We start from the raw sequence: 72089 nt of genomic DNA, 5'->3' as shown, positions 1-72089 counted from the left end.
AGATACTTTTTATAACTTCTCTGGATTGCAACCAAATTATGATACTATGTTACATATTGGATCACAAAACAAAATACAGCTTTTACATTACCGTGTAGTTTACCAATAAAATGGTCTGACGGTGAAGTGGATATACTAGGTATTCATATCCTGAAAGAAAGAAATGCTCTCACTACTGTAACGTAGACACTGGGAGTTGAGAAACAGGTGGTAAATTTAATAAAACAAAGAACATGGAACGATACAACACAGGATTAGCGTCTTGACATGAAACACAGAAACAATACTGACACAGAAACAGAACCCAAGGGAGTGCCAGAGAAAGGGGAGGTAATGAGTGAGGTAATGGAGTCCAGGTGTGCCGCATAATGAAGCGCAGGTGTGCGTAATGATGGTTGCCAGGAGCGGTGGTTAGTAAACCGGCGACGTCGAACGCCGGAGGGGATGAGCGGGAGTAGACGTGACAACTACAATACATTTGAATAGAAAGTCAGCAAAAATAGATGCGATCTTGCTACCATGGAAAGGAAAATACCTGTCTATATGTGGAAAAATCACCCTGATTAACTCGTTAGTCATATCCCAGTTTACCTATTTACTTATGGTCTTGCCTACACCTAGCGACTTGTTTTTATTTTTTATTATCTGAGCAGAAAATATTCAATTTAATTCAGAATGGTAAGCCAGACAAAATGAAATGGGCCTATTTATATAATGAATATGAATTCGGAGGGCAGAAATGCTTAAATATTAAACCATTAGACCTCTCGCTAAAGGCATCAGTCATACAAAAGTTATATTTAAATCCAAACTGTTTCTCTAGCAGATGAAGAACGTCTCACCCCATGTTCAAGAATGGCCTTTTTCCCTTTATTAAGATTACAACCTCTCACTTTTGGTTATTTGAAAATTAAATCTTCTCCAAAATATCGCTATTTTTAAAACAAGCCATAGAAAGTTTAATCCACCAGAAAAGACAACAAATATTATGGTTAAACTAAAATATAGTAATTGATCAAAAATAATAAAATTTTGGGAAAAAATATTTAAAAACGGTATAATCTTAGGACTGGTGGAGGTATGTCACACATGCAGCTAGCAAAAATATGGAAATGTCTGCTCTACTAAAAATTACAAGCAACTGATTACCACCGAAATTAAAGAGGAAAGTGCAACTTGTCTGTCGGCCCTGCATTAAAGACCAAAACTGGTTAAAGAAAACTGTAATAAATAAAAAAATATACCAGTTTCATTTGAGGACCCAAAATTGATATATATGTTATATATGTATGGGGATACAACCTTCCCAGCTCTGCAGATTTTGCTGCGAAGAGACAGAATAATTAGATCATTTGTTTTGGTACTGTCCATATGTAGCTTGTTTTTGGTCACAGGTTCAGGAATGGCTGAAGAATTGGAAATGATGCAAACAATTACATTTATGAAAAAAAAAGACTGATGGTAGATATAGAGGTGTTGACAATCCAAAGTGCTGCTGAGTGCTGTACAGAACTCCCTCTCTGTTCTCAGAGCCATGCCCAGTCTATTGAATAGACTCCACTATATTCTCATCTCAGCCGAGGAGACAAAGGGAAATGTCTGTCTGGTTATAGCAGACCTGTGTAATGAAACGTGAGTTCAGGGCATTGTGTACATCTGAGCCTCTTTAGCTAGTGCTCAAGGTTTCTGATGCAGCGTACATACAAGTACAAAGAAATAAGCATACACAAATATACACAGGCACACACTCACGCATACGCCTCACATGCACACACACACACACACACACACGTACGAACTCACACCCACACACAGCGACGGGGGACAGCTGAATGCCTGGCAAGGTCACATCAGTAATTAACATCTGTCTCTTCTCCAGCTCAATTCATTATGTTCTAATCTTACTGGTCCTGGCCCCTGTACCATGTCAGGTCCCTACTGAGGGCCTCACACATGCACGCACGCACACATTCAGGAACGCACGCATGCACAGCCCTTAGTGCACAAACACACGCAAACTTGCATGGAAGCGTACATGCATGCACTTACACAGACTTGCACGGAAGCATACATGCAGGCTCACACACACACACACACACACACACACACACACACACACACACCAGGTCTCCATTGACGGCCCTTGTCTGAATAGATTCTTGCTCTCATTACCACACCGTTGTGTGGGCAACATTCCTTCCCACATTGTTTTCATTGTGTGTGCGCGCCTGTGTTCGCGTGTGACTGCCTGTGCGAGAGTGTGTGTGTGTGTATGTATGCGCGCTTCACAATGTGTCCAGAGCCCCGTTAGGGGACTCCAGTAGACGGACTGCACTGTGCTGATACGGAGAGTCTTTTGTCTGCCTATGCGGTACTCCATATTAAAAATCAAAAGGTGCAAATCTCTCTAAGAGTCAGTTCATTACTCTGCACTCAACTGAAGATGGGGACATTATCCAATGTGAATAGCCATAACAGTTTTGATACATTCTGAATTTTCACATAACCTTTACAACATGTTTGTGTAAGGCTGTAGAATATGTCAAATCTCTAAAGCGACAGCTGAGTGGCTTTATACTATATTATATTTTTATTCCCAGTTTTCTTTGACTTATTTTACTGCCTCAATTCAATGAAATATATTTGAACAATGGATATTCAGTTTTGTTCCTCTGTGTTTTAATAACAGGGTATCGTGTGTCATTTTCATACCCTGGGTATTCCTCTCAGAGCGCAACAGCAGTGTGGATGAAACTTTGCCTTAGGGCTCTATTTAATCGCTGAAGTATTACAGATTGCGTGATAGAAATGTTAAGGTCATTTCCAACTGAGTCGACGTAGGCAGCATTTACCGTGAGATGCAGTCTCTCTAACGCAGGAACGTTGCTTTTAAATTTCAATCACGCTGAAAACGCTGAACTTCCCGGTACGTATTGAATAGAGCCCTTATATTTCTCTCAAAAATCAAATCAACGTTCCTGTCTCCCTAACCTCGGTACACAAATCTACATCTACTCATGTTCAAATCAACATTCCTGTCTCCCTAACCCCGGTTCAAAAATCTACATCTACTCATGTTCAAATCAACGTTCCTGTCTCCCTAACCTCGGTACAAAAATCTACATCTACTCATGTTCAAATCAACGTTCCTGTCTCCCTAACCTCGGTACACAAATCTACATCTACTCATGTTCAAATCAACATTCCTGTCTCCCTAACCTCGATACACAAATCTTATTTGAGGCTGACATTTACTTTCTTATCACTGCTTTTCGTTGTCCCAAAGGAGGAAAAGCAGACGGTCTGCTTATCGGTCTGCTTATTGCGGACAGATTTTGACGGGAGTGAACCCTCTCACTTCTCCTCTTCCACTCTGACTGGACCTACACAAATTGACCTCATTACCTGAGTGACCACCGGAGTGGCTGTCAGAAAATCGCAGGTATAGTCCAGGGTTTCCCAAACTGTTTCACTCAGGGCCCCCTTCCAGCATTGGGGAACATCCCGCGCCCCCACCGGCGTGCGCACACACGCGCCACGTCTAGTTCTATGGGCACAAGCACTGTTCATGACACAAACTGTTCACACCCCTTTTGTTGGTGGAGAGAATTTTGCAGGTTTAAAGATTACTTCCTGCAATTCTGCAAATGTTTTAATGGGGTGCTGTTTTAAAGCAATATTTCTTGCAATTCTAGACATTTTTTCCCATGTCTAATGTGTGTTCATGTGATATTTGAGTGACAAAAAAATTCCAACAATATCTATGGGCTAAAAAACCTAATTAAATGAAACGTTAACTGACGTGGGCTAGTTGATCTGGACATTTCTGACAAGTTATAAATAGCTCTCTGAGGTATGCAATGACTGACATGACAAGAGGAACAGATGATACACTACCCAGTTTAGACATTACACCTTGTGCATTCTACTATTATAACTTTCAAGAGAAAGTTTAAAGCCGGACTGAGTTCCGGACTGAACCACTGGTGTAGACAACGGCCTGGCCGTTTGTGTGTGTGTGAACGTGTGTTCAGAGCTTACAGGCATGGGGCCTGCTGTGGGCCAGGATGTGGACATGAATCTAGGTTAAGGTTAGGGTTCTAAGCTCACATCACAACTTTGTTAGTGTCTTAAAGGACCCAAACTAACTATATCACTGTTCTTGTGTTTGTTAGTGTTGTTTTGTCTTTTATTGTATGAATTTGCTGTTTGTCTGCCATCAGGTGGAAGGGTTTTGTTTTGTCTTACACAAACAAAATAAGAAAAACGTCAATAAAATCTATGAAAAGAAAAGAGGATAAGGGTGATGTTTGATAGATAGATAGTTGCAACACTATGTCCTCCCCCAAAAGTAGTGCTTACTCAAACATATGCTGCTGTGGACGCCAGCTGGGGTTTGTGTGTATGTGTGATCATACATCTACATGCGTCTCCTGGGCCAGTGCTGCCTAGATTGGCTGGTGGTTTGCGGCCCGGCCAAGGCCTCATGAGGAGTGGCTGTAACGGGAATTCTGCGTCCCAAATGGCACCGTTTTTAGTGTAGTATACCCTGGTCAAAAGGTAGTGCACTAAATAGGGAATAGGATGCCATTTGGGACACATATGCAGCCTCCTGTTTGCCTGACGCACAACGTAACCTTTGAGATGATGGATCCTGACACAGCGGGCCGTGTTTGACTTTACAGCCAGGGAATGTGAGAATCCAACTGTCAGCAGCAAGAAATCATCAGCACAGACCTGCTTGCTTCCCCGCAGACACTGCCCTGAACACACACGCACCCATACGCAACATGCACACACACACACACACACACACGACACTCCCCTCTCCTCAGAAGGAAATGTTTCTTTAGCATGCCGTGTAGGAGAAGTGAGGTGAATGATTGCCCTGCTTCTGTGGAACAAAATGTTTTCCTGTTTTTGTTCAATCATACATTTAAGAGAATCTTAATGGAAGGCTGAACCTACGTTTATTGCTTTGTTTATTTCAATTATTCTGTTAAATTAGGGCCTAAATGAAAGGAGGACTTGTGGTTGGGCTGGGGCAAAGAGATAGTTATAGGACTCAACTTAGATATAACCCGTTTTTTGAATGGACCTTGCCATTGAGGGCTTCCACCATTTTAAAGTAGTCAACTGGGTGGGGATTCCTATGGGATGGGAGTGATTAGCCAATGATCAGAGCATTGTCTTCCTCTTCAAATTGGGTGCTATGGTTTGTAAATGGCTTTAAGATATATCACCGCAATCTAGTGGCCACAATAAATAAATTAATAATGAATTAGTTCATGACTCCAGCACTGCAGATGGTGGTAAATCCCCAATATTAGCTTTACACTTTTTTTCAAACACAAAAGAAGAAGAAAATGGACTACTTAAAAATGGAGAAAGCCTCAATGGCTTTGACCATGCCGTCACAAACGGCATAATGGCACAGATACAAGGTTTAGACCTCTTTCCATCTCTATAGGCTGGGGTTAGACGGTTTTTGAATTGATGTGTTTCATAGGTGGATAAGTTACAGGGGGAAGCATCTTACTGGCTGTAACTGAAATAAGAGCAGGTTAGGCGTGCATACCTGGCTCACAGAGGGTGACGTGGGTTGCGTTCAGGAGAATGCAGCATTGGAGAACACTGAGGATAGAAATGTAGTGTAGAGACCTGATGAGACTCTCTGTTCCACATGAGAGAATTATGTCTGTTCTACACAACCTATTTCTATCTGCAGTGGTCTTTAACATTTCAACCACATCAATGCACCCAAGGTGTAACAGTATCTGCAGTGAAGGTGGAGGGGGGCACACAGAGTTTTTTCTTTTCTTTTACACCTGCATTGCTTGTTGTTTGGGGTTTTAGGCTAGGTTTCTGTACAGCACTAGGATAGGAGAATGAGAGGGAAAGAGGCAGGGTAAGAAAGGAGAGAAAATAACGGGATAGAGTGAGGAGAGAGGGTAGAGAGTAGAAGTGGGAGACATGTAAGACAGAGAGAAAGAAAGTGAGAGGCGGGGGTAGCAAGAGAGAAAGAGAGGGGGGGTAGAGAGAAAGAGGGGTGTAGCGAGAGAGAAGAGAAGGGGGGTGGTGAGGGAGAAGAGAGAAAAGAGAGAGAAAGTGACATAGGACAACCAGAGGGGGGCACTGTAGGACCGTCACTTCTCTCTCCTCTTCTCTGCACAGACAGTTTAACAAATGGGGGTGGCAAACTCAGAGACATGTCCTCTCTCCCTCATTCTCTCTCCCTCCATCTCCTGGAGAGCCAGGCTGGGACGGTTATTGTGCAGTAAAGAGGAATGGGATGTGGCTGCTGTCTCACAGCAAGGCTTCTTCTCTTCCCACAGACAGTGTGTGCACCCATGTGTGTCTGTGTGTGTGTGCGTGCACCCCTGCTTGTGTGTGTGTGTGTGTGTGTGTGTGTGTGTGTGCGCGCTTGTGTGTGTTCTCCTCCCCGACAAAGATAAGATGTCTCCCTCCTGGAGGTAACGTCAGTTTAACCCCATCAGATAATGACAACATTTGTTTGTCATTGTCATGCTGTGCTCCATACAGGGTCCTTTCCACTGACGCAATGGCCCATGATCCCCAGCAATGACAAACAGGAAGAGAGTCATGTGAAATAAAATGACACAGGAGGGGGGGAAGAGACTAATGTATTGTAAACCAAACATCCCCAAGCTCTATGAGACCAAAGGAGAGAGAGAAATGGATGCAGCGGAAGTAGTACACTATATATTCAAAAGGATGTGGATACCCCTTCAAATGACTGGATTCAGGTATTTCAGCCACACCCGGTGCTGACAGGATTATCCAATCGAGCACACAGCCATGCAACCTCCACAGACAAACATTGGCAGTAGAATGGACTTACTGAAGAGCTTAGTGACTTACAACGTGGAACCGTCGTAGCACGTCTCTCTCCTTTGATCGGCTATGAAAAGCCAACTGATATTTAACCGAGGTGCTGACTTGTTGCACCCTGGACAACTACTGTGATTATTATTATTTGACCATGCTGGTCATTTATGAACATTTTGGCCATGTTCTGTTATAATCTCCACCCGGCACAGCCAGAAGAGGACTGGCCACCCCTCATAGCCTGGTTCCTCTCTAGGTTTCTTCCTAGGTTTTGGCCTTTCTAGGGAGCCACCGTGCTTCTACACCTGCATTACTTGCTGTTTGGGGTTTTAGGCTGGGTTTCTGTACAGCACTTTGAGATATCAGCTGATGTAAGAAGGGCTATATAAATACATTTGATTTGAATTGATGTCACCTTTCCAACAAGTCAGTTCATAACATTTCTGCTGTGCTAGAGCTGCCCCGGTCAACTGTAAGTGCTGGTTTTGTGAAGTAGAAACGTCTAGGAGCAACAACGGCTCAGCCGCAATGTGGTAAGCCACACAAGCTCATAGAACGGGACTGCCTAGTGCTGAAGTGCATAGCATATAAAAATTGTCTGTCCTCGGTTGCAACACTCACTACCGAGTTCCAAACTGCCTTTAGAAGTAACATCAGCACAAATGTTCGTCGGGAGCTTCATAAAATGGTTTTCCATGGCCGAGCAGCCGCACACAAGCCTAAGATCACCATGCGCAATGCCAAGCATCGGCTTGAGTGGTGAAAAACTCGCTGCCATTGGACTTTGGAGCAGTGGAAACGCATTCTCTGGAGTGATGAATCACGCTTCACCACCTGGCAGTCCGATGGACAAATCTGGGTTTGGCATATGCCAGGAGAACGCTACCTGCCCCAATGCATAGTGCCAACTGTAAAGTTTGGTGGAGGAGGAATAATGGTCTGGGGCTGTTTTTCATGGTTTGGGCTAAGCCCCTTAATTCCAGTAAAATTAAATCTTAAAGCTACAGAATACAATGACATTCTAGATGATTCTGTGCTTCCAACTTTGTGGCAACAGTTTGGGGAAGGCCCTTTCCTGTTTCAGCATGACAATGCCCCCATGCACAAAGCGAGATCCATTCAGAAATCGTTTGTCAAGATCGGTGTGGAAGAACTTAACTGATCTGCACAGAGCCCTGACTTCAACCCCATCGGACACCTTTGAGATGAATTGAAACGAGACTGCGACCCAGGCCTAATTGCCCAACATCAGTGCCCGACCTCACTAATGCCCTTGTAGCTGAATGGAAGCAAGTCCCCACAGAAATGTTCCAACATCTAGCAGAAAACCTCCCCAGAAGAGCGGAGGCTGTTATAGCAGCAAGGCCTGGCCAATAATAATTTTGGAATGAGATGTTCGACGACAAGGTGTCCACATACTTTTGGTCATGTAGTGTAGATGGGAGTTTGTTTTTCCTACTGTGTCTTTGTGTTTGACCTGATGCTGAAGAACGGGTGTGATGTTGGCAGTCTAGACCAACAGGATGATCAATTAATCAGCCAGCCAATGCATTCTTCTCAATGCCAAAACACACTCCTAATGAGACCAGGAATGCATCCCAAATGGCACCCTAATCCCTTTATAGTGCACTACTTTTGATCAGGGCCCATACTCCTAACCAGGGCCCATAGTGCTCCATGTAGGGAATAGGGTGCCATTTGGGACGCAGACCACCTCAGTTGATATAAGGAACCCATCTCATCCAACTGCAAAGTAGAAAATGTCTATATTTCCTCCAAGGTATTTTTATTTATTTACTTATTTTATTTCACCATTATTTAACCAGGTAGGCCAGTTGAGAACAAAAACAACAACACAGAGTTACACATGGGATAAACAAATGTACAGTCAATAACACAATAGAAAAATCTATATACAGTGTGTGCAAATGTAGTAAGATTAGGGAGGTAAGGCAATAAATAGGCCATAGTGGCAAAATAATCATAATTTAGCATTAACACTGGAGTGATAGATGTGCAGATGATGATGCGCAAGTAGAGATACTGGGGTGCAAATAAGCAAATATAAATAACAATATGGGGATGAGGTAGTTGGGTTGGCCATTTACAGATGGTCTGTGTACAGGTGCAGTGATCGATAAGCTGCTTTGACAGCTTTGACAGCTAACGCTTAAAGTTAGTGAGGGAGATATAAGACTCCAGCTTCAGTGATTTGTGCAATTCATTCCAGTCATTGGCAGCAGAGAACTGGAAGGAAAGGCAGCCAAAGGAGGAGTTGGCTTTGGGGATGACCAGTGAAATATACCTGCTGGAGCGCGTGCTACGGGTGTGTGTTGCTATGGTGACCAGTGACCTAAGGCGGGGCTTTACCTAGCAAAGAGTTATAGATGACCTGGAGCCAGTGGGTTTTGCGACGAATATGTAGTGAGGGCCAGCCAACGAGAGCATACAGGTCGCAGTGGTGGGTGGTATATTGGTGACAAAACGGATGGCACTGTGATAGACTACATCCAGTTTGCTGAGTAGAGGGTTGGAGGCTATTTTGTAAATGACGTTGCCAAAGTCAAGGATCGGTAGGATAGTCAGTTTGAGGTTGTGGTGATGAATGTATAACAATGCACAACAGATCTTAGAAATACTGCCTAACAACATAAATCTCTTCTAACAACGTGTTATGCTGTAGTTGTTTTCTATCCAACCATGCAATCTTTTAGATAAACCTTGTATCCAGTCAATTAAACTCTCAGTGAACCGAGCCTCATTTGACTTGAGTTGCCTGAGAGTCATCAAATGCAATATGGTTAATAGTATCATTTAGAGGGGAATGGAAGACATAGTGTGTGTCTCAAATGGCACCCTATTCAACTTTTGACCAGAGCCTTATGGGCCCTGGTCAAAAGTAGTGCACTATGTCGGGAATAGCATGCCATTTGGGATGTGTACATTGTTCCCATTGGACACCAGGGCTGATCTGATGGGGCTCAGCGAAGGGGGAAAAGGAGGAACATTATGTAGTGTAATTACTTTAAGCACCATTAGGGATGCAATAACTTGGAGTGTTTCGCTACAGAACAAGTCCAGCTAGGCTGGTCTGATTTGGACAGAGAAAAAGCTGTTTCAGAATACACACAGTCCTAATCAACTGACTAACTGTCTGGTAGAGACCAAGGTTGGAGTCAATTCGATTGAATGTAGTCAACTTAAATAGCTTTTCATTTTTAAGTTTATTGAGAAGTCATTGAAAATAGACTGCCTTTTTACAATTATTGAATTGGAATTTCAGTTTAAATCCTGAATTGACTGCTTTCAATAAAAAATAAAAAATTGACCTAAACCATGGTACCTGCAGAAGCCTTACTACACCTGAGGGTAAATTGCTGCAGGCAGAAAGGTCTCTGCTCACCTTGCCATGTCATGCATCATCTTATGTTTGTAATTAAACAGGAAGTAAATGACAGCAGCAAATGCCGGTGTTTTGGGAATTCTATCCGACAGCTGATTATTGTGGATGGCAATCATTCGACTGCAATGAAGCATGCCTTCATTTGTAGACAGAGACAGGTTCCGAACCAATACAGGCTTTACCTCACCACACTCTCTCCACTGTTCACTCCTGTCTGACTGTGACCTCCCAGTAGGTAACATTCTCTCCAGCCAGGCCTGTGAAGTTTTTATTAGTGTCCCACTGAGAGGCTATGTATGGTTACATTGAGAGGGCCAGTGTAGGCCCAGCCCGCACAGAGCTAGGGGTTGGGGTAATTGGGTATACACAGCTCTCATAGCAGACTGCCTAGTCTGGCACAGTGGTGTAGTGTGTGTGGTCAGTCCTCTCATGGCCTGCGGTGATGGGGGCCAGGTATCAGGGTGTTTGAAGTGAGAGTGTTGGACTCATTGATCTGTGGCAGTCTCACAGGAGTTCTTTGAGGAGAAATGGAAACAGGAGAACTGCTACAATCAATAGATGGATAGAGCCCTGCGGCAGCCAGCAACACTTTGGGTTCACTCCTCTGATCCTGGTTCTTGCTCTCCTCTGCTCATAGCCACCACCTCAGGAAATACAAAACACTTTCTCCAGCTCTCCCTCTCAGAGGGGGTGGCAGGTAGCCTAGTAGTTAAGAGCGTTGGGCCTGTAACCGAAAGGTCGCTGGTTCAAATCCCTGTGCCGAGCAAGGCAGTTAACCCCCAACAACAAGTACTCCCCGGGTGCCGATGACGTTGATTAAGGCAGCCCCCCCACACCTCTCTGATTCAGAGGGGTTGGATTAAATGCAGAAGACACATTTCAGTTGAAAGCATTCAGTTGTGCAACTGACTAGATATCCCCCCCTCAATGTGGTGATATCGTTTGTTATCTTCAAAAACAAAAGTGAACCTTTTAAGGCCCCGAATGGTTTGCTTACCCAGTTCTGCATCACATGGCCTTACGATTTCTCCTGCATTGCTGCATTGGCTCCTTACCTGGAGTGGCTGTTTCTCTTGCCCATTAGAATGCATTACCTGAGCCCAGCTGTGGCACTTTAGGGCCCGAGACTAGGGATCAGTGTAGACAGCTACTATCCTGGGTTCTGACAGAGCAGAGCTGTCTCAAGGTGGATGGGAATGGAAACTCATCGTCTGGGTAAAAATGCAAGTGTAATCACACTCACAATGAGTTGTCTCCAATCTCCATGCAGTTTAGGTGTGAGCCAAGGACAGCAGCTGGCTGTGTGTGGGTTTATTGTTGTGTCTCAGGACGAAGGCCGGGTTCTTGAGAATGAGACAGTGGGTCCCGACGGGAATGCGACCCGCAATCCGCTTTCAATGACAACACAGTGAAGCCCGAAAGATGGGAGGAGAGAGGGAGGAAATTGAATGCACTCTACGGGTAGGAAGAGGAGATCGGAAAATCACATTACTTCATTGCCATGCCGGTCCAGATAGCACCGTAATGTATGGGCCATATCAAAAACAGTGAGCGAGACTGGGTGGATGAACAAATGTGTCCGAGGCAAAATATCTCTCCATCGGACGCCAGGGGAGAAGAGAGGAGCCAGAGACAATTTATATCTCCCCTGCAGTCGTTTTTATGTAATAAGCCCATTAAATGCTGTGGCGTCCCATTCGTCCCTTGCCCCAGTAAAGCATATCTGTCAGCGGAATGGGCTTTGCGGCGCATCCAGCATTATGGAAGACCCTTAGAGATAACAGGGAAACATGTATTGGTTTCATGTAGTTAATTTATAATAACATCCTGTAAACCATGCCAAGAGAGGATAGGGATGCCAGCCACCGACAGGGCTGCATCTGAGGCCCGTTTTTCAGTCTGTGCTTTTGTGTGTGGCAAATGTCCTTCCTGTTTAAGGAATAACAAGAGAAGAGACACGGTTAAGAAATGAACAAAGAACATGCATAGACCCATTACAAATCCTGCACAAGGTTGATGAAGGCTTTACGTTTATTAAAAGCCTCAAAGCCTACTGTAAGAAATACAATTTGCACTTGACACCAAAGTCACAATCTTCAAAATGCCCTCCCACCATTTCTAGAAAAATAAAAATGTTAACACGCTATTATTAGTTTAAAAGCACTTTATTCATCTGTATCGAAACATATTAAATCTTTATCAAATCATAATCCACATCACAGGTTAGTTACACACAGTTTGTCATGTCATCTTGAGCCCTGCAAGATGAATGGATTACATAATATTCAGTCATTATAAAGCCTTCAGCAGAACTCATGTGTTAGTCAAAACGTTCCCCCATTTCAGCTGGCTTAGCGAGTCAGGGTGGGACTGACACCTTTTGGTTCCAAACAGATATATGTAATGTACAGCAAAGAGACTAACATCAGCCAGTTCATCAGAACCTGACAGCCACATAGACCATACACCCACAGGGAACATTATAGCACTACCTGATTCACTCACAGCTCAGAGTTGAAATATAATCATGGCCTTTCACGGCAACCAGTAATGATCTTGGAGAGGTTTCCAAAAGAACAGGCCGAGCCTCCCACAGTGTTGAGAGTTTAGGTTTGTGTGTGGTTTCACAGTGGCAGATGATAGATGTGTGTGCGTGCATGGAGTGTGTGTGTGTGTGTGTCCTAGAGTTGGCTGATGTTTTGGCTGTAGGAAGCAGCATCTGTCTGATGGCAGGCTGGTGTATAATTGTAACGGCGCTAACTCATTATGATGGCACTCTCACAAAGACATTACCCTACACACAAAGGACAACCCACTGGCAGCAGCCCCCCCCCCCCGCTAGTGAGGGGGTTACTAGTCTTAACTAAATAACTTCTATATAGACAAACTGTTGCTCTGTGCCACAGGTGCGATACTTCCTGGGAAAGCACAATCACTTAGGGACCTCTGATTACCCATGAGTTTCTCTGCCCTCACATTGTATCACAGCGATATGCAGAAACGGTGAGGCATTACTGACAGTCTAGCTAGGTGATTTCTACTACCATCCCATTGTCTTTGGATGTCCACACAGAACATCAGTCACATACTTGATTGAGGTACATAGAACAGATTCCTCCTTTTCTTTCGTCTCATTATGGGTCTCCATATTCTCGGAAACCTGTACTACAATCTTGTGTAATTGCGGCAGATACTCACTTAAGTTCTGGGGAGGAGATGCATCAGGAAAGATACTTGACTCGGGAAGGGAAAGCTCCATATGATGGCCTATATTTCTTGTCAAAAGCGCAAGCTGATGGCAATACTCATCAAATATATGGGAAGTCTGAAATACGTGACAAACTGACTTTTTAAAAATGAAAGTTACAATAAAAAATAAATGTAATGCAGGACACGCATGTGTGGTTGCAGGATGAGGGATAAAGGGTCCAAATGCAAGACTTTCTAGCACAATTTGGGACAGTTGGTCACCCTAAGCTTGCCACGAGAGATTTGATCCTTCTATTACAGACCATGTGTAAGTGTCAAACGTGGTCCCCCTCTCGACACCTCGGGCAAATAGTCTGATCAGCTGGCAGTGAACACTGTAGAGAGAGAGAGACACACACACACACACACACACAGAAGAACAGTTACACATTTATCAACATAATGAGTGTTCGTTTCTAGTCGGACTTTACTGTTCATATCACAGATGTAAAACTAATGGAATGGAGATCAGGTTCCAAGTTCAGAAGCTTTATTGTCCATTTTAGAGTAAAAACTGAGATTGCTATTTAGCTTTCACGTGGCTTGGTTACAGAAACACTGTGATGAGTTTTGGAATGGTCCAGTAGTAGTGTGGCAGTTAATGCAGTATAGAGACCCTGACTTTAATAAAAGTTCAACTCAGATGATGCTACAGATTTTATTTTACAGTCAGTCACACTGGTGGTTCAAATAGTATTTGTTTTCTTTTAAATACTTCAGCTGTGCTTGACTGAGCTTGCCTGGTGCAATGGAACCAACGGAACCAATGGAATAGCCTCAAATGTGCATACAGTGCCCATCAGGCAATCCAGACAGACTCAATCAAACACTTAACCAAGATACTTAAAAAAAAAAAATACAATTGAAGTCACCTACTGATATTGTGTCTAGCAGTGAAAGAAAGCAGCCTATTTCTTTCGGTCTTCTTTTTTTCTTTATTTTTTTATTTTTTGGGAGCGATCAGGGTTATCACCATTAATTATCTCAGCCACTCATTCGCTGACTCATTCCAAGAACAATTACTGGAGAGGAAAAAGGCAATAAATGAATGGACTAAAAGTGAGTAGGCTCTTAACAGTGGAAGGGATATTAAATTAGATAAACTAGGATTACACAGCCATGCCTCATTGGCAAAGTATAATGGAGCGTAAAGTAAATGTGTTCAGGGGGAAAGCCACTGTTGTGCTATATAAAGAACTCTACTGACATTGTGGTGGTGGAGGGAGAGCCACCATCATGCTATATAAAGATCTCTACTGATATCGTGGTGGTGGAGGGAGAGCCACCATCATGCTATATAAAGATCTCTACTGATATCGTGGTGGTGGAGGGAGAGCCAACATCATGCTATATAAAGATCTCTACTGATATCGTGGTGGTGGAGGGAGAGCCACCATCATGCTATATAAAGATCTCTACTGATATCGTGGTGGTGGAGGGAGAGCCACCATCATGCTATATAAAGATCTCTACTGATATCGTGGTGGTGGAGGGAGAGCCACCATCATGCTATATAAAGATCTCTACTGATATCGTGGTGGTGGAGGGAGAGCCACCATCATGCTATATAAAGATCTCTACTGATGTCGTGGTGGTGGAGGGAGAGCCACCATCGTGCTATATAAAGATCTCTACCGATATCGTGGTGGTGGAGGGAGAGCCACCATCATGCTATATAAAGATCTCTACTGATGTCGTGGTGGTGGAGGGAGAGCCACCATCGTGCTATATAAAGATCTCTACTGATTTTGTGGTGGTGGAGGGAGAGCCACCATCATGCTATATAAAGATCTCTACTGATGTTGAGGTGGAAGAAGTGGGACCACTGTGTGTGTGTGTGTGTGTGTGTGTGTGTGTGTGTGTGTGTGTGTGTGTTTGCACGTGGGTAAACCTCAAACTTCTTAAATCTCTTAACAAAACCAACGTATTCAAATTCTGAATAGCATACCTCACTTGTATATCCGCATGAGGCAAGATCTCCCCGTCACAGTTCCAGTTGCTATGGCCTGTGTCGTTGTTGGGATGGGCCGTACAGACTTGGTTACAGATCTTCTTCCCACTGGTCTCACTCAGATCCACCTCTGAGATCACGTTGCTGTGCTTTGGAGCAAAACGGAACCGACGCACACGGTGCACCTCCACGAAGGACATGTCAAACTGTGGAGGCAGAGAAAGATGGAAAATTAGGAGAGGGAGGTATGGAGAGGGAGGGATGGATGGATAGAGGTAGGAATAAGAAGGGAGTAAAGACAAGAGGGGATGGATAGAAAGTAGGGAAAAGAGACAGAAAAGAAGGGGGTCAGTCAACAGTACCAAAGGTCTCAATCTTTCACTGCCCTAGAAAACAATCTCCCTTTATCCCCCCCATCACTACTCAGTTCTACTCCACAGACTGTCTGGGAGGAGAGGAGCGTGTCAGAGCGATTTATTCTCCATCACACTCACTTTATGACTGGGCCTGGTTAGTATTCATACCAAGTGTCCCCTAAAAAGCTTTCTGACAAAACTATGAATACACTTACTGGCCTCTCACTCCTTGTTTCGCTCCGTGGTGGATGGGCTATGGAGATATTACAGAGGTATAATGCAATGAACATCCTACCGCCCATCCTGTGTGTGTAGCAGTATGTGCAGGAGGATGATGCAAGTTATCCAGAGCGCTTTGTAGAATTGGGATATCGCTTTGAAGAATTGTGGGATATTTACGAAAAGTGAGAGAGCGGAGTGAGACGCAAGAAAGGGCCTGAACTGAGGTATACCCTGATTTAGAAAGAGCTGTGTCAGCCAACTAAACCATGAGGTCTGCAAGCAAAGTACAGGGAAACTCTTTCCCAGTCAATCTCCATCTCTCTCCGAAGGCTGAGTAACCCATGACATGCGGTACGTGAGAGAGATGAGTGACTGAGTAAGTGACAGAGGAATTCTCCATCTCCTCCTGAACTCTTTGTGACTTTCAAAAGTTTTACTGGCTTGATCCACAATACATTACCATAGATTAATATGGTTTGAAAATAATCAGTACTGACTTAGCAAATAACTTTGCTAAATCTTATAACTTTTGGCGGGGGTGATATCCACCTCTGATTGAATTATCTTACATCTAATGATATTTTATGCTTGGCAATGTGAAAATAAATAAATAAATAATAGCAAATGGTTTTCTCAATAACAACTCAGAGTTCCCCACCTGGTCGTCCTTGTTGGTGTGTCGTATGAGGTGTCGGAGGAAGTCGAGCCGGGAGGCCTTGCGTACCAGGATGAGGTCCGTGGTGCCATCGGCCAGGTGGGCATAGGGCGACAGGCCTCTAGGGCTGCGAGGACATGCACAGCTCATACAGGCAGCGTTGATTGCTAGGAACTTCCCCCGGATCACCCGCCATACACCATCACCGCTGGTCTCTTTAAACACAAGAGGAGTTGATCGATTAAATGTGTCATCCCTTTGGGGAAATTCTTCCTACAATTCTGTGTCTGTATTATGCTAGTAAAATATAAACACTCTTGTTGACACTTTGGGTGCTCTAAAATCAGGAGCGAGTGTGTTATTACACTCATGTGATGCCACTCGGTAACATGGCAGAATCAAAGTCTTCTGCCATTAAATTACTGGTTGAGTGGTTTAATGGGGATGTACAGTAACTCCAAAATGTCTGGGTGTTTTACGATAATATCCCTGATCGCATGGGGAATATTATGCGATCCGAGTCCATAAAACGCTTAATTATTCTACTCGTCTCGTAAAACAAACTCACAGGAATGATAACCTGAACCAACATTAACAAGTCCACAGGGATTAAAAAACATACATTTAATTGGAAAGTAAATGATTAGAAGTCTTTAAAAACTACCAATCGGATTATGATTAGACATTTACAAACCTTATTGTAGGTCTTGGCATTGTCTTAGCTCGGGAACCTCTCAAGTGTCCCTCACACATTAACATTTCGGGAGGCTTGTTTGCGACGTGGCACGCAGCCGGCGTCTTGCCCCATTGCTTAAGCAGTTGTTGGAGATTTGATCGCCAAAACGTGTGCAGAAAATCCACCGCCAACTGGCAGCCAGACCAACTATCTCCTTGATTAGTGGGGTTCTGTCTCCGTCTGTGTGTGTGTGTGTGTGTGTCAGCACCACAGGGACCTGTCGCCTCAGCCAGCGCTCCAGCCAGCCACGACAGAAATGCCGTAAATTAACACCAATTAGAGTCCCGGGACATGAGAGGAGAAAGGGGATCTCTGTGGCTCTCAGTAAACTGTACTTATCCTCCTATCTGCTGCTCAGAATAAACAAATGCCGGCTGAGAAGAGAGTTTCCCATTTCCCAAAAGTGGGGACTGTAGTGTATGTGTGCTGTGGGGTAGATAAAGGTCTGGGATGAGAAGAGTGGGCTGTGTGGAGTGTGTGTGTTCAACACCAAACGGTATACTATGACTGTCTGTAGAGCGTCATGGCAGTGAGAGAGAGACAGACAGACGAGGGAACTGACATGGGGACAGGAGGGACATCAGCTTTATCAACAGACATGGCAACAGGGAAAAGACTACACACAGCACACACTTACAGAGGACTATAACCTCTTACCCTCGTCAGAGTTCTCTTCAGCCATCTTGTAGACATGATCCCCTGAGAGGAGTTGCCCATTGTTGGCACCCTGCTCACAGATATGGCACCGAGTTCTGCACTTGATCTTGTCTCTAGGGTTCCCCAGGTTGTCCTTAGCGGGCAGGAAAGCGACGGTCCCTTCATAATATTGATGGGTCAGGAACGTCTTTAGGCCTGCAGCAGAAGCAGTGTGTGGCTTTGAAAATCCTGATGTTGACACTGTGTGAAATGTTTAGTTCCTCCACTCATTCCTCCCTTTCACTGTAGGTCATATTCGGAAATTGAGATTTTTTTTACTACATAATCTACTAACTAATTGTTTGACTGCAATTGTAATAACAATTATAACTCCATTATTTACCTGAGAAGTCGTATCTGGAAGGCCCCATCCAGCGCTTCCTCTCGCTGTCCGTCAGCACGTCTCCGTAGAAACCGTATCCGAGCAGCGAGACGGAGTACCTGAGGAAGGTGTTGTTGTGATGGACAGAACACACGTCCATGGGTTGGGAGTCACCTGGAGGAGGAACACACAGAACAATTGACAGAAAGGGCCTTATTCAACTGGTTGGAATGATGTCACGGGACACTCAATATAGAATAGTCTTGGTGTCAGAGTCAATGCCATTTCAATATCTGTCAATTCAGAAAGTGAACCAAATTCAAATTTGTCCTCATTGAAAAGCGTGGAAGAGAACTGGAATATCAGTGTCCTTCCTGAATTGACTAGAATTGACCCAAACCCCCTGGACAGGACTCTACTAGAGTGCAATGTTATCTCTTTAAAACCACACTCCAGACTGTGTGCATGGGACAACACAAGTGTACCTGCAGGACTTAGGATGCTGTACTGTACTCGGACATAGAAAGCTGTACTATTGAGAGATGCAGCTAATTGTGAGCATTGTCACCGAGATATATTAAGAAATTCTATTAAATCTCCACGTTGACAGGTAGAAGACAGATAGACCTGTTTGGTACGGAGAGTATGTGTTTGTGTGTGTGTAGCTACTTACCCATGATGATGTGCAGGGCTGAAGTCACTGGATCGTTGGTGCCTGTTGTAGAATAGCAGATACAGTCAGTCGAACCTGTTGGATAGGAGAGATACAGGCCTCGTCAGTCATGTAATAGTATCTTGAATCTCAGGACAAATCCCAAACCAACTTTGGGGGTCGTTTTCCCAGAAAGTCCTGTATCCAGGAGTTATTATTGTTTAAGTGTTTAAATATGCTTTTATTGAATCATCAATGGCCATAAAAATGTTTTATGAAGAGAGTTTCGAGATGGAGTTAGAAAAAGAGCTTAAGTAGTTTTATTAGGCAGAAATGAGGTGATATGTATCAGAGCCAAAGAAAGATATCATAGCCAATGGGTCTGTCTGGATCTGGGCAATCAGCACTCACTACACAGAAAAGGAGGGGAAAGCAAGACACAAACCCTTCCTGGCACTTGAGAGAAATGTTCCGTTTGACTTCGAAATCTCTGATTTGATATTATGGTAATAGGTCTCTATCGACCGTGCGCTACCGTTCAGCCGGGGGACAGTAATTTCAGGCATATCTGTCACAGTTAGATAATTTACGATCTGTTGAGACGAACCAACGACACCAAGACAGACCGGTGAGGAGACAGACTTATTTCCTATTTCCATCTCTACAGCTAGACTGCAGACTTATGCTAGGTATGCTTCCCAAATGGCACCCTATTCCCTAATAGGCTCTGATCAAAAGTATTGCACCATATAGGGAATAGGGTGCTATTTGGGATGCAAGCTAGATGTTTTCAGCTGACTCAGGGAACCGTGACAGAACAGAGAGCCTGGGAAATCAGCCCTGCCGTTTACAGATGGACTCATTGCTTAGTAATCACACTCTTCTCTTTTCAGATGGCTCTTATCAAGAATCTGACAATGACACAGCAGAGAGTAAAGGGGTGACATGGGCTGACTGGTTTGCTTCTCCAATACTTTTTGAAAAGTTATTGAATTGAAAACTTACTGTAGTGCTACACAGTGGTTTACACTTCCATATTTCTTACTCAAGTGAAGACTGGAGATATGTGTGTGAAGGAAGCCTGGCTGTCTTGGGTGTGTGACTGTGTGAGCCAAGCATGTATTTATTATGGATCCCCATTAGTTAGACCTACTCTCCCTGGGGTCCAGCAAAATTTTTAAAACATTACAATACATTCACAGATTTCACAACACACTGTGTGCCCTCAGGCCCCTACTCCACCACTACCACATATCTACAGTACTAAATCCATGTGTATGTATAGTGCGTATGTTATCGTGTGTGTGTGTGTGTGTGCGCGCATGTGTCTGTGACACATTGTGTTGCTTCAGTCCCCGCTGTTCCATAAGGTGTTTTTTTATCCGTTTTTTTTAAATGTAATTTTACTGCTTGCGTCAGTTACTTGATGTGGAATAGAGTTCCATGTAGTCATGGCTTTATGTAGTACTGTGTGCCTCCCATAGACTGTTCTGGGGGACTGTGAAGAGACCTCTTGTGCCATGTCTTGTGGGGTATGCATGGGTGTCTGAGCTGTGTGACAGTAGTTTAGACAGACAGCTCGGTGCATTCAACATGTCAATACCGCTCACAAATACAAGTAGTGATGAAGTCAATCTCTCCTCCACTTTCAACCAGGAGAGATTAACATGCATATTATTAATATTAGCTCTCTCTGTACATCCAAGGGCCAGCTGTGCTGCCCTGTTCTGAACCAATTGCTCTGAGTCAAGTCCTTTTTTTGTGGTACCTGACCACACAACTGAACAGTAGTCAAGGTGCGACAAAACTAGGGCCTGTAGGACCTGCCTTGTTAATAGTGTTGTCGAGGCAGAGCATTGCTTTATCATAGACAGACTTCTCCCCATCAGCATCAATATGTTTTGACCATGAGTTTTCAATCTAGTGTTACTCCAAGCAGTTTAGTCATCTCAACTTGCTCAATTTCCACATCATTTATTACAAGATTTAGTTGAGGTTTAGGGTTTAGTGAGTGTTTTGTTCCAAATACAATGCTTTTAGTTTTAGAAATATTTAGGGCTAACTTATTCCTTGCCACCCACTCTGAAACTAACTGCAGCTCTTTGTTGAGTGTTGCAGTCATTTCAGTTGCTGTAGTAGCTGACGTGTATAGTGTTGAGTCATCCGCATACATAGACACTCTGGCTTTACTCAAAGTCAGTGGCATGTCGTTAGTAAAAATTGAAAAAAAACAAGGGGCCTGAACAGCTACCCTGGGGAATTCCTGATTCTAACTGGATTATATTTGAGAGGCTTCCATTAAAAGAACACCCTCTGTGTTCTGTTAGACAAGTAACTCTTTATCCACATTATAGCAGGGGGTGTAAAGCCATAACACATACGTTTTTCCAGCAGCAGACTATGATCAATAATGTCAAATGCTGAACTGAAGTCAAACAAGACAGCCCCCCCAATCTTTTTATCATCAATTTCTCTCAGCCGTTGGGTGTAAGTGCTGTGCTTGTTGAGTGTCCTTCCCTATAAGCATGCTGAAATTCTGTTGTCAATTTGTTTCCTGTGAAATAGCATTGTATCTGGTCAACAACAAAAAATCCAGAAGTTTACTAAGGGTTGGTAACAGGCTGATTGGTCAGCTATTTGAGCCTGTAAAGGGGGCTTTACTATTCTTTGGTAGCGGAATGACTTTAACTTCCCTCCAGGCCTGAGGGCACACTCTCGCCATTAGGCTTAAATTGAAGATGTGGCAAATAGGAATGGCAAATATCTGCCATTATCCCCAGTAATTTTCCATCCAGATTGTCAGACCCCGGTGGCTTGTCATTGTTGATAGACAACAATACTTTTTTTCACCTCTTCCACACTGACTGTAGGGAATTCAAAATTACAATTCTTATCTTTCATAATTTGGTCCGATATACTTGGATGTGTAGTGTCAGCGTTTGTTGCTGGCATGTCATCCCTAAGTTTGCTTATCTTGCCAACAAAAAGTCATTAAAGTAGTTTGCAATATCAGTGGGCTTTGTGATTCAATGAACGAAGGAGCCGAGTTGGCCTTTTTTCCCAAAATGTAATTTAAGGTGCCACAAAGCTTTTCACTATCATTCTTTATAGAATTTATATTTGTTTCAGGGTGTAGTTTCTTTTTCTTTAGTGTAGTTACATGATTTCTTAATTTGCAGTACGTTTGCCAATCAGTTGGGCTGCCAGACTTAATTGCCATACCTTGTGCCTCATCCCTCTCAACCATACAATTTCTCAATTCCTCATCAATCCAAGGGGATTTAACAGATTTTACAGTCATTTTCTTAATGGGTGCGTGCTTATTAGTAACTGGAATAAGTAGTTTCATAAATGCGTCTGCATCTGGTTGCTCCTCATTACACACCAGCAAATATTCTTTACATCTTCAACATATGAATCACAACAAAACTTATTGTATGACCTCTTAAACACTATATGAGGCCCAGCCTTTGGAACTTTGGTTTTCCTAGATATGGCTATTATATTGTGATCAATTCATCCTATGGATTTGGATACTACTTTAAAGCAAATATCTGCAGCGTTAGTAAAGATGTGATTAATACATGTTGATTATTTAATTCCTGTGCTGTTTGTAACTACCCTGGTAGGTTAACTGATAACCTGAACCAGGTTGCAGGCACTGGTTACAGTTTGAAGCTTTTTCCTGAGTGGGAAGGTTGATGAGAGCCAGTCAATATTTAAAAATCACCCAGAAAATATACTTCTCTGTTGATATCACATACATTATCAAGCATTTCACACATATTATCCAGATACTGACTGTTAGCACTTGGTGGTCTATAGCAGCTTCCCACAAGAATGGGTTTTAGGTGAGGCAGATGAAGCTGTAGCCATATTACTTCAACAGTATTAAACATTAGATCGTCTCTAAGCTTTACAGGAATGTGGTTCGGAATATTGACCTCAACACCGCCTCCGTTGTCATTTCTGTCTTTTCGGTAGATGTTATAACCATGTATTGCTACCACTGTATCATCAAAAGGTATTATCTAAGTGAGTTTCAGAGATAGTCAGAATATGAATGTCATCTGTTACAAGCAAGTTATTGACTTCATGGACCTTGTTTCTTAGGCTACATATGTTAATATGGGCTATTTTTTTAGCACTTTTCTGGTCTTGGATCATATCATTTACCAGTCATTGTTTCAACGCAGTCATTTTCAAACAATAAATCTTAACACCCAGTCAACATATTCACAGAAGAGAGAAAACTAGCTACTCTCTCAGCTAAAAATATCCCTCTGAATTTCCAGATTTTTATCTAGGAGATATTTTCTGCAGTTTTGACCCACTTCCTCATTCAAATCATTCCAAAGCTTCTCTCACTATCTCCGTCTGCCTACCTAATAGAATATCAGTCAAGGTTCAGTCATTAACCTAAACATAGTACCTAGAAAATATGTGATAAGACAATGTGAATGTGTTGAACTACACACAGCCACTAGGTTTCTAGGTAGGTTACCTGATAAAACTGTGGACTTGGATACTCTAACCAAGGCTGTATGTGTGCTGTGTTGACTTTGTAAACACACATACTATTCAGTGAAAGTCTATTTGATACTGAGAGGTTCTGTTCGCTATCTTACCACGTCTGATTAATACATCATTATTACTTTGAGCTATTATTTCTCCTGGTATATCGAACCGCAGTACACCATGACAGTTGGTTATCACTATCACTTATCAGCCTCAAAATTAGGTTTTGATTGATTGATAGGTAACAACATTTCAAATGTTTATACAGGCTAAGCAGTGGCAGCAGAAAAGGCCACACTTGACCTCATGAAACCTGTCAGTGGGACACCAACCAAGGCAAATGCACAACAAAAACTGTGATACTGTGAGTCCTTTTCTCTAGATATATAGTGTCAACTGGCTTATAGTAATCAATTTCATCTTCATCTGACTGACTGGAAAAATACTAATTCTGGACCCCAGCAGCAGCAGCCACTCAATGCTAAGTAGCAGCATTAACCTACAGAATCACTGAAGCTATAGGCCTAACCAGCTGTGATTTGATTCTCCTCCTCCATCTTCAACCTTAGGTATTGTGAAGTAATGGATTTCACGGTGGTGAAATGTATGATGATTTTCTTTTAAACTGGTCACGCAGCACAACAGGCCCCCTCTAATTGAGTTTTGAGTGATAGACTCTTCAGAACCCCCTGTGGAATCCCAAGCCCTGATGCTTAACTCAGCAACAGCCAGATAACAGAACATGGGGACTAAGGTTAGCCACCGTGGGAGTCAATCATAGCCATGGCCACTAACAGAGGTATAACACAGTCCTATTCTATGGGCTAGAACTGGCCTTTACCTTACCATAACTTAGCTTCTCCCATTCTTTCCTCTCCTTTGCTTCTCTCCTCCCCTCTTACCTGCAGGGATGATTCCGATGCGGAGCGCACATGGAACCAGGTCCTGGTTCGGTTGGTTCTGGTCCACTCTGGAATCACTCTGGGTCCTAGAGACCAGGCCGTGGACAACCTCGCTGAACATCCCGTCCCCTCCCACACACACCACCCTGAACAGGGACACACACACACACACACGATGCATGAAAACACTCCATTGAGACCAGCCTTAGGGTCTGCTGGTTTTTGCTATTTCCTTTCAATTTGTGTCCAATTAAGACCTAGACAACCAGCTGAGGGAATTTCCTAACTAAATCAGTGACCATAATTGATTAATCCTAGGATTCACATGTCGGGTCAAAATGACTCAGCCTAATGTTTTTTTTTTTTGCTGTACTGATCCCCCCAAAAATGTAATCTAATATTCCAGGAATTCCTGAAATAATGTGTCTTTAATGTTCTAACATCCTAGTTTTGTTTTTTAAGTAAGAGTTTTTGCATCACTACCTCAAGTTTCATATGCATTTCCTATGGAATTCACTGCATTGCACTCGTCAGACTAACCTTTCTTTTTGTTGCAACAATAAAATCTAAGTAATTAATAACATTTATTAAATATCTTGTTTTTAATGTTCATTAATCACCTTTTTTATTTCTCCTTTTTAACTCATTGAGTAAAAGGAGTTTCATAAGGAGGCTCATAAGAATGTGCCCAGATATACAACCAAAATGGTTTTACAGATGCTGGATGAGGAAGCCATTGGTGCCTCTGACTCAGAATCTGAGGGGTCAAGTTGGAGTTGTGGATGCACCTGGTAGTCCAGCTGTCCTAGATGATTCTACAGATGGGGAGGACTCCTCTGAGGAGAAGTGAGTAAAAAGGGGTCTTACTGTGGTGAACACCCCCACCCTCCCACTAAAGTCAGGACCAGAAGCCATAAGGAGGAGCTGCCCAGCGACTGCGTCACAGTGGATGAGCAGCTTTCCTCCAGACGTGACGCTTAGCATTCCATCCAAAGAGTTCAATCTTGGTTTCATCAGACCAGAGAATCTTGTTTCTCATGGTCTGAGAGTCCTTTAGGTGCCTTTTGGCAAACTCCAAGCGGGCTGTCATGTGCCTTTTACTGAGGAGAGGCTTCCGTCTGGCCACTCTACCATAAAGGCCTGATTGTTGGAGTGCTGGAAGGTTCTCCCATCTCCACAGAAGAACTGAGGCAATGAAAAGATGTGGGGTGATGAAAGAGAGCCATGCCACCACCACTCAGAGCAGCCAGGGCTAAAAGAGGAAGAGGTGCCCGCTCTGCCCAAGCGCAAAGGATAGAAAAGTCAGCTGCTGGTGTTCTCAGTGCAACACATCCGTCTGCAAAGAGTACAGTCACATGCTTGTGGTTTGTAACAAATGCATGGACTAAGACAGCACAAGTAAGCATCACACAGACACACACTTTGTTCCTTTTAGTGTTCATGCTTTCTATATTCACAATTGTTAGTGTTGTCGTTTATATTGATGAACTTTGTATTTTTAAATAAATGTTTTGAAATATTATAAAACATGCTTAAGGTGGTTTTATTTTGTTCTTCACACTAAAAGGTTGAATGTGAAACTTTGATTGTAAGATTGATTGTAAGAAAAAGATAACATATTATGAAATTCCATAATGGTTATCATTGAAATGGAGCTGTTGAAAAGCGACTAAACTTTTCTAACAAAATAATTATTGAAAGGTCCAAATCATCACTCAAAATAATTATGTTCCACAAAAAGGATAATATTTTTGACCCATATAAATAAAACACAGATATTACATTATCGGGTCATTTTGACCCGGCAAATGCATTCTTGGGGCGGCATGTTTACACTGCATCGTAGAGTTAATCAAGGACAATGGAGGAGTAAAAACCCACAGACACTCTGCCCCCCTAAGCTTTCATGTTAATGCTGTTGTTGTATTGATACTGCTATTAATGTCCACTTTGCTCTCAGCAGTCTTCTTCGCTCAGACATGAATGCATTGTGGTTGAACATGAACAGTTTTGTACTGAAACCTTCACTTAGTCTTTTGCACCAACAAAGTCATTTCTGACTGAGATGATAAAGTCTATGCCAGGTGATTGAAGTGTCTTCCAGCTGTGTTTAAAACGCACCCGTCACATTGCTTCAGATCTACCTCCGTCTTCAAGTGATCCCTGGCATGATTGGCACTCTCCGTAACTATGGAAACAAGTTATATTGTCACTATTAAAAACCCATGACAAATATCTCACAAGCTTGTCAAGACGTTGCACACACAACAAAGAAATAGTTAAGCCAAGAATCCTGCACCCAGTATTGCTCTTACCATTGTCTAAAAGGAAAAAAATATGTTTTTGACCATAAAGGGGTTCCAACAAATGGTGAAAGGCCAACACCAATTAAAACACCTCAAGCTATGGGTCTGGGTCCAGCCTTAAACCCATGACGGTTCTATGGCCGCGAGCTGCCAATACCCTAGACTAAGGATGGGCAACTCCAGTCCTCGGGGACCTGACTTGTCTTACACTTTTGCTCCAGCCCCAGCTAACACGCCTGACTCCAATTATCAACTAATCATGATCTTCAGTTTAGAATGCAATAAGTTTTAATCAGCTGTGTTTGCTAGCGATGGGGAAAAAGTGAAACACCATTCCGGCCCCCGAGGACTGGAGTTGCCCATCTCGGCACTAGACAATTCATGATCTTCCCAAGCTATGTGATGCCTCCCCCTGCCAATACCCTAGACACCTCAAACTCAACCCTGGACCTTGAAGCCAAATCCAGTACTCGTTTTCATTTGTCCCCTCTAATCAGGGTTCCGATTTAGACCTGGCACACCAAGTGGGTGCAATTAATTATCAGGTAGAACAGAAAATCAACAGGCTCTGGACCTTGTAGGGTAAGAGTTGAGTACCCCTGCCCTAGACGATCCATGGTCTTCCCAAAGCATCCCATGAATCATAGATGTGTTTGGAATGGATTCCCATGTTTATCGACTATCACAGCTTCCATTACAGTGTTCCATTGATGGATGGTGCTATAAATAAAACCATATTCTTGGGAGTGGTTGGCGGGTATAAGCTGTTTGCCAAGTCAACAAATAAATATTTGCCGGGCCATAAAAGCTCATTTTTTATTTAAATGTTAATTTAGGCCCTCTGACAGGAACTCACCGATCACGTCGGTGGAGATGGAGGCTCGAGAGAAGAGTGGGGCTACTCTCTGCTCGTAAATCCACTTCCCGCGTTGTTTTCCACTGTAGGGATTGATGTACACTAGCAAGCGTTTCGGTCGGATGCCTGCAAAGTGAAGGAGGGCCTGTTTGGTCATTAAAAATGGAGGACTCAACATTTAGTTTAACGGACGATAGAGTGTGACTGTCTGACAACTTCATGACGTTTCATTAACCAACAAAACTTTACAGAAATGCTCCGTTATCAAACTGACATCCTCTGACTGATTCTCTTAATGTTCTCCAGAATAAATTGTTGGGATATTGAAGGCTGGATGAGCAAAACGCATTGGAAAGGTACTTCTTGGTAAGATGCTAAATAGTGTATTAAAGGTTGGTAAAATGATCCCACTTTACACAGACAACACATTTAAAGAGTTACGCCTTCATAGATGTTTCACAAATCATGAACCTTTAAAGTTGGTGTTTGTTTAACATAGGGCCAGTAAAAGAGTCTGCATTGAAAAGGACATACTGAGTAGTGAGAGCTGGTTGTTGATTGTCTGGACCCACTGTTGACGCTGTGCCTTGTCTAAGCAATGGAAGATGATGTCTTTACACCGCCAGCAGTGATGTTTGGTCCTCTCCGTGTAGGACACTATATTTAGAAAAAGAGAGAGAGAGAGAGAGAGAGCAAAGACAGAGACTGAAAAACTGAAAAGTCAAGAAGGATACTATCATTCCAACAAATTCATGGCTTGTTAGGGTAGATTAAACAAAACAAAGATGTCTGCCACCACAAACCATTCCATGCCAGATTATGTATCCCTCCCCTACCTGTAAATGCATACGGATACAACAGAACATTATGCTTCCTTCCACCATCTTTGTTTGTTTGGTCTTCTTCTTCGGTCTCTCTGGCACCAACTATCTCAGACACCAGGAGAAAATGGTGGTCTGCTGTAAACATTAAGAAACAACACTGAACAACAGTTAGGTACCGCATAACAACACAGCAATTACACAAAGGACAGATTGACCTGCGGTCAGGATTTAGAATTCAACAATAGAGGTTCAATATCAAAAAGGCAAAGATAACATGGGGTTATATTTACTTGAATGGGCGTCTTTTTAGGGTCATATTCCCCAGTGGTTGCATGAATGAAATCAAAGAACATTATTTATGTCTTGGGACCATGTGAATGCTTGGAATGAGCCTTCCTGTTTTGTTGACTTTCCTATTAACAGGCTGTGGGCACTACAGCTTGCATCACCATATGCCAGTAAACATCTCATGTGACCGTGCCACACTGGGATTAGGGTGTCAGTAACAGAGTCATTATGGCTTTGTTCAAGGGAGCGGAGGGTTTAGACCAGGCAAAAGGTGACGTTAATGATCTACCTCATAGTCATATACAGTAACCACCTAACGTTGACATTCAGTATCAGTCAAAAGTTAGGACACACCTACTCATTCGTGGGTTTCTTTATTTTTTATAAATTTTCTACATTGTAGAATAATAGTGAAGACATCAAAACTATGAAATAACACATATGGAATCATGTAGTAACCAAAAAAAGTGTTAAACAAATCAAAATATATTTTGTATTTGAGATTCTTCAAAGTAGAAACCCTTTGCCTTTGACAGCTTTGCACACTTCGCATTCTCTCAACAAGCTTCATGAGGTACTTGTTTTATGTTCAAGTGTGTAAGGAGGGCAACAGTGAACCTGACACAATGCTGTAAGGCTAAAGAGACTTAGTTGGAAATCTAGTGGAATTTATATATACACCGCTCAACAAAATAAAGGGAACACTTAAACAACACAATGTAACTCCAAGTCAATCACACTTCTGTGAAATCAAACTGTCCACTTAGGAAGCAACACTGATTGACAATACATTTCACATGCTGTTGTGCAAATGGAATAGACAACAGGTGGAAATTATAGGCAATAAGCAAGACACCCCCAATAAAGGAATGGTTCAGCAGGTGGTGACCATAGACCACTTCTCAGTTCCTATGCTTCCTGGCTGATGTTTTGGTCACTTTTGAATGCTGGCGGTGCTTTCACTCTAGTGGTAGCATGAGACGGAGTCTACAACCCACACAAGTGGCTCAGGTAGTGCAGCTCATCCAGGATGGCACATCAATGCGAGCTGTAGCAAGAAGGTTTGCTGTGTCTGTCAGCGTAGTGTCCAGAGCATGGAGGCGCTGCCAGGAGACAGGCCAGTACATCAGGGGACGTGGAGGAGGCCGTAGGAGGGCAACAACCCAGCAGCAGGACCGCTACCTCCGCCTTTGTGCAAGGAGGAGCAGGAGAAGCACTGCCAGAGCCCTGCAAAATGACCTCCAGCAGGCCACAAATGTGCATGTGTCTGCTCAAACGGTCAGAAACAGACTCCATGAGGGTGGTATGAGGGCCCGACGTCCACAGGTGGGGGGTTGTGCTTACAGCCCAACACCGTGCAGGACGTTTGGCATTTGCCAGAGAACACCAAGATTGGCCACTGGCCCCCACTGGCGCCCTGTGCTCTTCACAGATGAAAGCAGGTTCACACTGAGCACACGTGACAGACGTGACAGAGTCTGGAGACGCCGTGGAGAACGTTCTGCTGCCTGCAACATCCTCCAGCATGACTGGTTTGGGGGTGGGTCAGTCATGGTGTGGGGTGGCATTTCTTTGGGGGGCCGCACAGCCCTCCATGTGCTTGCCAGAGGTAGCCTGACTGCCATTAGGTACCGAGATGAGATCCTCAGACCCCTTGTGAGACCATATGCTGGTGCGGTTGGCCCTGGGTTCCTCCTAATGCAAGACAATGCTAGACCTCATGTGGCTGGAGTGTGTCAGCAGTTCCTGCAAGAGGAAGGCATTGATGCTATGGACTGGCCCGCCCGTTCCCCAGACATGAATCCAATTGAGCACATCTGGGACATCATGTCTCGCTCCATCCACCAACGCCACGTTGCACCACAGACTGTCCAGGAGTTGGAGGATGCTTTAGTCCAGGTCTGCGAGGAGATCTCTCAGGAGACCATCCGCCACCTCATCAGGAGCATGTACAGGCGTTGTAGGGAGGTCATACAGGCACGTGGAGGCCACACACACTACTGAGCCTCATTTTGACTTGTTTTAAGGACATTACATCAAAGTTGGATCAGCCTGTAGTGTGGTTTTCCACTTTAATTTTGAGTGCGACTCCAAATCCAGACCTCCATGGGTTTATAAATTGGATTTCCATTGATTATTTTTGTGTGATTTTGTTGTCAGCACATTCAACTATGTAAAGAAAAAATAATTTAATAAGATTATTTCTTTCATTAAGATCTAGGATGTGTTGTTTAAATGTTCCCTTTATTTTTTTGAGCAGTATATTTTTGGAATGGAATGCATTTAAATTAACAGGTGTGCCTTGTTAAAAGTTAATTTGTGAAATTTCTTTCCTTCTTAATGCGTTTGAGCCAATCAGTTGTGTTGTGACAAGGTACGGGTGGTATACAGAAGATAGCCCTATTTGGTAAAAGACCAAGTCCATATTATGACAAGAACAGCTCCAATAAGCTAAGAGAAACGACAGCCCATCATTACTTTAAGACATGAAGGTCAATCAATACGGAACATTTCAATAACTTTGAAAGTTTCTTCAAATGCAGTTGCAAAAAACATCAAGCGCTATGATGAAACTGGCTCTCATTAGGACCACCACAGGAAAGGAAGACACAGAGTTACCTCTGCTGCAGAGGATAAGTTCATTATAGTTACCAGCCTCAGAAATTGCAGCCCAAATAAATGCTTCACAGAATTCAAGTAGACATCTCAACATCAACTGTTCAGAGGAGACTGTGTGAATCAGGCCTCCATGGTTGAATTGCTGCAAAGAAACCACTACTAAAGGACACCAACAAGAAGCAGCGACTTGCTTGGGCCAAGAAACACAAGCAATGGACATTAGACCGGTGACAATCTGTCCTTTGGCCTGATGAGTCCAAATTTGAGATTTTTAGTTCCAACCGCTGTGTCTTTGTGAGACGCAGAGCAGGTGAACAGATGATCTCTGCATGTGTGGTTCCCACCGTGAAGCATGGAGGTGGTGGTGTGATGCTGGTGACACTGTCAGTGATTTATTTAGAATTCAAGGCACACTTAACCAGCATGGCTACCACAGCATTCTGCAGCGATACGGCATCCCATCTGGTTTGCGCTTAGTGGGACTATCATTTGTTTTTTAATATGACAAGGACCCAACACACCTCCAGGCTGTGTACAGGCTATTTGACCAAGAAGGAGAGTGATGGAGTGCTGCATCAGATGACCTGGTCTCCACAATCACCCGACCTCAACCCAATTGAGATGGTTTGGGATGAGTTGGACCACAGAGCGAAGGAAAAGCAGCCAACAAGTGCTCAGCATATGTGGAAACTCCTTCAAGACTGTTGGAAAAGCATTCCAGGTGAAGCTGGTTGAGAGAATGCCAAGAGTGTGCAAAGCTGTCATCAAGGCAAAAGGTGGCTACTTTAAAGAATCTAAAATACATTTTGATTTGTGATATTTCATAGTTTTGATGTCGTCAATATTATTCTACAATGTAGAAAAAAGTAAAAATAAAGAAAAACCCTTGAATGAGTAGGTGTCCAAACGTTTGACTGGTACTGTCATAAACGTCTACAGCCGAACCTGCATCATGATGAAAGCCACTTTTTGATAATGAAAATGATAGAGGGCTACAAAAATAACACTTGAAGAATTATCACTCATAATATGAGTTGCTCCTCATACACATTGCAGCACGTACCCCAACTGGGGGCCCTCGGGCCGAATTTGGCTCGCATGTGATTTTATTTGCCCCCCCCCCCCCCCAAAAAACAAAAACAAACTGTGTTTCATTTATTCAAAGGAACCCCATGCATAACATATAGAAATATAAGCAAGGTTTGATATCATTGTTTTAGTCAAATGTTATATCTGTTTGGGCTTCTTGCAGTCAATTTGCAGTTTCAAATTATTTTGAAATATGTTCCGGCCCCCTGACCATCCTCACAAGAATTTAGTTGACGATCCCTGCCCTATAGGCATTTGTGTGTGTTGTATCTTTTAGTGTTGTTACATTTACATTTACATTTACACAACATAGTGTTGTGACATGGACAGTCAGCCAACTTACACCCACTCGGTCAGGCATGACCATTGGTTCTATATTTAGTCATATTATCACATATTATTGTCAACATAAAGGAAACGGTGCTTTGGAAACATTCCAGTACTGGAAATGCTAAACAATGAGAAGGGCGGTATTCCTTGTTCATTCTCCAGTATATTAGCGACAGTATATCCACAGGAGGGGTTATTCTTTAGTCATATGTGGACTCTGTCTGATTAGTGATAGCAGAGAGATGGGACAGGTGACTCCAGGTTTACAGCCCGTCATAATCATAAGGTCTTGGGCTTAATCTGTTTTATCGCTGTGACGCTATGGGCGTATGACATGATGGAATAAACCAAACTGATTCACTCCAATAAAAATTCTAAATACATTGATGAAACACTGGGTAAGTGGAAGTTCACTGGCACAACGAATTACATTCCAACGGACCCAAAGACCCTCTGCCTTTACATGGCATAATGCCTAAGAACAAAAAATCTGGATGAAAATCTGGTCAGCAAGAAACTGTCAATGTGAGGATAAGTGAACTACAGTGTCATGTGTTCATTGCTGGGCCTCAGTCATCTGTGACTGGGTCTTCCTCTTCAAGATACGTCAGTATTAGGAGCTGATGATTATAGAGCAGACCCAATTTGCGTAAAGCCTCTTAAGCCGGTGGCTAACTAAACACTGCCTTGAATCACAGGCTTGCACAGATGACTCACCTACCACGCTGAAAACACAAACCAATTACTGTTGCTGGACAGTATGTGACCTGACCTGGCAGTGTGACACAGGTTAGAAAACACAGGAGCTTTTTCCACACACTGTTCACTGGTCTGGCACAGCTATAACCAAGAAAAGTTAACAACTACTGTGTATAGAATGCACAGTGCTTCGAGATTGTATTGACAACATGACCTAACTGGGACCCAAGAGTTTTTATAGTCAGGTCATATGGTCAGGAAAAACAACTAAGTCCTAATGTGTACAGTCAGATATAACCAAGGAAAGAAGTGTGAATATTATCTCATAATATCTGGCTTATACAAACACCCAAAGGGGGAATTAGCAGTCCTCCAGCTACAATTAAAATATATTTTTAAAAATCCATAGAAAGGTGAGCTGCGTAAAGCGAAGCATGGGTTTTTTATAAAGTACTTACTAGGCAGTTTTTAACCTCAAACCCATTGCTACTTGACCTGATAATGGAATAGTACAATTTCTAAATGATAACACTCCTAAGTTCCCCCATGTCACCTCGCTCCTCCACACACTCCACTGACTTCCAGTCAAACCTTGAATCATCTTCAAGACCCTGGTGCTTACCTACGGAGCAGCAACGGGAACTGCACCTCCTTACCTTCAGGCTATGCTCAAACCCTACATTCCAACTCGAGAACTCTGTTCCGCCACCTTTGGTCTCTTGGCCCTCTGTCCTGGCACCCAGGAATAGTGCAATAAGGCAAGCTTCCCCCTAAAGTCAGGACAGCGGGGTCCATGCCCATCTTTTGAAAACTTCTTAAAGCCGACCTCTTTGAAGAGTCTTAAATAACCGTCACGGTGCCCCAGTCACCCCTCCCACAAAAAGGCACTTCTCTTTTCCCACTTGCATTGACTTTGCTGATAAATACCTTGTTGAGGGAAAATGCACGATACAATTGTGATGTGTTGTCTCACCTAGCTATTTTAAGATGAATGCACTAACTGTAAGTCGCTCTGGAGAAGAGCGTCTGCTAAATGAATCAAATGGAATGTAAGGTTGTGGTGGTCATGAAACTTTGTCAGCTGGGGATTGTCACGTAAATAACTGCCGGTCTCACGGTAATTGACAGTTAATGAACATTAAGATGAATTAATCTCCTGGCTTCCACGCATAGCCTTCAAGCCACTGATGCAGACCTTTGGAACATCTACATTTTAAAAAAGTTGATAAAATCAATTTAATATAGCCGGCTATTCCCAAACTGGGGCACCTAACCCCAGGGGTACGTGCAATGCCGCAGGGGGTACGCCAATTCACATTTTCAAACAGTCCATTTAGATTTTCCAACGGGGCTATACATTTGGGTGATGTTTTTTTCTCGCTTGAGTAGCCTCGTTTCACTGCCCCAAATAAAATGTAACCATCTAGTGTTCAGGGAATTAACAACACAATGTCAAATACAGGTAGCCTAGTCAAATAATTAACATCCAATCACAGTAACCATTACTCTCTCGCTGGAATTCCACTAATGGTCCGTATGTAGCCAGAAGTAGCTGCTGCTCATTCCGTTTGCTCGAAAATGTATGAATTGTTTCAACAAGTAATGCCCGCGTCCTTAGAGAGACACATACCAGCTCTACTGGTAGTACTGCTAGTACCAGCAGTACTACACCTGCACCTGTCGATGACAAGTTGTTCTGCTTCCACAAGCACATCCAATGCTATTATCAGTAATTCTACATTTGTTTCTAGCCCAGCTAGCATGGACACTGACAGTTGTGAATCTGATGCAGCCGAAGAGCTACTGCCCCCTTACCCGGGAAAGCACCGAACAACAGACAGGTACGTTGGACCATCGAATAGGCGCAAATATGATGAGAACTACATTAATTTGGGGTTCACTTATATTGGGAGTAGTGCCTTTCCTCAGCCACAGTGTGTCATATGTGCAAAAATACTCACAACTCGATGAAACCTTCACTCGTGCAGACATTTAGAAGCATGCCAATTTGAAAAAGCCACGGGAGTTTGAGCGAGAATTAATACGACTTTCGAGTAGTAAAACATGTATAAAAGAAATAGATACCATTAATAAGAAGGGGCTAGAAGCGTCTTAAAATGGTGAGCTACCGAGTGGCTAAGACAGACAAGCCCCATACTATTGTGGAGGACTTAATTCTTCCTGCTGCCACGGATATGGCTGGGACAATGCTGGGGGAAAAGGCCCCAAAAAACTATAGAGACAATGCCTTCATCAAACAACACTGTTTCACGATGCATCAGTGACATGGTAGGAGATGTTTTGAAACAATTACTGCTTCACATACAAGCCAGTGAATTCTATGCGTTACAGCTGGATGAGTCAACAGAGGTGGCAGGCCTGGCACAGCTGCTGGTATATGTCCGTTACGTTTATGGGGGGTCAATTAAGGAAGACATCCTCTTCTGCAAACCACTGGAAACCAGGACAACAGGAAAGTATATTTTTAAAGTACTGGACAGCTTTGTGACATCAAATGGACTTTGGTGGTCAAGATGTGCTGGTATCTGTACTGATGGCGCAAAAGCCATAACAGGGAGACATAGTGGAGTGGTAACGCGGGTGCAAGGAGTTGCTCCTGACGCTACTTGGGTACACTGCAGCATCCACCGAGAGGCTCTTGCTTCCAAGGGAATGCCTGACAGCTTGAAAGATGTTTTGGACACAACAGTGAAAATGGTTAACTTTGTTAAAGCAAGGCCCCTGAACTCTCGTGTATTTTCTGCACTATGCAATGATATGGGCAGCGAACATGTAAAGCTTTTACAACATACAGAAGTGCGCTGGTTATCAAGGGGCAAAGTATTGACAAAAAAAATGTAATTGAGAGACAAGCTTAAAGTTTCCTTTACTGACCATAATTTTCACTTGTCTTACCGCTTGCATGATGACGAGTATCTCACACGACTGGCCTGTTTTTTTTTTCTTTCTCGCACCTGAATGATCTGAATCTACGATTACAGGGACTCTCCGCAACTATATTCAATGTGTGGGACAAAATTGAGGATTTGATTAAAAAGTTGGAGCTCTTCTCTGTCTGGTCAACACACAGGTCTTTCCATCATTGTATGATTTTTTGTGTGCAAATTTTGTGTGCAAATGGACAATGTCAGATGTGATCGGGCTGTTAAGACACTCATGCCTTTTGCAACCACGTACCTATGTAAGATGGCTAAATAAAGAGCAAAATTATTGATTATATTATTATTTGTGCCCTGGTCCTATAAGAGCTCTTTGTCACTTCCCACAAGCCGGGTTGTGACAAAACCTCACACTGATTCTTATATTTAATAAATGTATCGTATAGTGCGTGTGTCACGGTTGTCGAAAGGAGAAGCGGACCAAAGTGCAGCATGTGTGTCGTTCCACATTTTATTTACTCTGTGAAACTATGCAATACATAAATAAACAGAATAAACAAAACAACAAACCGTGATGCAGAGGTGAAACATACACTACTCAAAATGAATCTCCCACAAACCCAGGTGGGACAAACACCAACTTAAATATGACCTCCAATTAGAGACAACGATGACCAGCTGCCTCTAATTGGAGATCATCTCAAACAAAGCCCAACATGGAAATACAAAAACTAGAACTCAACATAGAAATACAAAACTAGAACATAACAACATAGAAAAACTAAACTAGAAAACCCCCGTCACACCCTGACCTACTCTACCATAGAAAATAACAGCTTACCATGGTCAGGACGTGACAGCGTGTGTGGCAGGCTTACAATGATGGCAAAAAACAACATTTGAGAGTGCGCTGACCCTGGTGCTAGTGGGGGTACGTAGCTGGAGGTTTAATGTTTGAAGGGGTACGGGACTATAAAAAGGTTTTGGAACCACTGATCAAAACCATTTTTTATAGTATAAAGAATACAACTGAACATAGCTGAATAAAAGGATATTTTCTCCTAACGATTTTTAAGGAAGTGTGCAAATGGCCATATTCTGTGTTGAGCGGTTAACAAAGAAACAGGTCCTCCTATATACTTCATTTAGAGTTATTTATGCAACTTTAGTTGTGATACAAAAGTTGGCTATATGTTTCGATTTTGAATACATTCAAAGGCAACATGATTCGACTAATGATGATTTGAAAAAAGTTGCATAAAAGGCATGAGATCTGATTTGTTTCTTGTGCAGGCAGCACACATCATTCTTTCACAAGATAATATTCTCACCAGGCATCAAATTTCCCGGTGCTTTCGGTATGTGTGGCTGTAATGCCTCCTAAAATAAATCTGTACCCTTGGGCTGAATATAATATTTATAATTCCCTTCTCCCGGCTGCCGTGCTCCAAAGCACCTCTCACTCACATGGCTCTCTCAGATCTCAATTCTTATTAGCCAATGCCATCACGTGATTGGGTCCTTCACACAAGCATCTCAGCTAAGAAGTAGGCTACAAGTGAAGACAGACACATCAGGGACGCAACTGCGCATGTCCCTCTAATCGAATTCCAAGGCGCATTTTGAAGATGTCAGAAAAACTGTCCACATTTAGCCTACTTTTCATCAGCCAACAAGATGAGTAGGCCTAACGAACAGCAAAAGCACTAGCCTATGTCAATCTACTATCCCCCATAGAACAAAAGTTAACCTATTCTATTGGTCAACATGTTCTTCTATACAAGAAATAAAATATTCCAAACATACTCTGGGACAGTTGTGGGATGCGATAGATTCCCCCCCACAACTTTTTTTATTTAAAGCAATAATGATGCAACAGAACGTTTAGCTTAAAATGTTGATAAACTATTTCTTCACATAAGTGCAGCAATGAACACACGGCAGTAGGTTATAAGGGCGAATGTTTCAAAATGAAATAAATTAGTGGGAAAACACTGTCCTCAAAAGCGACCACAAATGCAATTACACATGTAATGGTTTATTATAGAGGTGAATTTTTATGGTGAAAATTGTCTTCCCCAAACTTGAAACTCACACTCCACTGATGTATGCCAGTTAGGCTCTATACCGGTGGTAAAGCGGATTCATGTGCTTCATTTTAATAAGTTATTTGGACACTTTAGTTGTGATACAAACCTTACCAAAACACATAGGCCTATGGGCTGGGCTACATGAGGTGTGATACAAACCTTATTAAAACATACACAGTGAGGGAAAAAAGTATTTGATCCCCTGCTGATTTTGTACGTTTGCCCACTGACAAAGAAATGATCAGTCTATAATTTTAATGGTAGGTTTATTTGTACAGTGAGAGACAGAATAACAACAAAAATATCCAGAAAAACACATGTCAAAAATGTTATAAATTGATTTGCATTTTAATGAGGGAAATAAGTATTTGACCCCCTCTCAATCAGAAAGATTTCTGGTTCCCAGGTGTCTTTTATACAGGTAACGAGCTGAGATTAGGAGCACACTCTTAAAGGGAGTGCTCCTAATCTCAGTTTGTTACCGGTATAAAAGACACCTGTCCACAGAAGCAATCAATCAATCAGATTCCAAACTCTCCACCAATGCCAAGACCAAAGAGCTCTCCAAGGATGTCAGGGACAAGATTGTAGACCTACACAAGGCTGAAATGGGCTACAAGACCATCGCTAAGCAGCTTGGTGAGAAGGTGACAACAGTTGGTGCGATTATTCGCAAATGGAAGAAACACAAAAGAACTGTCAATCTCCCTCGGCCTGGGGCTCCATGCAAGATCTCACCTTGTGGAGTTGCAATGATCATGAGAACGGTGAGGAATCAGCCCAGAACTACACGGGAGGATCTTGTCAATGATCTCAAGGCAGCTGGGACCATAGTCACCAAGAAAACAATTGGTAACACACTACGCCGTGAAGGACTGAAATCCTGCAGCGCCCGCAAGGTCCCCCTGCTCAAGAAAGCACATATACATGCCCGTCTGAAGTTTGCCAATGAACATCTGAATGATTCAGAGGACAACTGGGTGAAAGTGTTGTGGTCAGATGAGACCAAAATGGAGCTCTTTGGCATCAACTCAACTCGCCATGTTTGGAGGAGGAATGCTGCCTATGACCCCAAGAACACCATCCCCACCGTCAAACATGGAGGTGGAAACATTATGCTTTGGGGGTGTTTTTCTGCTAAGGGGACAGGACAACTTCACTGCATCAAAGGGACGATGGATGGGGCCATGTACCGTCAAATCTTGGGTGAGAACCTCCTTTCCTCAGCCAGGGTATTGAAAATGGGTCGTGGATGGGGATTCCAGCATGACAATGACCCAAAACACACGGCCAAGGCAACGAAGGAGTGGCTCAAGAAGAAGCACATTAAGGTCCTGGAGTGGCCTAGCCAGTCTCCAGACCTTAATCCCATAGAAAATCTGTGGAGGGAGCTGAAGGTTCGAGTTGCCAAATGTCAGCCTCGAAACCTTAATGACTTGGAGAATATCTGCAAAGAGGAGTGGGACAAAATCCCTCCTGAGATGTGTGCAAACCTGGTGGAAACTACAAGAAACGTCTGACCTCTGATTGCCAACAAGGGTTTTGCCACCAAGTACTAAGTCATGTTTTGCAGAAGGGTCAAATACTTATTTCCCTCAAAATTCAAATCATTTTATAACATTTTTGACATGTGTTTTTCTGGATTTTTGTTGTTGTTATTCTGTCTCTCACTGTTCAAATAAACCTACCATTAAAATTATACACTGATCATTTCTTTGTCAGTGGGCAAACGTACAAAATCAGCAGGGGATCAAATAATTTTTTCCCCTCACTGTAGGCCTATGGGCTAGACTACATGAGGTGTGATACAAACCTTATTAAAACATATAGGCCTATGGGCTAGGCTACATGAGGTGTGATACAAATCCAATCAAAACATATAGGCCTATGGACTAGGCTACATGAGGTGTGATACAAACCTTATTAAAACATATAGGCCTATGGGCTAGGCTACATGAGGTGTGCGACTATGAATAGAAAAAAGTAGCCAAAAAAAGGCATGTGCTGTTTCTTGCCTTATTGTATGATCTCAAGTGATAGGCTAATATTACCACCCATCAGACTATTCTTAATTTAATTTAATCTTGTCTTGTCTTTACGTATAATAAATAATGTCTGTGAAATTAGTTTTAATTTAGAATGGCGCATTATCACGCACCTGTCTCAGAACAGGGGCATAGGGAATGCCAGGTAGGCTATACTCCTGTTGTAAAGTGAAGCAATCTGCTTAATATTAGGAAAGTTGTTAAATATAGTAGGCCTAGCCTATAGTAGGCCTAGCTGATGGGATCTTCTTTTAATATGTTTCACAAAAAATGTTTTCTCATGCAATTGCATAGAAATGTTGCGCAACATGAGCTCATATGAAGTGTTTGATTTGACTTTCGAAAAAACATTTGCATCGATGTCAGAGTGATTAGAGGGACAATAGAGTGCGAAGTTCCATGCAGTTAGCAAGTTTTACTAATGACAGCAGCAGCAGAGCTTGGAGAAGCCTAGTTACCATGACTAAATGGTCATGTGGAATTTGACTGTGGTCATAACTCATGACCGCCGGTGTGGCGGTAATGCGGTCACCATAACATCCCCGCAGTCTCCCATAATGTAGTCAGGCGGCATTCTGACAGACCGGATTCCTGCTCTGTACTGTATGCACAAACAGAACATACTGTATTGTTTTGGATTCTCCTTCACGCTCCAGATCTACCCCTATACAAATAGGCCAAGAGGCCAAACTCACAGCTAAAATAAGTTTCCTGTAAGCGCAGATTTTGGACCAGCTAACCCTCCAACAATTCTAACCATAACCACTGTGGGAAAATGACAACATGCAGTCATTCTAAAATTCCCTAGTGGATCCTACTTCCTTTAGCTACCCTGAGGTCATGGAAAGGCAATATATGCACAGCTGTACTGCACAGGCTCAATGTTAATTTACTATATTGACTCAGTCATAAGTAAAGATCTGGAGGGGATGACGACGTGGCAGGGCCTACTATGCTTTTAATACGGCAGTGGCCCTCTCCCTCACTACTGTACTGTGCTCTCAACACTGTACAGTATTGTGCTGGACAATACTGTACCATCCAAACATATGTCCATGATACACTATATTTACAAAAGTATGTGGACACCCCTTCAGATTAGTGGATTAGGCTATTTCAGCTACACCTGTTGCTGAAAGGTGTATAAAAATAAATAAATCATACAGTCATGCAATCTCCATAGACAAACACTGGCAGTATAATAGCCTTCCTGAAGAGCTCAGTGAATTTCAATGTGACAGTGAAGGTGGCATCCTTCACTGTCATAGGATACCACCTTTCCAAAAAGTCAGTTCATAAAATGTCTGCCCTGGTCAACTGTATGTGCTGTTATTGTGAAGTAGCAACGTCTAGGAGCAATAACTGCTCAGCCGTGAAGTGGAAGGCCACACAAGCTCACAGAATGGGACCGCTGAAGCGCGTAAAAATCTTCAGTTGCAACACTCACTACTGAGTTCCAAACTGCCAATGGAAGCAACGTCAGCACAAGAACTGTTAATTGGTAGCTTCATGAAATGGGTTTCCATGGCCAAGCAGCAGCACATGATCACCATGCACAATGCCAAACGTTGGCTGGAGGGGTGTAAAGCTCATCGCCATTGGACTCTGGAACGGTGGAAACACGTTCTCTGGAGTGATGAATCACACTTCACCACCTGGCAGTCCGACAGACAAATCTGGGTTTGGCATATGCCAGGAGAACACTACCTACCCCAATGCATAGTGTCAACTGTAAAGTTTGCTATAGGAAGAATAATGGTCTGGGGCTGGTTTTCATGGTTCGGGCTAGGCCCCTTAGTTCCAGTGAAGGGAAATCTGAACGCTAAAGTAAGCAATGACATTCTAGACCATTCTGCGCTTTAAACTTTGCCTTCTATGCCTTCATTTCCCAACAATTTATTTAACGAGGCAAGCCAGTTAAGAACAAATTCATATTTACAATGACGGCCTACCAAAAGGCCTCCTGCAGGGACGGGGGCTGGGATAAAAAAAAATATATATATAAATGAAATAAAATGGACAAAACACACATCACGACGAGAGACAACACTACATAAAGAGAGACCTAAAACAACAACAAAGCAAGGCAGCAACACAACATGGTAGCAACACAACATGGTACAAACATTATTATTGGGCACAGACAACAGCACAAAGGGCAAGAAGGTAGAGACAACAATACATCACGCAAAGCATCCACAACTGTCATTAAGAGTGTCCATGATTGAGTCTTTGAATGAAGAGATTGAAACTGTCCAGTTTGAATGTTTGTTGCAGCTCGTTCTAGTCGCTAGCTGCAGCAAACTGAAAAGAGGAGCGACCAAGGGATGCGTGTAGATATCTCAGATAGGGGGGACTGAAGCCTAAGAGGGTTTTATAAATAAGCATCAACCAGTGGGTCTTGCGACGGGTATACAGAGATGACCAGTTTACAGAAGAGGGTAGAGTGCAGTGATGTGTCTTATAAGGAGCATTGGTGGCAAATCTGATGGCCGAATGGTAAAGAACATCTAGCCGCTCGTGAGCACCCTCACCTGCGATCTATAAATGATGTCTCCGTAATCTAGCATGGGTAGGATGGTCATCTGAATTAGGGTTAGTTTGGCAGCTGGGGTGAAAGAGGAGCGATTACGATAGAGGAAGCAAAGCCTAGCCTAGACTGCAGCTTTGATATGTGCTGATAGGACAGTGTACCATCTAGCCATACACCCAAGTACTTGTATGAGGTGACTACCTCAAGCTCTAAACCCTCAGAGGTAGTAATCACACCTTGGCGAGAGGGGCATTCTTCTTACCAAACCACATGAGCTTTGTTTTGGAGGTGTTCAGAACAAGGTTAAGGGTAGAGAAAGCTTGATGGACACTAAGAAAGCTGTGTTGTAGAGCATTTACCACAAAATCCGGGGAGGGGCCAGCTGAGTAGAAGACTATCATCTGCATATAAATGGATGAGAGAGCTTCCTACTGCATGAGCTATGTTGTTGAGGTAAATTGATAAGAGCGTGAGGCCTAGGATTGAGCCTTGGGGTACTCCCTTGGTGACAGGCAGTGACAGAGACAGCAGATTTTCTGACTTTATACACCGCACTCTTTGAGAGAGGTAGTTAGCAAACCAGCCTAAAGACCCCTCAGAAACACCAATAGTACTTAGCCGGCCCACAAGAACAGAATGGTGTACCCTATCAAAAGCTTTGGCAAAGTCAATCAAAATAGCAGCACAATATTGCTTAGAATCAAGGGCAACGGTGACATTGAGGACCTTTAAGGTTGCAGTGACACATCCATAACCTGAGCGGAAACCAGATTGCATACCAGAGAGAATACTATAGACATCAAGAAAACCAGTCAGTTGATTATTGACAAGTTTTCCAACACTTTAGATAAACAGGGCAAAATAGAAATAGGCCTATATCAGTTAGGATCAGCTTGATCTCCCCCTTTAAATAACAGAAAAACTGTGGCTGACTTCCAAGCAATGGGAACCTCCCCAGAAAGGAGAGACAGGTTAACCTCTCTGGGCTAGGTACCTACTCAACAGCCAGTGGAATCCCGTGGCGCGATATTCAAATACCTTAGAAATGCTATTACTTCAATTTCTCAAACATATGACTATTTTACACCATTTTAAAGACAATACTCTCGTTAATCTAACCACACTGTCCGATTTCAAAAAGGCTTTACAACGAAAGCAAAACATTAGATTATGTCAGCAGAGTACCCAGCCAGAAATAATCAGACACCCATTTTTCAAGCTAGCATATAATGTCACAAAAACCAAAACCACAGCTAAATGCAGCACTAACCTTTGATGATCATCAGATGACACTCCTTGGACATTATGTTATACAATACATGCATGTTTTGTTCAATCAAGTTCATATTTATATCAAAAACCAGCTTTTTACATTAGCATGTGACTAGCATGTGACTAGCATTCCCACCGAACACTTCCGGTGAATTTACTAAATTACTCACGATAAACGTTCACAAAAAACATAACAATTATTTTAAGAATTATAGATACAGAACTCCTTTATGCAATCGCTATGTCCGATTTTAAAATAGCTTTTCGGTGAAAGCACATTTTGCAATATTCTGAGTAGATAGCCAGGCCATCACAGGCTAGCTATTTTGACACCCACCAAGTTTGGTACTCACCAAACTCAGATTTACTATAAGAAAAATTGGATTACCTTTGCTGTTCTTCGTCAGAATGCACTCCCAGGACTGCTACTTCAATAACAAATGTTGGTTTGGTTCCAAATAATCCATAGTTATATCCAAATAGCGGCGTTTTGTTCGTGCGTTCAAGACACTAACTGAAGGGTAAAGAAGGGTGACGAGCCCGGCGCGTTTCGTGACAACAAATTTCAAAATATTCCATTAGCGTACTTCGAAGCATGTCAAACGCTGTTTAAAATCAATTTTTATGCGATTTTTCTCGTAAAAAAGCGATAATATTCCGACCGGGAAATCCTGTTTTCATTCAAAGACTGAAAATGTAAACATGGTGGAGTCTCGTGCACGCGCGCCCCAGTCTCATTGTTTTCAGATCGACCACTATCCAAATGCGCTACTGTTTTTCAGCCATGGCCTGCAAAGTCATCATTCAACGTTCTGGCGCCTTCTGAGAGCCTATGGGAGCGTTAGAAAATATCACGTTATGCCAGAGATCCCCTGTTTTGGATAGAGATGATCAAGATGGCCAAGAAATAGTCAGACAGAGCGCTTCCTGTTTGGAATCTTCTCAGGTTTTGGCCTGCCAAATGAGTTCTGTTATACTCACAGACACCATTCAAACAGTTTTAGAAACTTTAGGGTGTTTTCTATCCAAATCAAACAATTATATGCATATTCTAGTTACTGGGCAGGAGTAGTAACCAGATTAAATCGGGTACGTTTTTTATCCGGCCATGCAAATACTGCCCCCTATCCCCAACAGGTTGAAAAGGTCAGAGATAGGCTTGGCAATGACAGGGGCAGCAACCTTAAAGAAGAAAGGGTCTAAACCATCTGACCCAGATGTTTTTTGGGGGTCTAGTTTATGGAGCTCCTTTTGCACCTCGGACTCAGTGACTGCCTGTAGGTAGAAACTTTGTAGCGGAGCAGAGGAAAAAGAGGGAGGAGCATCAGGGATAGTCACATTAGAAGGGGTGGGAGATGAGGAAATGTTGGACGGGCAAGGAGGCATGGCTGAATCAAATAGAAATCCTTACTTAATGAAGTGGTGAGCTCAGCCATGTGCTTCTTGTCAGTAACAACCACATCATCAACTTTAAGGGACATGTGTGGAGGAGAGTTTATTCTCCAGGTCTTTAACCATTTTCCAGAACTTCTTGGGGTTAGACCCACAGAGAGAGAACTGCCCCTTAAAGTAACTAACTTTGGCCTTCCGGACAGCCTGGGTGCACTTATTTCTCATTTGCCTCAACGAAAGCCAGTCAGCCTGAGTATGCATGTGCCGAGCCTGTCGCCAAATGCAATTCTTGAGGTGGAGAAACTCTGCAAGATCACAGTCGAACCAGGGGCTGAACCTGTTTTAAATACTCATTTTCTTTATGGGGGCGTGTTTGTCAACAATACCACTGAAAACATCAAAAGAAGGTCCAAGCGTCTTCGACAGAGGGGATCAAGCTGATTATTCTATACCATTTTACAGAGGACAGTTCATTAAGGAAGGCTTGCTCATTGAAGTTTTTTTAGCAAGCGTCTATGACAAATCAGGACAGGTCGTATCACTGAGCAGCCATTACGAACACAGGCTGTAAAACAGTGATTTACATTTTTTGTTTTTACATTTTAGTCATTTAGCAGACGCTCTTATCCAGAGCGACTTACAGTAGTGAGTGCATACATTTCATACATTTTTTTTTCCTTGTAGTGATCACTAAGGTCATTACAGAAAACACCACACTGATACCAACCAGGATTATCTGTGAGGATAACAAAGAAGAGTAGCCTTTTCTGGGTGTTTGGAGTCATACCTTGTGGGATTGGTAATAATCTGAGACATTTTTAGGGAGTTCCATTGCTTTAGGACTTGGTCAGTTGGTTTAAGCATGTCCCAGTTTAGGTCACCTAGCAGGACAAATTCAGACTCGGTGTAAGGGGCCAGGAGAAAGCTGGCCCCAACACAGGCCGGTGTTGATCGAGGACGATAGCACCCAGCAACCATCAACAAAGAGCTATTTGAAAGCTTAATACTTAAAACCAGCAAATATAGTACAATACAGACTCTGAGCATTCATTCATATGACACACAATTTTATAAGCTCCTATGAACTTCACATGTTGGTGCTCATGGGTCCTTTTCGAAGGAAATGCCCTAATGCGTTATTAGCCAGGTTAAGACCCTGACTCCCCCGCCCCTTTTTTAGTTTACAGATAAGGACAGTGACCCTTGTTGTCAGTGTGCTAGTCGAGGGTGTGTGTGTGTGAGTGTGTGTGCGCGCGTTTGATATTGCTGCCATGGGTGAACATTGACCTGAGAGCTTTAGAGGGTTATTAAAAGGCCATTTGGTTCCACTTAGAGAAAGGCCAATGGCAGTGTGAAATGTTAAGTGATGATAATCACTGTACTTACTGGTGTAATAGGATGGTAAGGACCTCATTCACTTGAATAAACAAAGTCAGATATTAGTGCTTTAAGTTATTCTTTAGATTTAATATGTCATTAAAACTCCACAAATTTCCTGTTAACCAACTATAGTTTTGGCAAGTCGGTTAGGACATCTACTTTGTGCATGACACAAGTAATTTTTCCAACAATTGTTTACAGACCGATTATTTCACTTATAACTCACTGTATCACAATTCCAGTGGGTCAGAACTTTGCATACACTAAGTTGACTGTGCCTTTAAACAGCTTGAAAAATTCCATAAAATTATGTCATGGCTTTAGAAGCTTCTGATAGGCTAATTGACACCATTTGAGTCAATTGGAGGTGTACCTGTGGATGTATTTCAAGGCCTACCTTCAAACTCAGTGCCTCTTTGCTTGACATTATGGGAAAATTAAAAGAAATCATCCAAGACCTCAGAAAAAAAATTGTAGACCTCCACAAGTCTGGTTCATCCTTGGGAGCAATATCCAAACACCTGAAGGTACCATGTTCATCTGGACAAACAATAGTACAATAGTACAAAAGTATAAACACAATGGGACCACGCAGCCGTCATACCGCTCAGGAAGGAGACGTGCTCTGTCTCCTAGAGATGAACGTACTTTGGTGCGAAAAGTGCAAATCAATCCCAGAACAGCAAAGGACCTTGTGAAGATGCTGGTGGAAACAGGTACAAAAGTATCTATATCCACGGTAAAACGAGTCCTATATCGACATAACTTAAATGTAAATGTAAATAACCTGAAAGGCCGCTCAGCCAGAAAGAAGCCATTGCCCCAAAACCGCCATAAAAAAAGCCAGACTATGGTTTGCAACTGCACATGGGGACAAAGATCGTACTTTTTGGAGAAATGTCCTCTGGTCTGATGAAGCAAAAATAGAACTGTTTGGCCATAATGACCATCGTTATGTTTGGAGGACAAAGGGGGACGCTTGCAAGCCGAAGAACACCATCCCAACCTTGAAGCACGGGGGTGGCAGCATAATTTGTTGTGGGGGTGCTTTGCTGCAGGAGGAAGTGGTGCACTTCACAAAATAGATGGCATCATGAGGGAGTAAAATTATGTGGATATATTGAAGCAACATCTCAAGACATCAGTCAGGAAGTTAAAGCTTGGTTGCAAATGGGTCTTCCAAATGAATAATGACCCCAAGCATACTTCCAAAGTTGTGGCAAAATGGCTTAAGGACAACAAAGTCAAGGTATTGGAGTGGCCATCACAAAGCCCTGACCTCAATCCTATAGAAAATTTGTGGGCAGAACTGAAAAAGCGTCTACGAGCAAGGAGGCCTACAAACCTGACTCCGTTACACCAGCTCTGTCAGGAGGAATGGGCCAAAATTCACCCAACTTATTGTGGGAAGCTTGTAGAAGGCTATCCGGAACATTTGACCCAAGTAAAACAATTTAAAGGCAATGCTGCCGAATACTAACAGAGTGTATGTAAACTTCTGACCCACTGGGAATGTGATGAAAGAAATAAAAGTTGAAATAAATCACTCTACTATTATTCTGACATTTCACAAGTGGTGATCCTAACGGACGTAAGACAAGGAATTTTTACTAGGATTAAATGTCAGGAATTGTGAAAAACTGAGTTTAAATGTATTTGGCTAAGGTGTATGTAAACTTCCCACTTCAACTGTAGCAGTTGCATTTGGTAGGAAACAGTTTTACATGTTGTTGAATGCAGCCAGACCCTTGCTACATGAAACTGACATACTAACAAACACTTCAGTTACCCCTGCATGGTTTTGATAAAAGGCCAAATATGGTGACGGTAACTATTAAATATATATTTTTTAAAGTCATACTTTTTCATTCACTGCCACAGGTTGGTGCAAAACCATGGATATCGTAGAGTAAATACACTGAAAAAAATATAAACAATTTAAAAAATGTTACTAGGTTAAAGTTCATATAAGCATATCAGTCAATTGAAATAAATACATTAGGACCTTATCTATGCATTTCACATGTCTGGGAATACAGATATGCATCTGTTGGTCACAGATATCTTAAAAAATGTTAGGGGTGTGGATCAGAAAACCAGTCAGTATCTGGTGTAACTTCCATTTGCCTCATGCACTGTGACATCTCCTTCGCATAGAGTTGATCAGGCTGTTGATTGTGGCCTGTGGAATGTTTTCCCACTCCTCTTCAATGGCTGTACAAAGTTGCTGGATATTGGCGGGAACTGGAACACACTATCGTACACATCGATACAGAGCATACCAAACATACTCGACGGGGGACATGTCTGGTGAGTATGCAGGCCATTGAAGAACTGGGACATTTTCTGCTTCCAGGAATTGTGTACAGATCTTTGCAACATGGGGCTGTGCATTAGCATGCTGAAACATGAGGTGATGGCAGCGGATCAATGGCAAGACAATGGGCCTCAGGATCTTGTCACAGTATCTCTGTGCATTCAAATTGTCATCAATAAAATGCATTTTCGTTCGTTGTCCATAGCTTATGCCTGCCCATACCATAAACCCACCACCACCATAGGGCACTCTGTTAACATTATCAGCAAACCGCTCGCCCACGTCTGCCATCTGCCCGTAACAGTTGAAACTGGGATAATCTGTGAAGAGGACACTTCTCCAGCATTCCAGTGACCTTCGAAGGTGTGCATCTGCCCACTAAAGTCGGTTACGACACCAAACTGCAGTCAGGTCAAGACCCTGGTGAGGACGACGAGCACGCAGATGAGCTTCCCTGAGACAGTTTGTGCAGAACTTCTTTGGTTGTGCAAACCCACATTCATCAGCTCTCCGGGTGGCCTGTCTTAGACGATCCCGCAGGTGAAGAAACTGGATGTGGAGGTCCTGGACTGATGTGGTCTGCGGTTGAGAGACCAGTTGGACGTACTGCCAAATTCTCTTAAACGACGTGGTAGAGAAATAAACATTTATTTATCTGGCAACATCTCTGGTGGACATTCCTGCAGTCAGCATGCAAATTGCAAGCTCCCTCAAAACTTAGTATTGTGTTGCGTGACAAACTGCACATTTGAGTGGCCTTTTGTCCCCAGCACAAGGTGCACCTTTGTAATGATCATGCTGTTTAATCAGCTTCTTGATATGCCACACCTCTCAGATGGATGGATTATCATGGCAAATGAGAAATGCTCATTAACAGGGATGTAAACAAATTTGTGCACAAAATCTGAGAGAAATACGCTTTTTGTGCGTATGGAACATTTCTGGGATCTTTAATTTCAGCTCATGAAACATGGGACCAATACTTTACATGTTTCTTTTTTGTTTAGTATTTCAGATATGTTCCTGTTTATTGTAAATACCCCACAATTTAACTTGTACAGTGGCATAAAGTACTTAAGTAACAATACTTTAAAGTACAACTTACATAGTTTTTTGGTGTATCTGTACTTCATTATTTATATTTTGTCAACTTTTACTTCACTACATTCCTAAAGAAAATAATGTACCTTTTACACCATATATATTCCCTGACACCTAAAAGTACTCATTAATTTTGAACGCTTATCAGGACACGAAAATTGTCCAATTCAGGCACTTATCAATAGAACATCCCAGGTCATCCCTACTGCCTCTGATCTGGCAGACTCACTAAAGAGAAATGCTTCGTTTGTAAATGATGTCTGAGTATTGGAGTGCACTGCTGGCAATCAGTAAATTATAAAAAGAAAAATGGTGCCATCTGGTTTGCTTAATATAAGGAATTTGAAATTATTTTTACTTTTGGTACTTAAGAATATTTTAGCAATTACATATACTTTAGATACTTAAGTATATTTCAAACCACATACTTTTGACTTTTACTCAAATAGTATTTTAATGACTGACTGACTTTATTTTCTATTAAGGAACACCTGTCAAACTCATTCCATGGAGCGCCAAGTGTTTGCGGGTTTTCGCTTATTTCATTGAGGTCACTAATCAGCAAGGAACTCCCCACACTGCTTGTCTTGGGCTTAACTGAAAATAAAAACCTGCAGACACTAGACCCTCCAAGTGAATGAGGTTGACACCCCTGTATTAAAGGTATCTTTACTTTTACTCAAGTATGACAATTGGGTAATTTTCCTAAACTGAATTTGTAATTGCAAAAATAACAACTTTGCTGTTACTACGGCTATCCAAATTAGCACTGGCAAATGAAACGGCTGGTCTGTCTAAAAACTAGACCTTATAATAATAGCCTTTCATATACTTACCATCTTTAGAAATACAATTGAAGCTCGCAGAGCGTTTTCTCCTCGTCTCAATCTCCTTCCAAAGTCCCAACATAACGCGGTTCAGAGTCACTTCTACAACTCGGTTCTCGTAAAAAAGTTGCGATGACAATAACGTTGGTTGATTTACCATAATGAAGAATTCACTTATAAGCATTGTTACAATCTGTAGTGTTTACAGCACACCGAGGTAAACACGTTGCATAAACTCAAAATCGCTCAACAATGTTTTGCTGTCAGGCAAAGTGAGAGAGCGGGCGCGTTCGAGCAGATCATTTTTGTTTAGTCATTGAGCATTGTTGGATACCTTCTTTCAAAGTGTGTTGTATTATGGTTATAAAAAATGTCTGACTTGTGATTACATGTCGACTGCGTGAATGATAAAAATTGTGATTAAGGTCATGCAGTATGTTATGAAGTCCCTGCAATTGCTTTTCACCAACTGCACCATGCAGCCACCACCTCCATTGTGGGAGGCACTATTTGTCAATCAATCATTTGGGTGTTTTTGTTTGGCCCATGTGAGTGTGGGCAAATACAAAGTTGCTTCCTGTTTCAGTCATGTAACATTTTAACGCTACAGGGGATACAAATGAAAAGTGATTTGAAACCTCTCTCAAACCAATTAATTATACACACGTTATGTTTCCAGTTTGAGTGTGTGATATGGGTGAATAGTAAAGTTTATTTTGACATTTATACAGACAAACGTGTGTATGTATATATATATTATGTTGATACAGCTATGTTGACAACGCCATGTTGATCTGAGCCTTACTGTTGGAAAACCACTACAGTGTCCGACTTTTGGCTGTGGCAGATACACCTCCCCTGATTTCACACCTTGACTTTCATCTTGAGTCGGTTGCTTTCACCTTATTACTCAACCCCCCCCATGCATTTGACATGGAGGTACAAGTCAGAAATGTTTAATTCCCATAATGTAACACACCTTGAAAGACTTGACAAAAGTGATCCAGTCGAACGCGCCCAATGTCAAATACTATAGCCAAAGATTTCTATAACTAAAACTAAGCCAAGATAGACCAGAGCCTGTCGTTTTCAATGGGAACAAATTTGTAGTGTTGGAAAAAGTACCGTGTTGTCATATTTGAGTAAAAGTAAAGATACCTTAATGGCTCAAGTAAAAGTGAAAGACACCCATTAAAATAGTACTTTAGTAAAAGTAAAAAACGTATTTGGTTTTAAATATACTTATGTGTCAAAAGTGAAAGTACAAATCATTTCAATTTACTTAAATTAAGCAAACTAGACAGCACTATGTTCTTGTTTTTTAAATGTACAGATAGCTAACACTCAGACATAATTTACAAATGAAGCATGTGTGTTTAGTGAGTCCGCCAGATCAGAGGCAGTAGTGATGACCAGGGATTTTTTTTCTTGATAAATGCATAAATGGAACCTTTTCCTGTCCTGCTAAGCATTCAAAATGTAACCAGTACTTTTGGGTGTCAGAGAAAAATATGGAGTAAAATGTACCTTTTTTTTTTTTTTTAGGAATGTAGTTAAGTAAAACTTGTCAAAAAATATAAATAGTAAAGTACAAATACCCCAAAAAACAACTTAAGTAGTACTTTAAAGTGTTTTTAATTAAGTACTTTACACCACTGCAAATGAGTCAAAGTGGGCAGAACAAGGAGGTGGGCAGAGCCAAGCACGAGCTAGCGAGATCCTATTGGTGCGTTCTAGCATGTATTTGCATATTTCCGTTAGGAAACGCCTACTGTGAAGTGCATGTGTGCAATAACAAAATTTGCCCTTGCACCCCTAAACAACTCTTTTTTTTTTTACCTTTGTGAAGGGTAAAATCTACAGAATTTAGTCCACTGTTCGTATACTTGGAATCACTGGCCACTTTAAAAATGGAACACTAGTCGCTTTAATAATGTGTAAATAATGTTTACATACTGTATTATAGTCTACTGTATTTTAGTCAATGCCACTCCGACATTGCTCAATCTAATATTTATATATTTCTTAATTCCATTCTTTTACTTTTAGATGTGTGTATTGTTGTGAATTGTTAGATACTACTGCACTGTTGGAGCTAGGAACACAAGCATTTCTCTACACTCGCAATAACATCTGCTAAATATGTGTGTGACCAATACAATTTGATTTGATTTTAAAGGTACCACAAACTGTTTGGACCGACATAAAGCTTTCTCAACAGCAGAGCTTTCTTTTCAGCATCATGGATTGACTCCTTAACACCTCTACACCTGGCTATCAGTGGAGCCTTGTCTGGCAGCCAAACAGTTCATTTAGTCTCATTTACTGCATTTTTAAAAGAAAACATAGCTGATACGGCTGACAATTGAGATGCACAAACTTTGGCATAAGGGAACATCGAGCGGATAAGAGGCAATCTGTCATTTCAATTAAGACATTAATGAGCGAGTTAGGACAGACGTAGTCAATATAACTATTTCTTCGGCACTTTTGAAATGTACAGCGACAGAATTCAGAATATGGGCCGTTCTTACAGTATTCTCCCTGTACACAAAGTCAGAACCATAGGATATAAAAAGGGGGCATATACAGTGCATTAGGTTAGTTTTCAGACCCCTTTACTTTTTCCACATTTTGTTACAGCCTTTTTTTTATGTCCTAATCAATTTACACACAATATACCATAATGATGAAGCAAAAACAGGTTTTTAGAAATTTGAGCAAATGTATTTTTTAAAAATACATCAATATTACATTTACATAAGATTTCAGACCCTTCACTCCATACTTTGTTGAAGCACCTTTGGCAGAGATTACAGCCTTGGGTCTTCTTTGGTATGACGCTGCAAGCTTGGCACACCTGTATTTGGGGACTTCCACATACAGTACCAATCAATACTACTTACCCAACATTCAGGGCAGGTGTGGACCAGTGCTGCCTTGGCTGCAGTCCTGTGGTTCACTGCTGCTTCCTTCTTAGCGGGACAGGCACAGGATGGCAACAACAACTGCCCGAGTTACACCAGGAACGGCACAGCCATGGCATCAGTCATGAAGTTCAACTTCAACTTGAGAGTGGAGCATGCATTTAAATGGCTAGACAAATAAGTGGCTAATTTAGCCATCTAGCCAGGCTAATGTTGCGAACTAAACTCTAAATTCAGGACCCTGTCTTTCAAAGATAATTCGTAAAAATCCAAATAACTAAACAGTTCTTCATTGAAAAGGGTTTAAACACTGTTTCCCATGCGTGTTCAATGAACCATAAACAATGAATGAACATGCACCTGTGGAACGGTCGTTAAGACACTAACAGCTTTCAGACGGTAGGCAATTAAGGTCACAGTTATGAAAACTTAGGACACTAAAGAGGCCTTTCTACTGACTCTGAAAAACACCAAAAGAAAGATGCCCAGGGTCCCTGCTCATCAGCGTAAACATGCCTTAGGCATGTTGCAAGGAGGCATGAGGACTGCAGATGTGGCCAGGGCAATAAATTGCAATGTCCGTACTGTGAGAAGCCTAAGACAGCGCTACAGGGAGACAGGACGGACAGCTGATCGTCCTCGCAGTGGCAGACCACTTGAAACAAAACAAGCACAGGATCAGTACATCCGAACATCACACCTGCGGGACAGGCACAGGATGGCAACAACAACTGCCTGAGTTACACCAGGAACGCACAATCCCTCCATCAGTGCTCAGACTGTCCAAAATAGGCTGAGAGAGGCTGGACTGAGGGCTTGTAGGCCTGTTGTAAGGCAGGTCCTCACCAGACATCACCGGCAATAACGTCGCCAATGGGCACAAACCCATTGATGGTCGGATTCGTGTTTTTCGTCGAAGGACTGAGCTTTACATCGAGACCTGTACTTTGGAGCGGGATCGATTTGGAGGGTTCGTCATGGTCTGGGGCGGTGTGTCACAGCATCATCGGACTGAGCTTGTTGTCATTGCAGGCAATCTCAATGCTGTGTATTACAGGGAAGACATCCTCCTCCCTCATGTGGTACCCTTCCTGCAGGCTCATCCTGACATAACCCTCCAGCATGACATTGCCACTAGCCATACTGCTCGTTCTGTGTGTGATTTCCTGCAAGACAGGAATGTCAGTGTTTTGCCATGGCCAGCGAAGAGCCCGGATCTCAATCCCATTGAGCACGTCTGGGACCTGTGGATCGGAGGGTGAGGGCTAGGGCCATTCCCCCCAGAAATGTCCGGGAACTTGCACGTGCCTTGGTGGAAGGGTAACATCTCACAGCAAGAACTGGCAAATCTGGTGTAGTCCATGAGGAGGAGATGCACTGCAGTACTTAATGCAGCTGGTGGCCACACCAGATACTGACTGTTACTTTTGATTTTGACCTCCCCTTTGTTCAGGGACACATTATTCCATTTCTGTTAGTCACATGTCTGTGGAAATTGTTCAGTTTGTGTCTCAGTTGTTGAATCTTGTTATGTTCATACAAATATTTACACATGTTAAGTTTGCTGAAAATGAACGCAGTTGACAGTGAGAGGACGTTTATTTTTTTGCTGAGTTTAGCTAACTATGGTGGGCGGCCCTCTCTTGGCAGGTTTGTTGTGGTGCCATATTCTTAATATTTTTTAAGAATGGATTTAATGGTGCTCTGTGGGATGTTCAAAGTTTCTTTTTTTTATAACCCAACCCTGATCTGTACTTCTCCACAACTGTTTCCATGACCTGTTTGGAGAGCTCCTTGGTCGTCATGCTGCCAGTTGCTTGGTGGCGCCCCTTGCTTAGTGGTGGGGCCTTTCAGAACAGGTGTATATATACTGAGATCATGTGACAGATCATGTTACACTTAGATTGCACACAGGTGGACTTTATTTAACTAATTATATGACTTCTGAAGGTAATTGGTTGCACCAGATCTTATTTAGGGGATTCATAGCAAAGGAGGCAAATACATACGCACGCACCACTTTCCAGATTTTTATTTTGTATCATTTTTTTATACAAGTTATTTTTTACATTTCACTTCACCAATTTGGACTTATGTCCATTACATGAAATCCAAATAAAATCTATTTAAATTACAGGTTGTAATGCAACAAAATAGGAAAAACGCCAAGGGGGATGAATACTTTTGCAAGGCACTGTAGCTACTGCAGATAACAGGCATTTAGACAGATAATTCACCCAAGACAGTTCACAGAATTGCCAATTTATTAATTACGAAATGTAGCTAACATTAAATAGTTTATCCATAGATTCTTACCTTTGCCTCGATTCGGAAGTCTCATACAGATCATCATGTCCTTGGTGAGTGACGTGACGCTTGCTACAGGCATTTGTAGTTCTGTATGATAGCCACATTAGCAGCTAATTTGCTTTTAATTTTGGGGAGAGGTGGGTAAACACAGGCAAATATATTGATTAAAGTTACCTTGTCCGAGAGAGAGATTTATACAGTTAACAAAATGTTTTGCCAGGGTAAGCCTACACGAAACACAGCACTTATTTGAAGTAGAGTGTCACTTAGGGACCCTAGAGACCAGGGTCCCTAAGTGACCACTTATGTCTGGAACCAGCACAGTACTGATCTTAACTGTTTGTTGCTGATTTTGATCATTTTATCTGTCTATTTTAGTCATTTAGCAGACACTCTTATCCAGAGCAATTAGGGTTAAGTGCCTTGCTCAAGGACGCATCGTAATATTTCACTCTAGTTGGCTCGGGGATTCAAACCAGCAAACTTTCAGTTACTGGCCCAATGCTCTTAACCACTAGACTACCTGCCGCCATGTACTGGAAATTATCATCTGTCATCATCTTCTTCGGTGGGGTTTATTGGCGGTTGGAATCCAACGTTATGGTGCATTACTATCTTATGCTTCACCGAGTAGTGGCTGAACGACGACACGGATAATATAGATCTGGCGGGATTTTCCATGCACCGGCAGAACAGAGAAGCTACGTCTGGTAAGATGTCTATTTCTCAATAACATCTGGTGCGAGTTATTGCTCGCCTGAGGTAGAGTACCTTTTGATAAGCTGTAGACCACAATATCTACCAAGAGAGTTCTCATCTATATTATTCGTAGCCGTCTATTTACCACCACAAACCGATGCTGGCACTAAGACCGCACACAACCAACTCTATAAGGCCATGAGCAAACAAGAAAATGGTCATCCATAAGCGGCGCTCCTAGTGGCCGTGGACTTTAATGCAGGCAAACTTAAATCCGTTTTACCTCATTTCTACTAGCATGTCACATGTGCAACCAGAGGGAAAAAAGTCTAGACCACATTTACTCCACACACAGAGATGCATACAAAGTTCTCACCCACCCTCCATTTGGCAAATCTGACCATAATTCTATCCTCCTGATTCCTGTTTACAATAAAAAACTAAAGCAGGAAGTACCAGTGACTCGCTCAATACGGAAGTAGTCAGATGACGCGGATGCTACGCTACAGGACTGTTTTGCTAGCACAGACTGGAATATGTTCCAAGATTCATCCAATGGCATTGAGGAGTATACCACCTCAGTCATCGGCTTCATCAATAAGTGCATTGACGACGTCGTCCCCACAGTGACCGTACGTACATAGCCCAACCAGAAGCCATGGATTACAGGCAACATCCGCATCAAGCTAAAGGCCAGAGCTGCTACTTTCAAGGAATGGGACACTAATCCGGACACATAAGAAATCCCTCTATACCATCAAACAAGCAAAGCGTCAATACAGGATTAAGATTGAATCCTACTACACCGTCTCCGACGCTCGTCGGATGTGGTAGGGCTTGAAAACTATTATGGGCTACAAAGGGAAACCCAGATGCGAGCTGCCCAGTGACGCGAGCCTACCAGACAAGCTAAATGCCTTTTATGCTTGCTTTAAGGCAATCAACACTTAAGCATGCTTGAGAGCACCAGCTGTTCTGGACGACTGTGTGATAACGCTCTCGGTAGCCAATGTGAGCAAGACCTTTAAACAGGTTAACTTTCACCAAGCCGTGGGGCCAGACGGATTAACAGGATGTGTACTCAAAGCATGCGCGGATTATCTGGCAAGTGTCTTCACTGACCTTTTCAACATCTCCCTGACGGAGTCTGTAATACCTACATGTTTCAAGCAGTCCACCATAGTCCCTGTGCCCAAGGAAGCAAAGGTGTCCTGCCTAAATGATTACTGCCCTGTAGCACTCACGTCGGTAGCCATGAAGTGCTTGAAAGGCTGGTCATGGCTAACATCAACAGCATCCTCCCGGATATTCTAGACCCACTCCAATTCACCTCCGTCCAAACAGATCCACAGATGACTCAATCTCAATCGCACTCCACACTGCACTTTCCCACCTGGACAAAAGGAACACCTATGTGAGAATGCTGTTCATTGAGTACAGCTCAGCGTTTAACACCATTGTGCCCTCAAAGCTCATCACTAAGCAAAGGACACTGGGACTAAACACCTCCCTCTGCAACGGATTCCTGGACTTCCTTACGGGCCGCCCCCAGGTGGGAAGGGTAGGTAACAACACATCTGACATGCTGATCCTCATCACTAGGGCCATTCAAGGGGTGTGTACTTAGTATTTATTGACTTACATTTTTAGGGGGTTTAGTTGGTAAATATTTTCTTAACTCTTCTTGAACTGCTAAGGTCTTGTAAGTAAGCATTTCACAGTAAGGTCTACAGTTTGATACATTTTTTATTTAACCTTTATTTATCTAGGCAAGTCAGTTAAGAACAAATTCTTATTTACAATGACAGCCTAACCCCGACAAAGCTGGGCCAATTGTGCGCCGCCCTATGGGACTCCCAGTCACGGCCGGTTGTGATACAGCCTGGAATCGAACCATCTGTAGTGGCGCCTCTAGCACTGAGATGCAGTGCCGTAGACCGTGCGCCACTCAGGAGACAATTTGCTTGATTTGATTTCTGCCACATTCTGTACTGGAGTGTGGGCCAGAGACAGGGAGAAACTAAATCCTACTTGCCAGCTCATCTGCCATCCACACTGACCGTTTATATTATACCTCGTTCAAGTAGTAGTCTGCACAAGGAAACTTGGAAATGTCCGACATGCTAAATGGTTGTAGTTAATCACGTGCTGGGTTCAATGAAGTCGGACATTTCCGAGTTTCCTAGTTCCGACTAGGATTGAACGCGGTATTATACCTCAGCGACATTTACCGCGTTCACAAAACTAGTCGGAACTATGAAACTTGGACATTTCTGACTTCCTGTTTCGTTGAACGCGGCACGGAGAAAACTATAACCAATGAGCCTGTCGGACAATTCAGAGTTTCTAGTTCCGACGAGCACATGAACGCAGCAACTGACACATTTGAAGATGACGTCAACCGCGTCTCAAATCACATACGGTAGATCGTACTTGTGATTGGGCGATTGCTAGGCATTGTGAAACTGACCAATCCCTAGAGCGCTTGCTCAGAGTAACGCAGATCCAACATGGTGGCGTTCTGAGTTTTGGAGGAGGGAACTGGGTGTAAATAAACACGCTTTAAACAAAAAAAACTTTAGGTAACAACATTCGCATTTTTGTGTATGTGACATATTGTACCGGGGAAAGAAAATGTCAACTGATGGAAACAAGAAACAATTCTGGAAAAGAAACACAGCTAAGGTCCCTGGCAGGTATAAGTGACGTGTTCCTTCTTGCTAGCTACATTTGCTCACTGCTTGTTCGCTAGCTCCGTTGCACTATTACATTCGAAAATACAGGTCACACCGACTGTAACGTTGAAACATTTTGTTTTTAACACATCAATAACTATGTATTGCTTCATGTCATACTTTCTGGGGTTGTCAAACGTGCGCATGCTCTTGCCTCAGTGATTCTAGAGACCATATCACCAGCCGCTGGCTAAATGCTTGTAGTATAAGTTCGTCGTTTGGTATTCAACTAGCTTAACTAACCAGCTAGCCAAGCCTAGCATTCATTGCTGGCCAGTTTAACTTTCTAAGGTTTTCATTTAGCTAGCTGTTAGCCTTTTCTGATTGAACTGACTCGTTGTAAGAGTGTATTGTCAACATACCAACAATGAAATATCAAGACGACGTATTGAAATTATTTCTGATGTGTAGCTAAGTTTCAAGTAACTTTACATTTAGGCTCCAGTTCGCTAACTTTCTAAGGTTTTTATTAAGCTAGCTAGTAGCCTTTTCTGATTGAACTGACTCGTTGTCACAGCGTATTGTCAACAACGTTACCAGCAATGAAATTAACAAGACGACTTATTGAACTTATTAATGATGTGTAGCCAAGTTAAGTAACTTTACATTTAGGCTAGATAGCTACATGCTCATCAAATAATCTAATGCGGCATCATATTGCCAACTACTGTTGACAGCTGATTTTAACTGAAACCTAAGTAAACCAAAGTTGGTCAGCTCAATGAATTTGCTCATTATTGGAGTGCACTTTAACTTAATCAAGGCATTAGTTGACAGAGACATGTTATCCACTGTTTACTATAACACACTGTAATACAGTAATTCAGTAGATTTCTTGTCAAAGCATAGCAATAGGTCATTGTGTTTTTTCCCTCTCCACAGCATACAACATGTGTATGGTGCTCAACATCCTCCTTTCGACCCTCTTCTGCATGCTAAGTAAGTGTCTGATTAGTTGAACGGTATAGGTCCAACAGTATGTCCGAGTCCCAAATGGCTCCCCATTTCCTTCTAGTGCTGCACGATATAGGGAATAACATGCCATTTGGGACATATTCTAATGAATGAATGAATGAATGAATGAATGGTGACTGTTGCTCTCTGGTATGTAGGTAGCTTTAGTCCTTTGATTGGGGATTTAAGATGGCCATTCAGGTTGGAGGAGTGAACTGACCTGAAAATCCAGTTTTTTAACTTTCAGGAAATGCTGAGGCTAAAATTCAATGCTATTATAACTTCCTTTCGCCTTGATCACACCGACAGCGACATTGGATTTTGGTACACCAGAAGTTGAACTTTTGTTGCAGACATATCCAGATGATGCTGCATACCATTTTGCGCAATGACACTGTCTGTGTGATCGATGAGTTAGGAGTATTGTAATTACAGAAACACTGCATGTCCTTGTTTGACTGTCTTTTTAAGCACCCGTTTGACTTGATTGAGGATAGGGAATTATGTCCGCTCCACTTTAGCCTGGGTGTGTAACTGTTTAATCAGCACTAGCTACATCGTTTCCTTGCCAATATAGAACAGCAAATTGGCATAAGGGCAATTCCACGGTAATACAATTATGCTTTGACTCAGTTTTTCACTTTCAAATGTATGCCAAACAAAAAATTTATTGATTTCAAAGTTCACCAAACCATACAAATCTATGCACAATGACTTTGGTAATGGAATTACGATAAAATCTCCCTCATGTTTTTAATGAGACCACGTTGTCCATAAACTCAGATATTATTGCTCCGAATTAATATTCAAAGACGTCTGCAGAAATAATGGCGTCAGCTAATTTTTTACAAGTTTAACATCACAGCGGAGGACAGTGCAGTACAATACAACAGAGTTCAGTAGAGTATGGTACTGTATTGTACTGTCCTATATTATACTGTACTATTGTATATAACTTTACTCTACTGTGCTCTACTCACTGTACTGCACTGTGCTATCCAAATTTACGTCTATGATAGGTTCAGATTTGGTCCAGTGCATTTTGTCTATGGATGTTAACATCAATGCCAGGGTGGCCTGACCAAATGTGAACTACTTTTCAATGTCCATGAACGTCCAGTCTTGGTCATTGCTCAGTGGGTGAGGATGCTGGTTACAGTAAATTGAAAGAGAGAGGGCTCATGGATAGGTGTCAGTAAGAGCTGGAAGAGGTGACATTAACTGGGTGGTAATTCTGCTACCAATTTGGTAACGGATTGCGAGTTTTAATAATTAGTAAACAAAATTGAAATCAGTAAATTCACTGTAACTAACTGGTAGGTCTACCATTACTTGTTACATTATCCTCCCTCATGAGGGAGAGAAATGAAAAAATATCTTGATATGTGGTTTTTTGGTAACAGAATTACAAGGCACAAGACAATATTTCTTAAACTTACGGTAAACAATTTCTCCAATACTAAATATAAGGATTGATATTAGTTGGCATACATCGACATTATTGTGTTTTGATGTATTTCTAATACCGTTTAAGATTGTTTTTGGTAGATGTTTTCTAAGACCCATTTTCCATCTGTTTATCCAGAAATCAAAGCCTTTAATTATGCCACATTTTTTAGATGGAAAATGTATGCCTTCATTTTGCCAAAATATATTCTCTTAGCTTTCATTTGACACAATTTTATATGCGCCTATGCACTTCACATGTTGGTGCTCATGGGTCCTTTTCAATGGAAATGCTCTAAAGCAGAGACAGATTTGGCACCTAGAAGGGCTTACTTCTCAGGCTGTGGCACCCACTATATATTTTCTTATGATCTGTCCTATCCCCATTTGACATCTGTTAGATTAACACACAGACCCAAGGTAGGCTTAATCAAATACTCTATATAGGGAAACAGAATAATATTCTCTCTACTGGCTCTTTGGGCTGTGCAGCACAGTCCAGTCTAGCACAGTTCTGAAACTCCACCCATCTGCTCACTTACCAGTATACCAAGTATATTCTCCCAACTGTTGGTTGTGGGTTGACAAGGAGGGAGCGGAAACAGATGAAACAGCTCATCTTCAGTAATAGGCTTTTGTTGCTTTGCCGTTAGATTAAAGTGCAGCAAGTCTAATCACGTGGCTGATGTCCACAGAGGGGTTTATTTCATTTACTTGTTATTGTTAGGCTGACTTCCATAGTTTTATCACCTGTCATGAGTGGGCAAGTCACAGGTAGAGACATATTGAACTTGGCTTTGCTTTTGTTATGCTAATGCTTGGTTTTGAATGAAAATAATAAGATGGAAAAGAAAGGTCCCCTCTCCTTCCACCCGTTCTGCTTTTCAATCTCTGGTGCACACCTGAGTCCCATGGACATGAGAGGACAAAGTATAAATTAAATAGGCTTTTTATTACATTTTTCCCCCTGAAGAAAACGTCTCTCATACACAAAGGAAGGTTTTCTGTGAGAAATAGTTTTTAATTGATTTAATCTGCGCTGTGATGTGTACCTTTTACAATAACCTTTTTGAAATAATTAAAATAGATGCTGACTCATTGATTGTCCTTGCGGAATGTTTTTGTGATTGTCTAATTTCTTTCATTATCGCCATTCAGTTTTTTTCCCCCAACATTATCGTCAGTCAGTTCTTTTCAACATCGGCTTGCTGCGTCAACGTGAGAATATCCATCTGTAGCCTGTATATATGGCACTTTGGCTGAAGTAGGCACTTTTTGACCAACTGTATTTGGCATTTGAATCTTAATGCCATTGAATGAACAGTTGAGGGATGTTTGTGAAGTGGCCCTTCCAGAGTGAATTTGGCTCCCAGTCCTAATCTTTCTTGGCCCTTCTGTTCATCCTTTTGAAGTTTTACACCTGTCATTCAATTCACCATTATTACCAACCTCTTCCACCTTCCGCTAAAAAATACATGTATAATTTTGGGCTTTTGGTGTCTTCTTTAATGCTTTAGATGACTTCTAGTACCCTAAACTTCTCATCTTTCTCCATCTTAGTCTAATCAAAGCGGGCAACAAGCCCCAGATGACACCAGGAGGGAAGCCAAAGAAAGCCACCACCTTCCAGGAGTTTGAGAGCATCACCAGCGATGCCTGGGACGTGGGGGACGACGATGACGAGCTGCTTGCCATGGCCGCACAGAACCTCAACATCGAGGTTGTCATGGAAACCGCCAACCAGGTGATTCTATGACTTAAACATACACAGCAGTCAGTCATCCCTGGGTGTTTCAAAGGCCTTTATGTATTGTCATTTTGCAGGTGATCGAGAACCACAGCAAGCAGCAGGAGAAGCAGAGACAGGACGATGCCGACACATCAGGGCTGGAGCACCGAGAGGAAGAGGAGGTGCATGAGGAAGAGGTGGAAGAGCAGGAGGAGGAAGGGGAGGAATCGACCCCTGAGGTGTTGTTTGCTTTTGAGCCCAGCCCGCTCAGTGATGGCAGACTGGTGAAATCACTGAGTGAGGCCCCCATCGGATCACCTAAGGGTAAATAGACATCTGTCGCACGTTTCTCTCTTCGAGGTCTCTCTCCCCCCTCTATCCATCAATCAACAAACAGACAAACAAATTTCAGCGTCAGGTGAGATGACAGATGTGAGGAACAACTTCCTAACAAGGAAGGAATCTTGAAAGGAGGAACCCCACTCCATAGGGCCCATCATCTCCTCTGTCTTCAGTCTCCATCCACTCCTTCTATACACAATATTTCCTCTGCTCTGAGCCTGCTAGGCTTTTCATGTTCATTTGTTAGTGTGGTAGCAGCAGCAGAGGGTGGTGTTTGTCTTGTGCAGTAGAGAACATCTGCCTGCTGTCTCTGGTGGTGCAGGAGATAAGACAGCAGCCCGTAGCAGCACTAACTCCAGTATTATCTCCATGGAGGAGACACTGGCAGAGCAGACACTGTCTGGTGTCTGCTCCATTCATCTGTGTTGATCAGTACACACACACACATATATATATTATTTATCACACACACAAAAAAAAAGTCAGACCCGCGCATCCGACGTGTTCACACACTGACCCCTACTCACACACTGCCCTTCCTGCTGGGAGAGACCTCATATTGTCTCTGATTGTTCTGCTCTCTATTGTAGTGTTTGGGTAAAATATAAATCATGGTGATAATGCAGTGCAGGTTGAGCTACCCACTCTGTTCTTTGCCTGCACGAAGTGATAGTACTCACACACTCCCCTTTGCATGCTGTGTTCAAACCAAGCTGCCGTCTTGAGCTCAACTCATCACAAAAAACCTCGGTGTTCATTTTCCTTTAGTCACATCACTATAGTAGCTTCTCTCTACCCCGTCTCCTCTCCCATCTGTCTAACCTGGCACTCCCCTCCCTCCACGCTTTAAGCTTACAAACAAGTTGCTCTCTGCTAATGGACAGACAGACAGACACAGACACAGACACAGACAGACACAGACACAGACACAGACAGACACAGACACAGACAGACACAGACACAGACACAGACACAGACACAGACAGACACAGACAGACACAGACAGACACAGACAGACACAGACAGACACAGACAGACACAGACAGACACAGACAGACAGACAGACAGACGACAGACAGACAGACAGACAGACAGACACAGACAGACAGACAGACAGACAGACAGACAGACAGACAGACAGACAGACAGACAGACAGACAGACAGACACAGACAGACAGAGACAGACAGACAGACAGACAGACAGACAGACAGACAGACAGACAGACAGACAGACAGACAGACAGACAGACACAGACAGACAGACACAGACAGACAGACACAGACAGACAGACACAGACAGACAGACACAGACAGACAGACAGACACAGACAGACAGACAGACACAGACAGACACAGACAGACAGACAGACACAGACAGACAGACAGACACAGACAGACAGACACAGACAGACAGACACAGACAGACAGACACAGACAGACAGACACAGACAGACACAGACACAGACAGACAGACACAGACAGACAGACACAGACACAGACAGACAGACACAGACAGACAGACAGACACAGACAGACAGACACAGACAGACACAGACAGACAGACACAGACACAGACAGACAGACACAGACAGACAGACACAGACAGACAGACACAGACAGACAGACACAGACAGACAGACACAGACAGACAGACACAGACAGACAGACAGACACAGACAGACAGACAGACACAGACAGACAGACAGACACAGACAGACACACAGACAGACACAGACAGACACAGACACAGACAGACACAGACACAGACAGACACAGACAGACACAGACAGACAGACACAGACAGACAGACACAGACAGACAGACACAGACAGACAGACACAGACAGACAGACACAGACAGACACAGACAGACAGACACAGACAGACAGACACAGACAGACAGACACAGACAGACAGACAGACACAGACAGACAGACACACACAGACAGACACACACAGACAGACAGACACAGACAGACACAGACAGACACACACAGACACACACAGACAGACACAGACAGACAGACACAGACAGACAGACACAGACAGACAGACACAGACAGACAGACACAGACAGACAGACAGACACAGACAGACAGACAGACACAGACAGACAGACAGACACAGACAGACAGACAGACACAGACAGACACAGACACAGACAGACACAGACACAGACAGACACAGACACAGACAGACACAGACAGACAGACAGACAGACAGACAGACAGACAGACAGACAGACAGACAGACAGACAGACAGACAGACAGACACAGACAGACAGACAGACAGACAGACACAGACAGACACAGGCCTGACCTCGGCCCTGCAGCACTCTACACCCTCTCTGGGTGTCCTCCGTTGTCCTCAACTTCTGCTGCTGGGAACAAACTCTATTCTGCCTTGTAATTGTCTGTAATGGGGCTCCCGAGTAGCACAGCGGTCTAAGGCACTGCATCTCAGTGCTAGAGTCGTCACTACAGAACTTGGTTCGATTCCATGCTGTATCACAACTGGCCGTGATTGGGAGTCCCATAGGGAGGCGCACAATTGGCCCAGTGTCGTTAGGGTTTGGCCGGGGTAGGCCATCATTGTAAATTAGAATTTGTTCTTAACTGACTTGTCTAGTTAAATAAAAATAACTTAAAAAATGTATATATAAAAATGCGAGTTTGCTGTTACTGAAGTGGAGAAAGGTGGTTGGGGTTACACAGTGTTTGTGTGTCTGTCTGTATGACGTGTGAATTCAATGTGTGTGCTCAGAGGAAAGGTGCTTGCGACAGGTGTGCGTGTTTGTCTGTGTTTTTGCGTGTGACCAAGTGTGTGCATCTTTGTGTGTGTGTTTTATTGTTCTCAGTATCTCTCCCCTCTCTCTGTTTATCCAGATGCGTCGCTCCACAGACAGCAGTCCCTGCCCCACCGGCCCACCATCCCCATGGTGGCTCGTATAGCTGACCAGAACACCTCTGGGACCCCAGCCATGACAGAGAGAGAGGCATCCCGCCTGGATAAGTTTAAACAGGTCCTGGCTGGACCCAACACTGACCTTGGTATGTTGCTGGATATCAATTACAGATCTAAGATCAGACTCGTATAGGAATGGTGATCATAGGGATCATTGAACCCAATACCTTTTGAAGCTCTGATATGTGCTTCGTGTAGGAATGTTACCACTCAACCACACAGGTTCATCCCAATCCTGAACTAAACCATTTAGGGGAAAGATATCTGACCCGGTATCATTGTTTTGGGTTACTACACCTCCCCGTCTCACCTTTAATAGAAAACCCAGTTCACAGCTCTGTGGTAAAGAACTCTATCTGAGAAAACAAGCAGGGAAACATCTGCTGTGTTGTTCTAACGATGCCATATGAATAGCTGAGGGGGAACTAAACTCTGCCATCTGGCCAGTGGCCACCGTGCATAATCCAAGGGACACAAATGATGCTTTTAGTTTTTACTTGCTCGTTCTATAGCTTTACCTCTACTGTACTCCTTTGAGACGAGATGGTGCTTTAACTTGTGATCCAAGGCCATAATGGGGTAACAGCAGTAGCTTTGGTATAGTTCTTCCATGGGCATTTATATGGCCGATTTGAACATTTGTTGTTGTTGTTGTGTGGTATGCTTTCAACTTCTAAGGGCTATTCTATGGAGGATTTAAAGTTCTATGGGTGATTTGATGGAGTCTATTCACCCTTTGACTTCCACTTGTTCTCCTATAAGTTTCAAGGTTTTGTTCTTTGTTAGTCCCCTAATCCTGCAGTATCTGTCTGGTTTATCAGCTCCGCCCTGGAAAGGCATGGGGGCAGATTGGTATGACTTGCATTGGAGCTGCTCGTTTGTGTGTGTGTGTGTGTGTGTGTGTGTGTGCTGTCAGACTCGCTCTTAGCCCTTTTGTACCGTTGATGATTTTCCCTGCAGTCGGCTTTTGTAATGCTCTGAATATCCTTGGATTGTGCTGTGTGATTGTGTGTGTGCTGTCTGTTCCGCCTCAATGATTCCAGCTTCCGTCGTTGTGCCTGAGCCAGATTTGAAGGCGTCTTAGCGAGGTTATACCTGTGAGGGAGTCAGTTCTGTTGTTTGAGTCATTGTGATAGCGCTGATTCAGCCCAGTTCCTGGATCATTTTGTGATGCTATGTGTCTCTGACTGTCTCTCTGGTTTATACAACCGGAGGTGAGCTATAAGTCATGAAGTGGTTCAGGGTCGTGCTGAGACATATGAGGGAATAGGATTAGTGAGGTGCTGAATGTCTAAGACCACCACTTCTGATTTTGAAAGGCAAAGACCGTAACAGGTTTGCCTTTTTTGCCACCCATTCCAGTTTCAATAGACACATGTGACCGGGACAACTCATGACTAAAGAAGGGTCCACTGTATAGAGCTTGATACACAACCTGTGGTTTTAATGTCACATGTACAAGTACAGCGAAATGCCTTTCTTGAAAACTCAAAACCCAACAATACATCTGTAGACCCTTTTGAGGTTTTGAGGGCCCATGTCAAACCTTTTCAACCACCATTTTAAGTCCTTAGTGATTTGGGCACAGATGAATTTGAAGATGTCTGCTTGCTCCACTGCCGCCCCATTGATGTTGATGGGGGCGTGTTCGCCAGCCCTGTTTCCTGAAGTCCACGATCAGCTTCCTGGTCCTGCTTACATTGAGGAAGAGGTTGTGGCTCTGTGACCACACTGCCAGGTCACTGACCACCTCCTTGTAGGCTGACTCATCGTCGCCGGTGACTAGGCCTACCATCGTCGTGTTATCAGCAAACTTGATAATGGTGTTGGAGTTGTGCATGGCCACAGTTGTTGAACAGGGAGTACAGGAACCGGACTAAGCACACACCCCTGTGGGGCCCCTGTATTAAGGGTCAGCATGGCGGAGGTTATGTTGCTTACCCGCACCACCTGGGGTCGGCCCGTCAGGATGTCCAGGATCCAGTTGTAGAGGGAGGTGTTCAGACCCAATGTCCTAAGCTTAGTGACGAGCTTGGAGGGGACAATGGTGTTGAACGCTGAGTTGTAGTCAATTAACCTCTATGGGACCCCTTCCCGTTCTCATCCCCGTAACGGGATTGCTTGATAAGATAGCATGGCGCGAAATTCAAAACAGCAAAAATCTAATAATTTCAATTTCTCAAACAATCAACTATTTTACACCATTTGAAAGATAAACATCTCCTTAATCCAACCACTTTGTCCGATTTCAAAGAGGCTTTACGGCGAAAGCATAAAGTTAGATTATGTTAGGACAGTACATAGACAAAAAATTACACACAGCCATTTTCAATGCTCGGACAGGCGTCACCAAAAGCAGAAAACCAGCTAAAATTATACACTAACCTTTGACAATCTTCATCAGATGACACTCCTAGGACATTATGTTAGACAATACATGCATTTTTTGTTCTATCAAGTTCATATTTATATCCTAAAATAGCATTGTACATTGGCGCGTGACGTACAGAAAATGTATTTCCCCCAATACTTCCGGTGAATCAGCACTACAATTTACAAAAATACGCGGCATAAACGTTGATAGAATATTAAACTTTATTCAAAGAATTATAGATTAACATCTCCTGAATGCAACCGCATTGATAGATTTAAAAATAACTTTACTGGGAAAGCACACTTTGCAATAATCTGAATACTGTGCTCAGAAAAATACACTACGCAATACAGATTGCCGCCATTTTGGAGTCATCTAAATGCATAAATAGCATTAGAAATATTCACTTTCCTTTAATAATCTTCATCAGAAGGCACTTCCAGGAATCCCAGGTCCATAACAAATGTTGTTTTGTTCGATAAAGTTCATAATTTATGTCCAAAAAACTCCCATGTTGTTTGCGCGTTCAGTAAGCGACGCAAAATGTAGGACGCGTGAGGAAAATGTCACGACGAAAAGTAAAAAAAAAAAAATCTATTTACGTTCGTTCAAACATGTCAAACGTTGTATAGCATCAATCTTTAGGGCTTATATAACGTGAAACTTCAGTGATATTCCAACCGGACTCATGCATTGTCTTGAAAAACGTTTTGGAACAGAGCTACCTCTCGTGTGAACGCGCGCCAATGAACTGACATCCTTCCCTGGGTCACCAACTTCCCAGCCTTCTCATTCGGTCTCTGTTCATCATAGATGCCTCAAATAACTTTCTAAAGACTGTTGACATCTAGTGGAAGCCTTAGGAAGTGCAAAATGAATCCTTAGTCACTGTGTGTTCGATTGCCAATGACTTGAAAAACCTACAGGCACCAGATTTTTCATTTCCTGGTTGTATTTCTCTCAGGTTTTTGCCTGCCATATGAGTTCTGTTATCCTCACAGACACCATTCAAAGAGTTTTAGAAACTTCAGAGTGTTACTAATAATATGCATATTATAGATTCTGGGCCAGAGTGGTAACCTGTTTTAAATTGGGTACGTTTTTCATCTGGCCGTGAAAATACTGCCCCCTAGCCCAGACAGGTTAACAGCATTCTCACATAGGTATTCCTCTTATCTAGGTTGCTGAGGGCAGTGTGGAGTGCAATTGAGCTTGGTCATCTTAAAACGTGGGGATTACAGACTGGGACAAGGAGAGGTTGAAAATGACTGTGTATTTGCCTGCCAACTGTTCTGCACGTGCCCTGGAATACCGTCGGGGCCCGGAGAGCGAGATCACCCAATCTTCTGGGTTGGTGACATCCCTCACACCTGGCTCGATGTTGTTGTCAAAGCGTGCATAATATACATTGTGTTCGTCAGGCATCGTTGGGCAGATCACGGTTGGGTCTTCCTTTGTAATACATAATGGACTGTAGTTCCTGCCATATACGGTGGGTGGCGGAGTCTGTGTAATGATTCCACCTTATTCCTATATTATCCTTTTGCTCGTTTGATTACTTTGCGGAGGTCATAGCAGGCCTTCTTGTAATTATTCCTGTCTTTGGCCGTAGTATCAGGGTTGTCTAAGATGGCTCTGTGTGAGGTAGCCCTGTTCTTTAGTTTAGTGCCAACCTCTGTGTTAATCCAGGGCTTTTGATAGGGAAAGATGCAAAACCTCATCGTGGGTACTACATCGCTGATGCATTTTCTAATGAAGTCGGTGACGGAGGTGGTTAGCTCGTCAATGTTGGAGCTGGAGTCTCGAAACATATTCCAATCAGCGCTAGCAAAGCAGTCCTGTAGCGTAACCTCTGATTCTGGTGACCATTTCTCTTTTGAGCGAATCGCGGGTAGTTCTTGTTTGAGTTTCTGCTTGTAAACAGGAAGCAAGAGTACAGAGTCATGATCTGATTTTGCCAAATGGATGACGAGGGAGGGCCTTGTATGCTTGCTTGACAGGGTAGAACAGCAGTGGTCTAGTCCTTTATCGCCCATAGCTGCTTTGGAGAAGTGTTGATGGAAGTTAGGCGTCACATGACTTTGTGACGGCATATTAAAGTTGCCGGCAACCAGAAAGGCAGTGTAGGTTTTCCTGCTTGTTTATAGCGTTATAACCTTTTAGTACAGTTTGTTAAGCGCCAGCTTGTTATTTTTATTGTCTTGAGGTGGAATGCATACAGCAGTCACG

The 72089-nt window shown here is 42.8% G+C and overlaps 2 protein-coding genes across 5 annotated transcripts in view; one reads left to right on the top strand and one right to left on the bottom strand.

Annotated features, from left to right (window-relative positions):
- Window positions 1-12401: 12401 nt before the first annotated feature.
- Window positions 12402-51846, bottom strand: cerk (ceramide kinase). Of its 2 annotated transcripts, XM_014152780.2 has the most exons (12): window positions 51389-51845; window positions 28510-28632; window positions 28208-28330; window positions 27674-27799; window positions 26633-26699; window positions 24512-24657; window positions 19113-19187; window positions 18461-18613; window positions 18079-18273; window positions 16689-16900; window positions 15450-15658; window positions 12402-13836 (listed from the first exon to the last, which is right to left on the bottom strand). In XM_014152780.2, exons 1-12 carry the CDS (start codon window positions 51561-51563, stop codon window positions 13725-13727), a joined length of 1716 nt encoding a protein of 571 aa, XP_014008255.1. In that variant the 5' UTR covers window positions 51564-51845; the 3' UTR covers window positions 12402-13724. The 2 variants fall into 2 exon arrangements, with proteins under 2 accessions (XP_014008255.1, XP_045555626.1); XM_045699670.1 differs by lacking the exon at window positions 28510-28632 and having other exon boundaries at window positions 51389-51846.
- A 7923-nt stretch (window positions 51847-59769) lies between these two features.
- Window positions 59770-72089, top strand: part of tbc1d22a (TBC1 domain family, member 22a) — a 211892-nt gene continuing 199572 nt past the window's right edge. The window contains exons 1-5 of one of the 3 annotated variants that reach the window (XM_014152782.2): window positions 59770-60011; window positions 60933-60989; window positions 64011-64194; window positions 64275-64503; window positions 67408-67572. In XM_014152782.2, coding sequence (XP_014008257.1) covers window positions 59950-60011; window positions 60933-60989; window positions 64011-64194; window positions 64275-64503; window positions 67408-67572 — 697 coding nt within the window. In that variant the 5' untranslated portion in view covers window positions 59770-59949. The remainder of the gene's footprint in view (window positions 60012-60932; window positions 60990-64010; window positions 64195-64274; window positions 64504-67407; window positions 67573-72089) is intronic. The other 2 variants (XM_014152784.2, XM_014152781.2) reach the window with 2 other exon arrangements.

The sequence above is a fragment of the Salmo salar genome, chromosome ssa17 (assembly GCF_905237065.1).
Source record: "Salmo salar chromosome ssa17, Ssal_v3.1, whole genome shotgun sequence".
Taxonomy (NCBI): Eukaryota; Metazoa; Chordata; class Actinopteri; order Salmoniformes; family Salmonidae; genus Salmo; species Salmo salar.
Note: the sequence above shows the minus strand (reverse complement) of the source record. Positions and strands in the feature narration are given on the sequence as shown.

Excerpts from the sequence above, each read along its gene's own strand:
- cerk (XM_014152780.2), bottom strand. The coding sequence starts at position 51,563 with ATGCTTATAAGTGAATTCTTCATTATGGTAAATCAACCAACGTTATTG. Across the intron at positions 19,188-24,511 it reads CATCGGAATCATCCCTGCAG|GTTCGACTGACTGTATCTGC; the intron begins GTAAGAGGGGAG and ends CCTATCCAACAG. Across the intron at positions 15,659-16,688 it reads ACACCAACAAGGACGACCAG|TTTGACATGTCCTTCGTGGA; the intron begins GTGGGGAACTCT and ends CTGCCTCCACAG.